Source organism: Staurois parvus, unplaced genomic scaffold (assembly GCF_062004578.1).
Source record: "Staurois parvus isolate SC_StPar_1 unplaced genomic scaffold, SC_StPar_1.0 ptg000064l, whole genome shotgun sequence".
Lineage (NCBI taxonomy): Eukaryota > Metazoa > Chordata > Amphibia > Anura > Ranidae > Staurois > Staurois parvus.
The window spans coordinates 4,250,303-4,322,391 of NW_028317860.1; positions in this window are offsets into that span (position 1 = coordinate 4,250,303).

The following is a 72,089-nucleotide window of genomic DNA, read 5'->3' on the forward strand; positions in this document are numbered from 1 at the left end:
TGCCTGAATGGGAAGAACAGTAAGGCCAAGCAAAACAACATCTGGAAGAGTGAAGTCAAGAGTTCCGGATAGGAGCCAGCATGGGATGCTGCGCCATGTAGTCTCATAAAATACCTGAGTTCCAGAGGACACTATTAGCAGTTTGGAGAATGCCAGTAATGCACTTGCACTTCAAACATATGCCTGGGCAGCCACCTCCTAGTCAGTTAGGGCCTGGACTGTATATGTCATATATGTTGTGATTCTTTTCCCATAAAGTTCCATTAAAGTTTCTGAACTCTTTTAGAAATTACTCTAAAGGAGTGCATGATAGTTTTTTGCGTATGACAAAACAAGGCCTGTAAAACACATACGGGGTACAGAAGCAAGGTCACTATGAAGGATTACCTCGGCAAAGGAATTAAGTAGTTGCTATGGGTAACCAAAGATTGGTGTAAAGTGGGCAGCAGCCTGTCATGGAGCATGGTATCTGACATGGTGATGGGACCTCTGGTAGCAATGGGGTTCTCTTCAAGTAACAGGACCTAACCTGTGTTACGGAGACCCACAGCCTAGCTGCATGATACGGGAGAGCAGGAGTGGTTAACCAAGTGCATGCATGAGGTCCATTCTAGGTGCACTTTCTGTCATTGAGAGTGAGGTGGCAGATGTACGCTGGACAGGTGGAAAGGACATGGGCTCAGCAGTATATCTCCTAAATGTAACATATGGCACGGAAGTTGTGCAGCAAGACAGGACAGTATGTTTCACAGAAGGAATCTGTACATTTTACTATTGCACATGGTGTATGGTACATCTCTAAGTCAGGGTACCACCATCATTTTTAACTTCACATGAATGTGGCCTGGCCAGGTTCGAGACATTAATGAGCACACGCCTCACAGAAGGCACCCCTGCGTGCAGGGCAAGTAGGCCCCGGGCACATTTTGACATGTATGTTATGTTCACTGTGGAAATAAGTTTTCTCCTGAAGAAGCAGAATTCTCCTAAATTTTAAGCTCTAACGAGCAGGGCCCTCTGTTTCCTCTTGTACCAAATTGTATTGTAACTGTAATGTCTACCTTCATTTTGTAAAGCGCTGAGCAAACTGTTGGCGCTATATAAATCCTGTATAATAATAATAATTCTGTTCCGAGAAATGCGTAAAACATTAATGTCTTCCATATGGTACCTTAAAAGTGTGCCTCTGTTCAATGGTCTACAGTATTTCAATCTATTATTGTATGGATGTGGTATCCCTAATACGACAGCCCATCTTGCTTTTCTGGGACAAATTCTGAATATCCTACCAAAACGGATTGCAGGACCAGATTTTGAGCATTATTGGTGGAGCATATTCCATGCTATTCATTTATCTGTACTATCAACAAGAACCGTAAGCAACAAAGACAGTTGGCATTTAGCTTTGGAGAGCCATCATCTATTTAGAACATGAATGCTCAATTTATTTATTTTTGTTTGGTCAGTTTGAAGTTGTGATCACATTTTCCATTGATGTGGCAACCTAGAAGGAGTTACTTAGGGTTTACAGCTGATTTTGGTGAACCGCTGTTGCTTAACACAGTTGTTGGTATTTCATGTTTTACCTTGTTATCTTCTGAACTTGATATCATTAGTCTAATTTGCATGAGCTGTTTTTGCAAAGAGTCAAACTGCCGAAAATAAAATATACTGATGCAATCTTAGCACAATCTGTATTGAATACAAATTGTGATAGATAAGTACCTGACAACATTACAGAAAATATTAATCCAGATAGAAATTTTCATGCAGTGTTCCATTGTTCAGTGATGACTCCTTCATTTATAATGCAGCTGCTTTTGAAAAGCTTTTCAACATGCACTGAACAGTGTGTGCTGTTCTTAATATTTCAGAGGTTTGATCATTTTTAACCAAGCAGAGACTCTGGTATATGTGTAGCTTTAACTGAAGCCAAAATGAGGTCTCTGTCTTTAGTACAATGCTCAACTCCATTGTTTTTCACTAAATTCATTTCTAGCAGTACCATTGTGATCTATTGCTATTGTAATTTTCTGAATACATTATTTAAATATGTCATGGCTATGACAGGAGTATCTTTTATACTTTTTTCATCCTCTGAATACATTGTATTTTTTTTTTGTCTTAACAGCTAAATGTATTAGGATTTTCAAATGTAATTAACAGGGAAGGCCATTTTGTAACGCTGGCTGTTTAGAGTAAATTTCAGCTCACACGGTAATTGGAATTCATCACCTATCTACCTTTTGGGTCAGGAACCCACACTGAACTTATAAATCACAGGGGTTACTCAACAGGAAAGGCATTATCTGGAATTTTTAGTAATAGTAACATGTGATGCCTGATTATGATGGAGGATTGGTTCTCAAACACCATTAGAATAACATACCCCAAATAAAACAAGTGCAAAGGTGTCCGTTTGTGAACCAGCGGTAATAGATCGCTGCTCAGTTCTCCGGCATTCTCGGAGAACACAGTTCTCCTGTGAATGCAGTTTATGAAGCAGTTCTCCGAACAAAGGGAGAACGGTTTCCAAACGCTGGAGAACGGTCTACAAACTCTGAAAAACGGCTCATTTTACTATAATCTCTCCAGATTATAGTAAAAGACCAGTTTACTAAGCAGAGGTAAATTATCTCTGCTTAGTTTTCGTTCCCTCCGATTCTCTAGCTCTGGGCTGGAGAATCTGGACGGAGAACACAGATCTCCAGAGAAGGGCTGACATGATCTCCTGAGTGTTATAAACTGTGAATGACCAGAGAATAGCTGAGATCCGTTGAATCGCAGCTATTCTCTGTGTCATAAAAGGACACCAAAGTTTGGTGGAATACCACAAGAAAGGAAACATACTACTAAATATTTAATGGCTGCCATTGTTAACTTACTTCCGAGAATACTAGTTGGCTGGCTTTCTACAACTTCAGTTCCTTCTAAGGCTTGGTTCTCACACTGTCCCACACCTGCACTAAGAACGCAATGCTGTTTAGAAGGTGCTTGGGGTACCTCAATCCTAATGGCATCCATCCAACCCCCCGCACTGAAAACTGCGATTCATTATGCATTTTCTCTGCAGGCCGAGTATTCTGAAAAGGTATAGGGATCTGTTTTTATTGGGTACAGCAGCCCTTTCAAAAAAATTAGCAAACACAACTGTGGGGAAACAGCATAGATGTGAATCAGTCATTGTCAATGATAACAGAACAAGCAGACTTATTAGAAAGTCAAAGTCAAATCAGAATTCTTGGTTTGCATGCTCTACTTTTGCATAAACAGTTGCCTGTTTTATTGTAGTAAAATAGTTTTCTTATTTTTTCATCTTTCATTGCTTCTCAGTGCTGCTAATCTCTTGCGGCGACTTTGCAGCCACATCCTGTCTACAGCAGTGTCTACTTGGCATTTCTCAGGGCTGGTTTCCTACGTGGACCATGACAGTGCCATATGTGTTGACACAGCTTCTTGTACTCTTTATCAGATGTTCCAAGTACAATCACTAACAAACTCATGCAGACTCCACCTCCGCAACATTGCCAAAATACGCACGTTCCTAACCCCAGAAACCACCAAGCCGCTCATCCACTCCCTCATCATATCACGACTCGATTACTGCAACTCCCTCCTCACTGGCCTGCCTCACCACAGGCTATCCCCACTTCAGTCGATCCTGAATACGGCAGCCAGACTCATCCACCTTAACAACCGCTTCGTTTCCGCCGCCCCCCTCTGCCAATCCCTCCACTGGCTTCCGATTGCCCAACGGATCAAATTCAAAATCCTAACACTGACGTACAAAGCTGTCCATCATACTGCCCCAAACTACATCACCGACCTAATATCCAAATACCACCCAACACGCACTCTCCGCTCCTCACAAGACCTCCTTCTCTCTAGTTCCCTGGTCTCTTCCTCCCATGCCCACCTCCAGGACTTCTCCAGGGTGTCACCCATCCTCTGGAACTCCCTACCCCAATCCATCATACTATCACTTACTCTCCTCTCCTTTAGGCGCACCCTGAAAACCCACCTCTTCAGGGAAGCCTACCCCACCCCCTGCTAATTGCCGACCTCCTCCACTCTTCCTACCACTCCATCCCCCACAGCTATTTCCTCCTGTACCACTATCCCCTCCCTCCTAGATTGTAAGCTCCAAGGAGCAGGCCCCTTGTACCCTTCGTATAACATTGTATTGTTATTGTACTTTCGCCTGTACTGTCTCCCATTGTAATCTACAGCGCTGAGCGAACTGTTGGCGCTTTATTAATACTGTATAATAATAATAATAATGGAAGCAGTGGATGGAGTAAAAAAAAAATATATATATATGTATATATAGATATATATATATATATATATATATATGTTAATGCTTATATGAGACTTTAGTGATTGGTTTACATATATTTTAAGAGGCTAAGTGACTTCCACTAAGGGTCACATCAACCAGAAAAATGACTGTATGATTGCTTTAAAGGTTCAGTTTTTTTTTCATTAACAGAACAAACATGTCATATTTACCTGCACTGTGCTATGGTTTTGCAAAACGCAGCCCCAATCCTCCTCTTCTAGTGTCCCCCACTGGCGCTCCTGGCTCCTCCCCCCTGCAAGTCACTTCCTCTGGGGGCATTCATGCATGCTCACTCCCAAGCCACCTCTGTACATCTATAAGACACACATATTGTGCCTTGGCCCCGTCCCTCACTCCCTCCTGACTGGCTATGATTTACAGCAGCAGAAGCCAATGGCTCCTGCTGATGTATCTGAGCAAATGAGGAGGGAGAGCTGCTGCTCTCATGCACACTACAAAAAATGGCCACTGCCCCAGTCTATCACTGACCTTCACAGCAAAGAGTACATGGAAAGGCGATGCATGTCAAACAACAAAAAAGTAAACTTCCGAGCTCTAACTTGCTAGCCATCTTTCAAACAAACCAAATTAACCTGTCTAATAGTATGCGTTAAAAACAGGGGTTTAGTTAGCACACATTTGCAGATACATGTGTAAGCACTACAGAGCCTCATCACGGCACCTCAGTATTCTGTAGTTCCTAACTCTCCAATTTTAAGAGCCCCCATAGTAGAGGCACATGTATTTAATGGATAGACCAAGGGCAGATGGACCTGAGGGAGCCCACCCCTTCTTAAAGGTACAGGAGCACATTGGACACCCAGCATGTAGCACATGGGCAGCTAAGGTGTCCAATGGGCCTCCTCGACCAACAGTTTAACAGTACAAAAAATGGCCACTGTCCCAGTCTGTACTCGGGAGGGAGCACTGGACACCTTAGCTGCCATTGTGCTACTGTACCTTTAAGGAGGGCTGGGCTCCCTCAGGTCCATCTGCCCTTCGTCTATCCATTAAATACATGTGCCTCTACTATGGGGGCTCTTAAAATTGGAGAGTTAGGAACTACAGAATACTGAGGTGTCGTGGCGAGGCTCTGTAGCTTACACATGTATTTGCAAATGTGTGCTAACCAAACTCCTGTTTTTAACGCATACTGTTAGACAGGTTCATTCAGTTTGTTTGCAAGCTGGCTGGCAAGTTAGAGCTGGGAATTTTTCTTTTTTGTTGTTTGACATGCTCTCATGCACACCACTGGATTGAGATCTGGCTCAGGTAAGTATGGGGAGGGGGGGTCTGCATAATGAAGGTTTTTTTACCTTCATGCATAGAATGCGTGAAGGTAAAAAAAACCTTAAAGGCCTTTAGAACCACTTTATAGATTATACACCAATAATATTGTAAAGCTGAGCTTTAGACACAAAGGGTAAAAATTCACTTTGTGTGCCCAGTTTGCCTTTGCAAACCCTGTAAAAGTAGATATAACATCACTATGCTGTACATAACCTGTACTAAGAGCAGAGCTACGGGAGAGGCCTAGGATGCTCCACCCATACAGGCTTTCTATAGAGACCTACAGGATGGGGTGGAGAAAAGACTAGCCACCCTGCACAAGGAGAGAGAGCAGCAGCAACTGGTTTTTATTACAGGAAGCTTTATTACAGGTAAAGTTTCACACTGGATTACTGCACAGGTCTGGAAGAAATACACAAAGCACACCAAGATTCCAGTAAGAATACGTATGACTCTTGTATTTTGACAATAGTTGCATATCTTTAAGTTCAGCTTTATATATTTAACAAGTGCTTTGCTTATTGGATTATTGCAAGTAGAAAAGGATCAAATAATGACACCAAAACTTGAAGTTGTAAAACACGCTGTAGACTCATTTAATTAACATTGTTAAAGTGGTAGCAAAGTAAAAATTACAAAAATAGGCAGTTATTTTCCACGACAGAAGTCCCTAGAAGTTTCTTCTGTTATGAATGCCCCCCGCCTATCATTGGTAATGTGATCTGAACCACGCATTTGCAGTTCAGACCACATATATGTCCTGTTCTGTATACCATGATGATATGACTCCTGTATGCATGTGCATAAGTGACATGAACTTGGCCTGGCCATTGAAGCGGCCGAAGATACTGTCCCTGGAAGTAAGAATGGGCAAAGATGGAAGATCTGGGGACCAGTGGGAACTATGAAAATGCAGCACTGGAGGGCTCTGTTTGCAGGTAAGCCTATCATAATGTACTAGTATGCAGTGCATACTAGTACAGTAAGACTTAAACCTGGAGGGAGCACACGCTTGTTTTACTTTTTTAACAAGACTTTTCTACGGCTTTAAAGTGGCTAAAAAAGAAGTAATAAGTGGCTTTAAAAATACCCGTTTTCCACACCTGCCAGAGACCATGTTAAATTCCATTTCATTTGCTTACTTTTACACTATTTTATATTTTTTACTATAATTTTCTTGATCAAGGATATGTTATTTTTCTTTTCCAGGAATAATCAGACATCTGGAAAAATAAATTCTTGTTTTGCACTCCATGTTCTTAACAAGCAAAAACAAAGCAAATTGAACTGTGGATAGGCTTCTAATTTGAAGTAGCTATGGTGCACAATTAAAGGGATAATGGTTCTCTCCTAGATTCCCACATTCCATCTATGTGAACAGATGTTTCTCTTTCTCTGTGCTCCTATGAATAAAGCACACATGCTAATCTCTAAAAGACCCTTTCTGATGAGGCTGTACTTCTGTCTGACATTGTTGGATATTCAAGGCAACACCTTCAGCGTATTTCATTTTCTGCGACTTTCCATTGCCCCTTGTTTAAGTGTGAACAGTTTGCACTACCATATGGCAAGGTGGAGGTCAGACAGATAAAATGTTTTATTGTTACCAGGATGCTTAACAACATATGAATGTAAATTCTAACACACCCAAACACATTTGCAAAGTATCCTTGAAAAGGGTCTTTATGAATTGGGGGAAATCTGTTTTCCAGCTCCACCTCAGACTTTCCAGTTCATTACAGGTATTGTAAGGGGAAATAAAGAGCTTTGTGCTCTCCCTAAGCAATCTGTGGCCTGCTATTTTACCAGATTTCTAATGAGTCTTCAATGATGATTTAGGAGATTGGGCTATAAAGGATTTCAATGATGCCTCCTTGCATAGACACCCTCTAATGTGTCCAGCCATTCTGTCCACACCAATGGCCAAAACTGCAACTTTTGTCCCATTTTCGCTTGACTGGTTACATTGCTTTACTCAGGCCTTAAATTCTAAAAGAGGTCAACAGATCAGCCTAATGGATGCAGCCTTGCTTCATATCTCAATGGTATACAGAGAAAGAAAATTCATTGCAATTTGTTGCTATGTTGGTGGTAAGCCCTCTACAATGCATCTTGCTGATATACTTTGTTTTGCACATTTCCTTTTTTTACTTCTAATTCCTCTCATAACTCTAGTGTGAATCATTCCCAGCTAACCTTGCAAGTAAAAAGATAATGGAGCAAGATTAACAAAAGAAACATACACAAAGGAAAGAGGCTAAGAAGAGTTTGTTTCAAGGAGCAATCACATGCAAATTAAGGGTAATGTATAAACATTGTGATAAGTACTTCTATATGGAATGAGTCACTTAAATGCAATAAAAGGGCATGGAAGGGTCTTAGCAAAATAAAGAAAAACACCTTCAGGTAAAGGCATATCAATGGAAAACAGTGAGCTTCAGTGAATGCCAGAAGGCATTAAAGTGTGCCTGAACTCACAAACAAAAAATTTAATATGTGACAGCTTACCAGTCTTTAGATGTGGTGGTTGCATTGTTTTCTTCTTGGACTTTTTAACTTACTTTTCACCTGGTAATCCTACCACTACCACACATCCTGTCCTAGGGTGACAACCAATGGTGGACTTACAACTCATTGGGCCCCCAGGCAATAGGAGATCATGGGGCTCCCTGTGTGCCTGCCCACACTCAAATGTAACAAAAAATTACATTCTACACATACAAGCACACCAAAAATGCACTTGGGAACCGCAAACAAATTTTTAGGTGTGCTCTTTGTTAAGGAGCTGGCATCAATCAGTGGCTTAGGTAAAAAAAGAAAAAAACCTGCACTTCCCTATTCCCCACCAGGGTAGCATGGGAGTTGCAAACTCTTGCATCCAGCTCTTCTAGTTTTGCCACCCTCCCTCCTCCCCTCACAGCTGTTGCTCCAGGCTGACCCCCACCCACTGTCTCTCTGCCTCCTCCACCTCTCATCTGGTGAGTCCAGGCTCCTTAACAACCACCCGCCAGCATCCTTAACAACCAACAGATAGCCGGTTGTTAAGGGACCAGCACCTGATGGCATCCTAAACAACCAGCTGTTCATGCAGATTGACTGTAATGCAACGCATTTAAAATACATGCATAGTGCATTTTAAAAGCACCGCAGTGTGAAATTGTATGCACTGAAGTGAAAGCAGCGTAAAACTAGATACAGCAAAGCTAAAACTGGCTGACATTAGGCTGCCTTCTCCTGAACTTGCTTGGAGAACTGACCAGCTGAAATACAATTAAACATAGAGAGGATCCAAGCCTAGTGTAGAAAGTGGCATTTCTTAAGATAGATTTAAAAGCAATAATAATGCACTCACAGACATCGAGCTAGGCTAGGCATGTCTCCATAATGGAAAGTCCAAGGTGGATTCATGGATGGATAGGGCAGCTGCATGAACACAGGATGCACAGCTGCTTGGATGCTGTAGCTACTGCCACTGCTCATGCTGTAGAGCTGCTGGGACTGGGATCACTGGTGAATAGAAACAGCCACATGTTGATGAAGGAAATAGATTGGTCTTTCGAATATGTTCCTCGTTTTATCAAGCCTTACAGTGGTGCATCCAGGCAGGGAAGTCTCTATGGTGGTGTGTTCCAGTCATCACTGATCTTGTTCCCAGTGGCTCTATAGCATCAGCGGTGACATCAGTTACAGTGTCCAAGTGGCTCTACATCCTGTCTTCACAGAGCCACCCCATCCATCCATCCACCTCAGCCCTGGACTTTCCATTATGGAGACATGCCTAGTCTTCACATCTGCGAGTGCATATTTATTGCTTTTAAATCTATCTTAAGAAACCCAACTTGCTATACTAGGCTCCTTGACTCATCTTGCTGCATGATTGCCCTGGTCTTTTCTCTGCCAGGAGCCTCTCATGAGGCCCCCACTGGTCAGTTCGCCCTTGGTGACAAACCTTACTGACTGTAAAGTATCTATGGAGGAGCAGCATTGTTACTCTAGGATAGAAAGTGTTCTTCATAATATTTAATATATCTATGGAGAAGCAGCATTGTTACTCTAGGACAGAAACCATTCTTCATAATACTTATTGTATATATGGAGAAGCAGCATTGTTACTCTAGGACAGGAAGTGTTCTTCATAATATGCACTGTATCTATGGAGGGGCAGCATTGTTCTTCATAATATGTACTGTATCTATGAAGAAGCAGCATTGTTACTCTATGACAGGAAGTGTTCTTCATAATATGTACTGTACCTATGGAGGAAAAGCATTGTTACTCTAGAACAGGAAGTGCTCTTCACAATACATACTATATCTATGGAGGAGCAGCATTGTTGCTCTAGGACAGGAAGTGTTCTTCATAATACGAACTGTATCTATGGAGGAGCAGAATTGTTACTCTAGGACAGGACGTGTTCTTCACAATACATACTATATCTATGGAGGAGCAGCATTGTTACTCTAGGACAGGAAGTGTTCTTCATAATACGAACTGTATCTATGGAGGAGCAGCATTGTTACTCTAGGACAGGAAGTGTTCTTCACAATTCATACTGTATTTATGGAGAAGCAGCATTGTTACTCTAAGACAGGAACTGCTCTTCATAACAATGCTACTTCTCCATAGATACTAACTCCTTCAAGTGTTGGTTTGTGGCTCTGTTCATTATTAGGATTAGTGGCACTGCTGTCATTACTCCTGTCGGTCTATAGCGGCAATGCTGGAGGAGACACCTGCAGGCCCAGAGATCTGGCAGGCAAGTTCATTAGCAGGAGTCTCCGTACCAGATCCAGATAGTTCCCAGGTACATAAATACCACATAGGTTTGAAATGGTCAGTTTTGTACACATAATAATCCTTCAAAAAATTTAAAAAAATTATTTGTGATCATAAAAAATAGCAAATGATGGAAGTAATAAAATACTAGATGCATTATAGTTTACAGAAAGTAATAAAAGCATTTTCTTTAGTGGATTAGGAAGGATTAGGACTTCAATCAGAATTGTAATTGCTATCTGTAATATCATTCTTCTATGACTGTCTCACTACTGTCCCCTTCAGTTTTTCTACCATAACAATACTGAGACTGATAGGAGGAGCCTCCACAAGTGATTTCAGGAAGTAGAAAGTGAGTGGAATCACTATGTGAGCTTCAATACTAATGGCAGCAGGAAGGACGGTTGCCAAAAATCCTTGTATGTAATGAACTGGAGGAGGATTTTTTCTTTCTCAGCAAAAGTAAAGTTTCACTTTAAAATGGAGTTCCACTCAAAAGTGTTAGCTCCACTAGTTTGCCACCTCCCCCCCTCCCCTGCCATATTTGGCACCTTTTGGGGGGGACGGGGATGGATACCTGTTTTTGACAGGTACCCGCTCCCACTTCTGGCTCAGTTTGACGCAGTGAAGTGAGCCGCAAGTTCAGCCCACTCCTCCCTCCTGCAGTCTCCTGGGAACTATCACAGGTCCCAGAAGACTGTCGGACCAATTACGAGGCACAGCGCGACTCGCGTATGCGCAGTGGGCACCAGGTTGTGAAGCTGCAAGCTGTCACAGCCTGGTGCCCACAGTTGAGATGTCTGTGCCGTGGAGGACAGAAGGGGAGAAGGGACGGTTTAGGTGAGAACATCGCTGGGCTCTGGGACAGGTAACTGTGTATTTATTAAAAGTCAGCAGCTACAGTTTTTGTAGCTGCTGACTTTTAATAAACACAAAAACGTCTGGAACTCTGCTTTAAATATTCAGTAAGCAGTATCTATTAATAAAATTCAGTTATCCTGATGCATTATGGGAATAAATAATAATTTGCATATGAGGCTTTTTTTGTGAGAGTCAATGAGACATCTCTCAGAAACTGAATATTTCACTATGGGGAAAATCTATATGTATTTATATGTGTCTTTCTAAAGAGCTTTACAATCCTTCATAATAAATCAGTGCCATTGAGATATTTCTCATTTTGCTTGCAGAGTAATAGAAGTCAGGGGTAAAGAAGTGAAAAAAATACTACTGGCATTCAGACACAGCCACTAAGCTCTTCCCCAGCATTAATTCAATGGCATTTTCAGTTTATTTTCCGTTATGAAACTTTATACATGATTTAGAGAAGCTACATCTTCAGTAAAGCTTGCAGTAATGAAGTAACTCCAACATCTATAACAGACTTCATTAAAATTCGAGGTCAATGAAGTGGACAAAGAATGTGATTTTTAAATGTGCATGCACCATTAGGAAAAGTCTGGAGAACTCTCATTAAATATTTTTACATTACAATATATGTTCAGCGGATGAGCTGTAGCTAACAGGCAGCCGATATCTTTATTTCCGAAAATAAAACATCACTGTCTCTTTTTTTTATCTCCACATTGGCCTTATCTTAAAGTGCAACTCCAAATATCACAAAAAAGCCATATCTATTCCACAGGAGACCTAATACATTCTGATTTCAAAGCAAAACAGTAGGCTAAACCGTTTTGTTACTAATCAGAATTGTTTTCTTTAACCTCAGCTGTTTTTTATTATTGTATGATTGTTTTATTACCCTTCCTCATGCTCGTGTACCTAAAGCTGAGTGGGCACACACCTTTTAGGAGCCCTTAGTAACATCCCTCAGCAAGGATCAATTATTTTATAAAAATGTTTCTTTGTCTTCTTGGTCTTGAACTGACTTAGAACATTGTGGTGATGTGAAAATAATCTCTTATGAGATGATTTAATGAAACTGCTAATGGAAAAATCACAATGTGGACAGTAGCTACAAAGGGTTGACTCTTTGTCATTGCCAGCTATAGGCATAGATTAAATGGTAAATCCAGCCTTGTTTCTAAGCATCTGAAGGCGACTCTGCCCTCACATACATTTTAAAAGTAGTTCCCTGTAATAGAAGAGGTTTTATACCTGCTTCTCCTGGTGGTTTATGTCTCCAAGCTTTGCTCTCTTCAAGAGTCCTCAGAATCTTCAGTGTTTGACACTTCTGAGAGTGTCAGCTGCCTCTGTCCTCCTCTGTACACTGTGGCTCCATCCTCTGACTCCTACATCACTACAGGACATTCAAGATATGTAAGTTTATACCTGTTCTCTTACAGGGAACTTCTGTTTGGGATTTTACAACAGTGTTGCTTTAAAAGATAAGTTCACCTTTTAACAAAAAAATAATAAATGCACATTTTTTTGCAGGTAAAAAAATATGCATTTATTATTTTTTGTTTCTGGAGCCTCTAAAGCATTGCACCAGTGATCAGCAGATTGCTGGTACCATGCAGGTCTCCTGCAGACCTGTCAGTGTATCTGTGTGTCCGTAGAGTATCCAAGCAGATACTTACTGAAAGAATGATTCAATGAACTACTAGTTAATTGAGAACTACAAGCCGACAGCTGAAAAGGCTGTCAAAACTTGTAGTGTTCTCATTCACAGAATACTTTAAAGGAGCGATGCGGCTGGGCGGAGCCCCACATGACCACTTTTTTACCATTGTGACTGTTAGTGGGGGAGGGGGGATTCCCCGCTGGCTGTCACAACATGGAGAGGGGAGGAGCAAGGGCTGGTTCATTTGTAGCATGTTACATATTACCCCCTGAATATGGGTGCAACATTTGTAGTGCTACCCTTGTGAGGGCCGCTGTGTTGTGGGTACCCCTAAGCTTCTTTCTACACAGCCAAGTGACAGGTATTTCTCACAAGACTTGCATCCAAGAGACAGTAACCAGTTCATGGGCTGGGTTTTGTTGTTTTATTAAGGGAAATCAACTTGAATAGGGAAATAGGGATTATGGAATGTCCAGTTGGCTTGAATCAATGAAGGGGGACAAATTCCTTCCTATGTACAAAGGCAGATCCTGGACCATTCTTTTGTTGAAAGCCGTCAGTCATTGTGGAGCAGTAGCCACAGCCCTTCATGGAACTAGCAGCTTCTCAAAAATCAGCTTAACTTCTCGTAACTACATGAAGGGATATCTTCTTTCCCTCTGTAGAGCTGCCCCCAGCTTCACAGTCTGCTAACACTGCCAGCCCTCCTGGCTTCTCGTAGGAGCTCTCTGGACAAGGATAAAAGATTGAGCCCAGCGCTGTCCTTAGACAGCTTGCTATGTGTGGCAGTCTTTCCCTTTGTAGATTCCAGAGAGTGCTGCTGTACTTTCACTGTCCTCTTTGCTCCCTGCTGCTCCAGATCTCGATCCCATTCACACCTTTCTGCTGAATGTATCCTCCTGAGCCAGCATGATCCCAGCCTGGAGGCCGGCCCCCCCTAGACCTAGGGGACCCCTCCTAGGCACCGACAGTCTTCTCAGCATTCCATCTTCCACCTGACTCCCCTGTCAGTCTGACTCTCTCATATTTATGAGCCAGTCCACCACTTTACCAGAGCCTCCAAACCTGGGATTGGCAGGACTCCCATAAACATGCTGACTAGGTCTCCACCCCTTCCTGCTTACCGACTTCTGAAAGGTTCTATGGTCCTCCAGAGTCAGGAGGAGGCAATAGAGCCACAACCAATTGAGTCATCCAGCTGACCTGCAATAACTCGATCTCAATTACATACTCACACAGTTACAATGAGTCATACACAATGATTTTACCTACAATACACTACACTATTCTAGTAGCACACTAGAGGGTGCTACACATGAAACTTGTTATGAAAGGTGAACTTATCCTTTAAAGATGTTGTATCTTGCAGCACTGGCTGGCACCCTGATATGGTCATTCAGTGAGCTTATACTGAAGCCAAAGGAGGCTAACAGGATAGTAGCATTAAATTTAGTCTGTCATAGTTGCCAACATTTCAAAAAAGTGGAGCATTACTTTAATTAGGGGTGAGGCATTCATTTATTATGGGCGTGTCTTACAAAAAAAGAAATAAAAATGTGGTGCACTGCTGTGAAAAGTGGGCGTGGTTTAAATTATGCTAAATATTGGGCATGGCCTAAATGGATGTGGTTAAAAAGTGTCTGAGATGTCTTGCATGCAGACCAGAGTGCAGAATGAACAAACAAGCTTTAGCTGTACTTCTCCATTCTAAAACATGCATGAATAGAAGGCCTAAGGCCCCTTTCACATGGTGCATAATCCGTTCTGATCAGCAGGGTATCCGCTTATAGATCTCCTGCTGATCAGAGCAGAGTGGGCGGATGGCACATACGTGTCTGTTCAGTCTCTCCAGAGTGGACACAGAGAGTCCACTCTGCTTTTTGGGCAGCCAGGAATAAATGGACTCCACTACACTCTAATCCAATCCACCTAAACGGAAGAGAATGGATGCTCTTCTGTTTTTTTGTTTTTTTTCAGCAGATTGGATCAGAGTTATGTGGTTATAAATGGACACAAGTTTGTTTACATCTGCCTGTCCATAAGAATGCATTAACCTTCTGGTCCAGTCTGCTTGAAAAACTGACAAACTGACCTGATTGGACCCATTATGTGAAAGAGGCCTCAGTGATGGTGTCTGCAAACAGTGACTGTGAAAAATTGGGTTTAAAACTGCAATATCCAATTTCTTACAGTCAAGACAGTACTATATGAAACAGGAGATAAAAAGTAGAAAAACAGGGGGCGTGGTCTGCCGCGGCTGGAAGATGGCCGCATAGTGAGGGAGCTCCCGCCGGCCGGATCCCTCTGAATCGCCGCACAACGGAGCGGGGTGAGAGAGAGCTGCCACGATATGGGGAAGCATGACCGGACCTCATCCGGGGCCCGATCGCGCTCCCCACGGAGCCAGGGTGTGCAGGGGAGACACATTCAGGAGCTCTTCCGCTCCCAGCAGCAAAGAGAAGGGCCGCAGCCATCTCCTTCTCCTGCTGCTTCCCCCTCCCCCCCCCCTCTCTACGGCTGCTGACACTATTAACCCTCCCTGCTCTGATATGCAGGCAGCCCCAGACACAGTGCCTCAGCATGATGTCCCCCCTGCCTCACACTCTCTGTCCCTGAGGGATCTTCAGGCTGTGGCAGCTGACATTAAGGCCACCCTGACAGCCACACTCACTGCCGCATTGGGGGATCTGCATAATGATTTAAGGGCCATGGGTTCGCGATTGGAACACGTGGAATCCGCATCCAGGCAAACTGGATCCGCCATTATTGATTTACAACATCAGTCAACGGTACACGCTTCCACTATCAGAGAACTCCACAGGCATATTGAGGATTTAGATAACCGTGGCCGCAGGCGTAATATCAGAATCCGCGGTCTCCCAGAATCAGTAGAACATGCCGATATTTCCAAGGCAGCAATGGCCATATTCAATAACCTCCTTGGTCGCCCGCCAGTAACCCCGATTGACATCGAACGTGTGCACAGAGCGATCCGCCCCAGGAGGGGAGACGCAGACCCACTCAGGGATATCGTTTGCTGCCTAGTAAGTTTTCCGCTTAAAGAAGATGTCCTCCGATGTGCTAGAGACAGAGGGCACCTTCTATATGAGGGGACAGAAATACAATTGTTTCAGGACTTATCCAGCACCACCCTCCGCCAGCGGCGCGCTTTACGCCCTCTTCTGGATATGCTACGTTCGCGTAACATTCCGTACAGATGGAGGTTCCCCTTCTGTCTCTCTGTACAAGTTGGTGGTTGCTCTCACAACCTGCGAACCCCTGAAGAACTGCCCTCTTTCTGTGCCTCCATAGACATCCCACTGATTGATCTGCCTGATTGGTTCAGCTCCATGAGACTACCGCTGTCCCAGGATTTGGTGGCCGAGGATAGTGCTATGGATTGGCGCGGTCAGTCTTATCGTAGAGGGCGGATGGCCCCATCGACCCCTCCGAGACCCCTCATACATACCTTTAGCCCGACGGCCTCTCCAGCGCACAGGAGGCCACGACGCGAAACCTAATGGTCCCTGTCCTTCCCTCAACACTGCTTCTTCGATGCATACACTGTTGAGTGTTTAGGTTCTACTGCGACTGCACACCTTTTTTCATCCACTCGCCCCATATGTTCCGGTTGTGCACTGGCGCTCTATGATCAATGCTCGTCGGACTCCTACTTTACTGCCTTTCCTACTTATTCGTCAAGATGACAGCCTGCGATTCCTGGGACTCTGTCACTATCCTGTACGAAAAATTTTGGGCCTCCACAGTTTCTTCCTGCCTTCCAAGAGCGAGTCCTCCGCCTCCAGTTGGTTATCGATTTGTGCCGTCTCCCAGCCTTCTATCTCCAATTACCATCTGGATGCATCCTGGGCAATGAAGGTCCTCCAGCCTCGTCTTCCTGGCAAGCTCTGAACTTCGCCCTCATGTCTTTGCGGACGTCCTGCTACTCGCTTGGGGCTGTTCTGTGATGATTTGTTCACCCCCCCACCCTCTCCGTGGACATTGGAACGCCTGGCCTTCCCATTCCTTCGGAAGTGATTACTGCTCAATTTGTAACGTATATTTTATATTTTCTGTGTGCATATGTTAGTGTCTAATTCCGCCGGGGGGTGGTCTGCGGGGAGGTGATTATTGTAGGCGGGGATGGGTAACTGCTTTTTTTTTTTTTTTTGGGGAGTGTTATTGTTCGTATAGTCAGTGGAGTTTGGTTGGGTGGATGAGCGCCACCTCTCCCCGCTACTGGTTAGCCATTTCAACATGGAACCATATCATTCTCTCCAGCCCGGCTTTCACTTGGCCGAAGTGGCATACCTGAGGGCCTGTGTGCCTTTGCTCACCCCCATGCTCACTTCCCTCCGCCTCCTCCTCCCCATTCCTACGCCATTCCAAGAGAGGTGATGCTCACCCCCTTTTGCTTCCCTGAGGGCGCTAGCTACTATAATTGTGTGTGGGGGGGGGGGGAGGGGGGTTTCCTGTGTCTTATCTAGTCCCCTTGATGCTTATATTTTTGTGGGTTTGATGACGGGCCTTGATCTTAGGGGGCTTCATTGGTAACTGCTGAACAGGGGCTTATTGACGTTTTATCTGTTCTTGTCATGCTCATTCATGTTTTGATAATGTTGACTTGTTATGTTTTTGCCTTGTGATGCGGTTTGCCTGTAATATGTGCAGGGGTCTTTCGCTGTTCTCCGTTTAGTGAGGTGCCCCTTTACTGTCTTGCGCTCACCTTGGCTTAGGCTGTCCTTCCCAATGCGTTCACTCTGTATGTGCCTTTACACTTCTTTAATATTAAGTATAGCTAGACCCCTCGCTCGGCAATATTTCACTTGCGATACTTCTAATAAATCTGCCCAGGTCTTCTTATTCTGCATGTTACATAACACTTCATCCCCCACGGAAGACCGGTACCCAAACCTTCTCTGTGCTCCACCCCTGCGGACTCCTGACACCTCTTATCTCTCTCGAACCCCGCCCCCTTATTCTTGCCTTTTTTTTTTATAATTTCCCATAGGGGGCTACCGGCCGGCGGATGCGCACTTCCTGGTTTTACGCCGACCTCGTTCCCCACACAGTGAGCTCGGCGAGCTTCCACTGATCCTTTTCTTTCGGCTTCTATCTTTCTCTTTTTTCTGAGCTTCTCTTTTATCTTTGTGTTTCTCTTCCTTTTTCCCGTCCTTTTCCCCTTTTCCTGTTTCTCTTTCTCTCACGTGGAACAGCGGGTCTGTTCCTCAAGCCGTATCCTATCTATAATCTTCTTTTCCACCCCCCCTTTTTTTTTTTTTCTTTCCCCTCCCCCCTTCCTTTTTCCATTCCCCGAATCCTCGGCCTACCGAAGCTTCGGACTCAGGCTTCGCCTTCCAGCAGTCATGCTTTCTTCCACCTCACAACCGGGACAATTGTCTCTGAAACTCCTTTCACTTAATATCAAAGGTCTGAACATACCCGAAAAGCGCTCCATGCTCCTCTCTTACTTACACAAACAGAAAGCGGATGTGGTCTTTTTACAAGAAACGCATTTTCGCCAAGACTCCATTCCAAAGCTTTACAATTTCTGCTTCCCCACAGTCCTCCACGCCACCAACCCCCTGGCTAAGTCTAAGGGGGTTGCGATACTGTTCGCCAGATACCTCCAGTTTCATATAACAGATTCCATGGTGGATCCTGAGGGTAGATACCTGTTTATAAAGGGATTATTCGCTAACAGACCTATCACATTCGCCAATGTCTATGCCCCCAATGTTCAACAGGTCTCCTTCCTGCGCTCAATCGTCTCTGACCTAGCCGCTTTCCAGGAAGGGTTACTGATACTTGGAGGCAATCTGAATGTCCCTTTGAGCCCTCTGCTAGACTCCTCCTCGGGTAGTTCTTTTTTACCCTACAAGGCCCTCAGGCAACTACATATCCAATTACAGCTTCTACAATTACATGACACCTGGCGTACACTTTACCCCACTGTTAAAGATTATACTTTTTTTTCCCCACCACACAATAAGTATTCTAGGATAGACTATTTTTTTTTGTCGCAACCAGATCTCCCTCTCCTCCATGCTGCTACCATAGAACCGATGGTCCTTTCCGATCATCATCCTATCACCATGACGCTTCGGTTTCCCATCTCGCACCCGCGCTCCAAATACTGGCGTTTGGATGCTTCCCTTCTTGCAGATGCCGCTATTGTTCAAGAGCTCCGCTCTAGCATGGTTGAATATTTTTCCTTGAATAGCTCGTCAGACACCTCACCCATCACACAATGGGAGGCCCACAAGTGTGTCATTCGGGGCAGCCTCATAGCCATTGCGACGAGACGTAAGAAAGCCAAACAGGAGCGTCTGAAGCTCCTCTCAGATAGGATCCGCTCTTTGGAAAGAGTACACAAACAGACTCTGGCTGCGTCGACCCTTTTGGATCTCACGAGTACACGCACACAGCTTCTCACGGAACTGGGTAAGGTGGTTGGAAAAAGATTCATTCTTTCACATAAGCTGTATTACGAGTTCGCAAACAAGAGCGGGAAATTTCTAGCCAGAGCTCTTCGTGAAAAACGGGCTAGTATGACGGTGCATAAAATCAGAGGCTCTGATGGCATTGAGGTTACATCCAACCCCGATATTGCCGCCCATTTTGAACGCTACTATAAATCTCTGTACAACCTCCCTCAGGAACGTCCCCCTATCCATTCGGACAAATCTAGAACTGCCTTGATCTCTGAATTTCTCCATCTCTACGGTTCACCTGCCCTCTCAGAGGATCTGGTGCACGCTTTGGAAACTGATCTCACCTTCCTTGAACTGCAATCCGCAGTAAAACAGATGAAACCGGGGAAGAGCCCGGGCCCTGATGGTTTTTCAGCAGCCTATTATAAATCTTTTTTAGATATACTGGGTATTCCATTTCTCGCTGCTTTTAACACTCTCGCTCAACCTTCAGGGTCGCCTAACCACCTGTTGGAGGCTCACATTACAGTTATTCCCAAAGACGGGAAGGACACCACCCAGGTCTCCAATTATAGACCCATTTCCTTGCTGAACGTGGACGTCAAACTATTCGCTAAGATCATTGCTAATCGTCTTCTTCCCTTGCTTCCCTCCATGGTCGATTTGGACCAAGTGGGATTTATCCCTGGTAGAGAAGCAAGGGACAATACTATCAAGGCCCTTAATCTCCACCACTGGCTTCGCAGGTCTAACACTCCGGGTTTTTTCCTTTCCTTGGATGCAGAAAAGGCCTTTGACAGGATTGCCTGGGATTACCTGAACGCATCTTTAGTGGCACTGGGTCTGGGTGAGAAGATGCTTAACTTTATTATGGCCCTCTATTCTGCACCTACTGCCCGGGTCCGGGTGAACGGTCATCTGTCAAACTCCTTTCATCTACGGAACGGTACACGTCAGGGATGCCCCCTCTCCCCGCTTTTGTTTGTCCTATCCCTTGAGCCCCTGTTGCGGAAAATTCGTTTAAACCCTGATGTTAAAGGAATCACTGTGGCAGACAAGGAATATAAGCTTGCAGCTTATGCGGATGATATTCTCTTGTTCCTGGCGGACCCTCACATCACCCTCCCGAACCTACTGAAAGACTTTGCCTTTTTTAGATATTTGTCGAATTTTAAAATTAATTTTTCCAAATCTGCCGCCCTTAACATTACTTTGTCTGCTGAGCTAGTCTCTGCTTGTGAGGCCCAATTCCCATTTCATTGGGAAAAGGATTCCCTAACTTATCTCGGTATCCAGCTCACCAGTAACCTTGATGACCTTTATGTGAAAAACTATCTTACCGCTCTTCGCTCTATGCAAGAAGACCTCAATAAATGGCACCGTCCCTGTTTCTCGTGGTTTGGAAGGGCAGCGATCATTAAAATGAATATACTTCCCCGTCTCCTGTATCTCTTCCAAACGTTACCAATTCACTTACCTCTTGCTTTCTTTGCATCTTGCAAAAGACTGTGTTCACTGTTCCTTTGGAGCCACAAACGTCCACGTATTGCCTACTCCCAATTAACCCTCTCTAAACTTAAAAGGGGCATAGGATTTCCTGATCTTTACCGCTACTATTGGGCTTGTCATCTTTCCCGGATAGTTGATTGGCACGTTCATACTGCCTCCAAAGACTGGATATCTATAGAGAATGCTTGCTCGCCCTTCCCCCTGGCATCGATTCCTTGGCTCTCGCCGAAACACACGCCACAAGCTCTTCTCACCCATCCCTTGGTGGGACCCACGTTAAAAATTTTCCGATCGGCTTGTAGATCTTCAGCCATTTCTGACACACCCAACCCCCTGACCCCTATACGCTTCAACCCTGACTTCCCCCCTGGGATGCATAAAGATTTTTTAATGAAACACTGGCCGCACAAACAGATCTTAGTGAAACATTTTCTCCACAAAGGCAAGGTGAAAACGCTCAGTGAACTGCAGGAAAGCCTGGGTATTCGCGAATTCCCTTTCTGGGTATATTTCCAGATCAGACATTATCTGCTCTCTCATAAACCCCCTCATAACTGGCATCGCTCTCTTACCCCATTTGAATCTGCATGCGCGAAGGTTGAACCACGGAAACATCTGATCTCAGAGATCTACCCACTTCTAGTGGAGAGCCGGTCTTATGACTCCCTCCCCGCGTGTCGGGCTTGGAAGAGAGATCTTAATGCTGAGTTGTCGGACTCCGACTGGGACCTGGTTTTCCAATACTCACATAAATGTTCCCTCAATGTCTCGGCACAAGAAAACAGCTACAAAATAGCCTCTAGATGGTACCGAACTCCCTCAAGAATTCATCATTTTAACCCCGCCTTCCCCAACAGCTGCTGGAGATGCGGGACCCCGGATGGGTCCTTTCTTCACATTTGGTGGTCTTGCCCGATTCTTCAACCATTTTGGCAGGAGGTCCATAGGTTAGTAGTGTCTATAACTACCTTACCCTTAGCTCTCTCTCCTGCCCAATTCCTCCTCCATCACTCTTTCCTTCCCAGGGCTCAGTATTTTAAATCATTAGCCATGCACATGATCAACGCAGCCAGACTCTGTATTCCGGTTCTATGGGGCTCCACACGCTCTCCCTCTATCCGTGAATGGCTCACTCGAGTGGGTAAAACGGCGGACATGGAAGAACTGGTTGCGACTGCCCTCGATACTCCTACGAAATACTCTCATGTATGGGCCTGCTGGACCCATTTTCTGACTACCCCGGAATATCGATCCCTCATGGACCAATCTGTCGAAAACCTAATTTGGACTTCCTGATAGTGTTATTTAGTGGTACTTGACCTGAGGGTGTCATCATACTCCCCCCTGTGTTACACACGCTTTCCTTTGACGCCGATGATAGCTTAGGTTCCACCCACTCCCACTACTGTTTGTCTGGAGGATAAGATCTTTTTGACGGTTGTCCCTTCTCTTATTTTGCCCTCCCCACTTGCTTCCCTTCCTCCCCCCCCTTTTTTTTTTTTTTTCTCCCCCTCTTCTTCTTTCTGTCCCCTTTTTTTTTTCTTTCTTTCTCTCGCCTTCTCTTTTCTTTTCTTTCATATGCTTTTACACGTTTTGGACACTTTTTCCGATAGCACACTGAGTATGCGGTCAGCATCACCTCCCGCAATTCGTTCGCGGTTCCCACGACAATTACTCCTACATTCGCACAATTCCACCATCGTATTCTGTAGTATTGACTCTCACATAGGCATCGTACTTGCTCTTCTCCCCCCTACAGATTTTTATCGCTAGACGTTATGGTGGAAGGCCAGACGTCTCTTTATTTTTAGCACTTGACAAGCATAACTAAATATTGCAGGCACAACCCTGTCGTGGCCTAGTTCATCCACACTGTTTGGTCTTGCGTTGGACCTCATTTGCCTTTGTATGATTTATGTTTTGCTGTTTGTCCTATGTGCATTTCCTCTGTACATTTTCGTGTGATAATTTGTATCTTGTTTTCAATAAACTTTGTTTTTTGGGAAAAAAAAAAAAAGTAGAAAAACAATAAAAAAACAGCACTTTTTTACTTCTATCTAAAAGTGTACAGCCCTGTACACATGATGAGGATATTGGACAAATGGTTGTCCATTTTTTTCTGCATACTAGTCTCCTATCGAAAATGAAGAGGCTACTCAAGTTACGAAAATTCTTGTACGACAGAAAAAAAATTCAGAAGTGATGTAATGTATTGTATTTGTATTCTATTTTCAGATGCAAACTGTACTGATTAAACGTTAATCGTATGATCTGGGGTTGCACGAAAAACATTTTCGTACGTGTACTAATAATCAGATTATCGTGCAATTTGCGGATTGTGTGTACTAGGCTTTAAAGATAGAAGTAAGAGTGTTGTTAGCCAACATGTAGCACTGTCCTGACTGTGAAAAATTGGGCAGTGCAGTTTTAAACCTGGTTTCTTACAGTCCAGTGACTGCTGGATAAAACAAATAATCCATGGAGTAAGCAGATTAATGGAGTCACAGCCATCCTGAAATTAATTCAGCACTCCGCAGCTACTTTCACTTACCTCCATATCCACGTCACTTCACACGCAGCCTCAGCAGACCCACAGCCCCAGCAAAAAGCATCCGAGCACACCTCCTCCCCGAGTCCCACCCAAGCAAACTTCAAAACGCTGGCCCCGCCCTTTGTTCATTCTGAGTGGAGCCAGTCTGCACTGTGCACCCGCAGCACTGACTGTGACTGTCCGTGATCTGCATCGATTTTCGGGACGCAGCCTGAGACAAGGTCAGGCCGGGACAGCTGTCAACTATGGTCTGTGTAAGTAATACAAGAATTTTCCTGAGGAGATGGCGTTGGGAGTGATACAGTTTAACTACTAATGGTATTCTACCACTATCCGCACATTGCATTTGTCTTGGACTACAACAGTTTTGCTTCGTGGTACAAAAGTTTTGTTTAAATTATTGAAGCTGTAAGATCAGAACAGCAGTCAGGTGACCAACATTTTCAGAATCAGCCATGGCAATCCCAGTATTTTTCTCAAGAGAGGTCTCCTTTATTGTACATATAGCGAACTAGCTTAGATTAGAGTGCATATATTCCACAGCTACATTCCTCATTTCTAAGCCTTCCTCCATCATGGCCCTATGACCTGCTAATTTGCATACGTGACTGTGGTTTGAATTTGAGAAATGCAAACAAGTCTGGTGGTACTTCTCAGTATAAATTCTAAGAATCAAGGTTAGGGATCTTTCAAAGGTTGCCACATTTTCTGGAGGAAAAAATGTTATTCCTAATACTAACATTGGCATCAAATCTCCTTGTTATTTGCAGATTAGCAAAATACCAGCAAGACGCAAACCTAGCTCTTTCAATCCTATGTGCACACAGTAATCAGTGTTTATGATGAACATAAAGTTTGAAACCCTTCTAAATAAAAAGCCTAAAGCCTCTACCCAAAGCCTTAGGGCTCTTCAGCACAGGCATTGCAAATGGGCTGTTGGGTCGCATTTTCAATGCCACTTAAAATTGTTAAAATAGCGAGGAAAAATTAATGCAAAGTTTGGCTGGCGCTGACACTTTGCAACGGCCTCCATTCACGTCTATTGAAATGCACTGTGAACACACTGTAAATGTGCCTATGGCATTTACAGTGCATTTAAAGCGGAGTTCCAGCTGAAAAAAAAAAGTCAGCAGCTACAAAAACTGTAGCTGCTGACTTTCAAAATACAGCCACTTACCTGTCCCTCAGCCCAGCGGTGTCCTCACCACTATTGGTTTCACTGGCCGTCTTCTCAACCTGGTGCTGGCATCTTTAGTGTGGGCACCCGGCTGTGACAGCTTGCAGCTTCACAGTCAGGTGCAACAGGAAGAAGGGTCAGCCGCACACATGAGGATTGATGAATATAGTGTATATTTATTGATCCGTAAGACACACAAACACAAAGACACGAATACAGGACCTGTTAACGCGTTTCACACAATCTCGTGCTTAACCATAAGTTTGCGCGCGGCTGACCCTTCTTCCTGTTGCAGCGTGTGTGGTGGCGAGCCAGAGCATGCACCTGTTGTGGATTGATTTGGATTGTTTGGCTGAGCTGTATACCTCTGTTCTTTGGATTCACAGCCAGGTGCCCATTGCGCATGCACGAGAAGTGCTGCGCTTTGTGAACGGCCCCATAGTCTTCTGGGACCTGTCATGTGTCCCAGAAGACTACAGGGAGAGAGGAGGGGAGGAAAACCTCTGCTTCCAATCGCCTAGGCTATCGCAGTGGAAGTGGGAGTGGGTACCTGTTAAATTTGGGTACCTGCTCCCCAAAGGTGCCAATCCTTAATGGGGAGCGGGGGACAAAACATTAAAGTGGAACGTCCCCTTTTGGGTGGAATTCTGCTTTAAGGTGGGGTTGCAAATCCCATTTGAGTTTTGTAAAAAAAAAATTAAAAAAACATATCTCACAGGGCATTTGAGGAGCATTATTTGATGCAACATGAATACCTGTACAACACATTCAAAACTCTCAATAATACTCTTTAAGGCTGCTGTAGAATTCGATACCTGTGTGAAAGAGCTCTAACAGATGCAAGAACAGTTATAGACAGAGTATGGAAATCCCCCACAATACCCTTTGCAGAAATCAGGCACCAGGTTTCAGATTATGTTCTTTGAGAAACTTTTTTCTGCACAAACTAACACTATTCCAAAATGTCAGAATATTTGAGAGCCATTGGCCGAGTCCTACTTTCCTTCAACTTCAACTTTTCATGGAGACTCTATGACATGGGTGCACAATCTGTGGCCCTCCAGGTGTTGCGGAACTACAAATCCCATGAGGCATAGCAAGGCTGACAGTTACAAACATGACTCCCAAAGGTGGAGGCATGATGGAATTTGTAGTTCCACAACAGCTGGAGGGCCTCAGGTTGAGCACCCATGCTCTATGACAATATGAATTTAACAAGATTAGACAAATTTGAATCCTGGGATGGCAACATTCTCCACCATCACCTTTCACCCGCTTTCCCTCTAACCTTCTTCCTCTTGCCTGATTTCATCAAACCCCAACCAAACCCCAGTAAAAAAAAACTACTATTCTCTGCGTTCTCCTCTCCCATCACTAATCTACTTCTGTAGCTCACTGGAAACTGTGTTCATGGATTTCGGACTATGCCATATGTAGTCTTTTATTTTGCAACCATGTTGCATGCCCGAGTTTATGTTATTCTCATATCTTTTTACAACTCATGTAATGGTTTAATCTAATATCACCTGTGAACGATAACGTACTTTGTGAACTATGCCAATATTGTTTTGTTGTTCTTAGCAACCTAATGCTTGCTCTGGTTATGCTGTCCCCTATCAATGTCAGGATCCATCATATGCCTTTATTACTTTACTTTTTTTGATAATAAAAAAATAAAATAATGACACTGGCTTGTGAGTTTTCTATATAAATAGTACAACTGCAACTTTGAACAAAATTTTGCAAAGACAAACATATTTATTAAAATATTAGTCCAAAAAATAAAAAAGAGAATATATACAAAAACAACATATAAATATTGCTTTTAAGCAGTGTTGTGACTCTGAGGTCTCAAGGGAACGTTTCTTTGAATGCAGGAAAACATTGACAGTAGGCCTCCAGAGGGACAGTTCAGATGGACAGCTGTACACTCTTTTAAACCTTGGAGGCATATGGAAAGTGTAGCTCAAGATGGTCAGCAGACATGTGCTGTACGGAGTAGTTGAAGCACTGGATGGAAACGTTGTAGAGAGCAGTCAATGAGAAATTATGTGAAATACATTTAAGCATTTTGTGGCTGGTCACTCCCCTAGTAGAGACTGAGATTTACTTTACAGCTCTATAGACTGTGCTTGTACATTTTATATTCTTCTCTGAAAGAATCTGACTGCCGCTCAGTTGATTCCAGTTGTTTTGTAATTTCCATACGTAGAATGCTATAAAAGCTGACAACCTAACTTACCTTCCCTGTGTCCATGTCTCTCCACTGTACTGATTGCAAACACATGCTGATTGTAATGACATACATATCACACATATATATACTACAGTGGTGCAGATCTATTTTTCTTTGTATTACAACTAAAATGACATTCTAACCAACCCATGCAATTGCACTTTAAAACCTTTGCTATTCTTAGTCTAATGTTAACAGGTCAGTTTGCTTCTATACTAATTGGTATAACACATATGGCCTTCTGGCACTTTAGTAAAACAAAATCTTTGATTTTGCTAGTTAATTTTGAATAAAAAAATATCTTAGGTACATAGTTAGTCTGGCTGAAAAAAGACAAAAGTTGATCTAGTGCAACCATAAAAAAAAGTTATAATCCTATACCCACAGTAGATCTAGAGGAAGCAAAAAAAAAACCCAGCAAAGCATGATCCAATTTGCTCATGCAGGGAAAAAAATCCTTCCTGATCCCCTGAGAGGCAATCGGATCAACTTTACCTATAAATGTTAGTATCCAGTTATATTCTGTGTATCTAAGAAAGCAATTTTTTAAAGCAATCCACTGAGCTGGCCAGAACCAACTCATGAGGGAGTCTATGGCACATTTTCACAGCTCTTGCTGTGAAGAAACCTTTCTGTATTTGGAGATTAAATTTATTTTCCTCCAGACGTAAAGTGTGCCCCTTGTCCTCTGTGATGACCTCAGGGTGAATAACTCGGCATCGAGTTCACTATATGAACCACTGATGCAGGGGTGTATTTACCAAAGGCAAACAAGGCACTTGCCTAGGGTGGCATTTTTCAGGGGTGCAGCACCTTCCCCCATAAGAAGGGATGGAAGATGGGACATGCGTGCCATTGGAAATCAGGTGGGATCTAAGAGAGGCTGCAGGTTGCTTGATGGTGTATTTAGAGCCTGACTCTCATTCCCGGGGATGTCCAGAGCTCTGAAGACGGGTGTCTTTCTCTCTATCGCCGGGGGGGTAGAGGAAGGCTCTCACAGGTGGGGGGCAGGGGTGTTGTTGGTCAATGTCAGGCTTTCTCTGTGGAAGGGGGAAAGGGGGGTGGTGTTGGCTGGTGTCTGCGGGGGGCAGATTATTTTTGTGTTGCCTAGGGCAGCACAAAACCTAAATACACCACTGTACTGATGTATTTATACATGTTGATCATGTCCCCCCTTAATGTCCTTTTCTCAAGAGAATAAATTCAGTTCCTTTAATCTTTCCTCATAGCTGAGCTCCTCATATCTGTTGTTACTATTATTATTTAACCACTTGCCATCCAGAGGATTTACCTCCTTCTTGACCAGGCCATTTTTTGCGATACAGCGCTGCAGTAAAATTGTGTGGTCATGCAGCGCTGCACCCAACTGAAACTTATGTCCTTTTTATTCCCACAAATAGAGCTTTCTTTTGGTGGCATTTGATTGTCTCTGCATTTTTTTATTTTTTGTGCTATAACCAAAAGAAGACCAACAATTTTTTTTTTAAAATCTATATTTTGACTTTTAGCTATTAAACATATCCAGTAAAAAAAATGAAAAATTCAAATTTCGTCATAAATTTAGACCGAAATGTATTCTGCTACATGTCTTTGCTAAAAAAAAATCCAAATACGTGTAAATGAATTGGTTTACGTGAAAGTTATAGCGTCTACCAATGGCGGTAAATATACTGGAATTTTTTACTTATTTATTTATTTTATATTAGTAATGTTGGCAATCAGCAACTTATAGTGGGACTATGGCGGGCATTCTGACACTGGGGGGAACTGACTTGGTGTCACTGACATCCCCAGTGACGCTATTACAGTGATCAGTGCTAAGCAGGTATGCACAGCAATACAAAGCAACATGCTAGAGCTGATGGGGAGAGATCTGTATAGTTTATATACAGACCTCTCCCCTGTCAGTGATACTCGGTGATCACCGAGTGCCAGCGGGGAAACAATGGCCAGGACCCAGAGATGGATAGCTGTAGCCGTCCCTACCCGGAAATACAAAATCACGTATATATATGTGATTTTCTGCAGCCCTGCAGCAGTAGTTCTGCTATAGGGAAGTCGGGAAGTGGTTAATTACATTATTATTATCAGTAGTAGTAATAGTAGCAGTGATGGTGGTAGCAGTAATTGTAATAGATTGGCTTAGTGTAGTACTATAGGTGACTGCAGATTGCAATATTAACTGCTTTCCACCTGGCCTATTGTCAAACGATGGCCGAGCAGAAGCACTTCCATCCTGGGTGGACATCATATGACGTCCTCCCAGTCACACAGCTCTTGCCCTAGGGGCTGCTCTGCAGCGCCATTTTTCACATGCTGTGTCCATCTTAAAAAAACTCCCCATGCCTTTTACTTGAATACCTCAGACTGTCTACTTTCCCTAACAGGGTAATTTGGGGGGTATTTGTAATGTTCTGGCATTTTAGGGGCTTAAGAAATGAGAATGGACAGTCAGTACATCAGGATTGCTTAATTTTCAAATATACAGTGCTGTGAAAAAGTATTTGCCTCTTCCTGATTGCATAGTTTTCCCACTTAAGTGATTCAGATCATCAGACACATTTTAATATTGAACAAGGATAACCCTAGTAAATACAAAATCCAGTTTTTAAATTATTATTTTATTTATTATGGGAAAAAAGCTGTCCAAACTTGCATGGCCCTATGTGAAAAAGTAATTGCCCCCCCCCTTTGCTAAATTATGAATTAACTGTAATTAACCACATTTTTGGGAAAGTTGAGTTAAATTTTGCTTGCTACACCCTGACCTGATTGCTGCCATACCTGTTGAATCGAGAAATCGCTTAAATAGAAGCTGTCTGACAAAGTGAAGCATGCTAAAAGATCTCAAGAGCAAACATCATGCCACAATCTAAAGAAATTCAAGAACAGATGAGAACAAAGCGGGTGACATGTAACAGTCTGGAAAGGGTTACAAAGCCATTTCTAAGGATTTGGGACTCCAGAGAGCCATGGTGAGCGCCATTATCCACAAATGGAGAAAACTTGAAACTGTGGTGAACCTTCCTTGGAGTGGCAGACCTACCAAAATTTGCATTTTCTGATTGCGTCAGGTGAGGAAGTGGGGAGATGATGCAATGATCTCCACCTTGTTTAATTAGGGGATGCTTTGCATTGATTGAGAAAATGCAAAGTTTTCTCTCAATGCCACCTGAGCCCAGTAAGCAACCTCCTGTATTCAATAAGCCACAAGGCAACCACTGAGCACAGGACCCAGAAGACAGGGTAATTCATTCTAGTAGTGCTGCTTACTACAGTGATTTCCAGCTTCCACATTGATTGCCCCGGTGTGAGGAATATATACCTATGTAGGGATCTGCTGCCCTCTATCGTCTGCATTTGCAAATACCTTTTGCTAATTAATTACCTCAGAGTTAGTTGGTTAAAAACAGGTACTTCCTATCTCTGTGACTTGGGTCAGAAACCTCAGTTGGAGGACTGTGATTTTATATAAAGAGAGGTTTCTTGGAATTAGACACAGAACTGAGCTACATGACTTTATACGCACCAGAGTTGCTGTATTTCACCCTGGCCAGAAGCAGAGACTATAAGGCAAGTATTCCTATGTTCTAATAGTTTAAGTGCAGCTGCCCATAGTTTATTGCATATGTATCTAAATCCTTGTGGCTGAACTATCTCTCTCCTATTGTTATTATCTCACATGCACAGTGCCAGATAGCTAAGGCTGTGCTACAGTGTGTGTGTAGTGGTCACCTTCCAGTATGTTAGTAGGTGAACCTGTTTATTGCCTCTATTCTACAACTAATTTTAGCTTAAGGATCAATAACCAGCAAAGGCTAGAGCTAGGCATCCGGCAGCCACTTCTGGTACTTAGAGGTTCAGTTGTATGACATATTAGAAACTACTAGGGAAGCAGAGTAGATAGGCTGACTCTAAGTTCCAGTGCAACACAATGGTTTCTGCTGTTGGGAATCTGCATTCCAGGCTGGTTGGACAACAGTTGTAGGATCTCCCCATCACTGCTGCTCTTGTCTTTAGGTTTCCGACCCAAAGACAGATGCCACATCATAATCATCCTCAAGGACCCCTGTAACTGAACTTTGTTGCAACAGTCATCTCGTGGAAAGTTTATATAATACCTATATATACAGTACCCGGGTATATGTACAGAATTCTAGCAGGACTATTCTTGGACCCTTTGCTGTTAATATCTGTTTGTACATTGAATGTATGTACTATTATTCATCTTTGTCTTATATAAAGCTTGTATTATTTCAATACTGGTGTGGATTTATATACAGTCATGGCCGAAATTGTTGGCACCCTTGATATTTTTCCTGAAAATCAAGTATTTCACACAAAAAAGGTATTGCATTAACACATGTTTTGCTATACACATGTTTATTCCCTTTGTATGTATTGGAACAAATATAAAACAGAGGCAGAAAAGCAAATATGACATAATGTCACACAAAACCCCAAAAATGGGCTGGACAAAAGTATTAGCACCCTTAACTTAATATTTGGTTGCACACCCTTTGGAAAACATAACTGAAATCAGTCGCTTCCTATAACCATCAATAAGCTTCTGACACCTCTCACCCGGAATTTTGGACCACTCTTCCTTTGCAAACAGCTCCAGGTCTCTCTTATTGGAAGGACACCTTTTCCCAACAGCAATTTTAAGATCTCTCCACAGGTGTTCAATGGGATTTAGATCTGGGCTCATTGCTGGCCACTTCAGAACTCTCCAGCGCTTCTTTGCCATCCATTTCTGAGTGCTTTTTGACGTATGTTTGGGGTCATTGTCCTGCTGGAAGACCCAGGATCTTGGACGCAAACCCAGCTTTCTGACACTGGGCCCTACAGTGCGACCCAAAATCCTTTGGTAATCCTCAGATTTCATGATGCCTTGCACACAGTCAAGGCACCCAGTGCCAGAGGCAGCAAAACAACCCCAAAACATCATTGAACCTCCACCATATTTTACCGTAGGTACTGTGTTTTGTTCTTTGTAGGCCTCATTCCGTTTTCGGTAAACAGTAGAATGATGTGCTTTACCGAAAAGCTCTATCTTGGTCTCATCTGTCCACAAGACGTTTTCCCAGAAGGCTTTTGGCTTACTCAAGTACATTTTGGCAAACTGTAGTCTTGCTTTTTTATGTCTCTGTGTCAGCAGTGGGGTCCTCCTGGGTCTCCTGCCATAGCGTTTCATTTCATTTAAATGTCGACGGATAGTTCGCGCTGACACTGATGCTCCCTGAGCCTGCAGGACAGCTTGAATGTCTTTGGAACATGTTTGGGGCTGCTTATCCACCATCCGGACTATTCTGCGTTGCAATCTTTCATCAATTTTCCTCATCCGTCCACGACCAGGGAGATTAGCTACAGTGCCATGGGTTGCAAACTTCTTGATAATGTTGCGCACTGTGGACAAAGGCAAATCTAGTTCTCTGGAGATGGACTTGTAACCTTGAGATTGTTGATATTTTGCCACAATTTTGGTTCTCAGGTCCTCAGACAGTTCTCGTCTCCTCTTTCTGTTGTCCATGCTTAGTGTGGCACAGACAGACACACAATGCAAAGGTTAAGTGAACGTCTCTCCTTTTTATCTGCTTTCAGGTGTGATTTCTATATTGCCCACACCTGTTACTTGCCCCAGGTGAGTTTACAGGAGCATCACATGCTTGTAACATTCTTATTTATCCGCAGTTGTGAAAGGGTGCCAATACTTTTGTCCAGCCCATTTTTGGAGGTTTGTGTGACATTATGTCGAATTTGCTTTCTTTCCTCCCTTTTTTTGTTTTGTCCCAATACACACAAAGGGAATAAACATGTGTATAGCAAAACATGTGTTAATGCAATACGTTTCGTGAGAAATACATGATTTCCTGGAGAAATATCAAGGGTGCCAACAATTTCGGCCATGACTGTACTTATGGTTAATGTTCACTAGTTCCTCTGCTACCAATTACTTTGATTAGATTATTGGGGTAATTTCCCAAGAAGGGAATCCTTATTGTTCAGAAGCCCTATTCGAGGTGGAGGCACTGCCAACTTTATTATTAAACACACTATTCAACTTAGTGAAGGTTCTGGTTCTTTTATTTACCTACATGTTTAGCACAATATCTTGTTTGGGGAGGGACATTTCTCATAATTCCCCCCAAAAGATGGCTACACTTACACTGGTCCGGGTTGGATCAATGTAACTATTAATAATGGGCTGCGTGTTTGAGTTGAATGTAAGTTCGATTCGAACATAGGCCGTCCATGTGTTTGGTGAACACATGAATAGTACAGGCATTCAGTGGCCTGTTCGCCCGCCGCGCCCTACAATGCACTGCGCCCTGACAGTGCATTGTGATTGGCAGGTCAGGTGCAATACTGTGGCCAATCACAGGGCATGATGACGGCACAAGGGGGTGGGGTGATCCCACCCCCTTTGACGTCATTACCCTATTTAAGAACTGTATTTGCGGCTCAGCTGTCGGGGGGCGGGAATCAGCATCGAGGGCGGAGCGGATTTTTTTGGGTTGGAGGTGGCGGCGGGCATCGTGATTGCATTGGATCTACTTCAGGGGGAATTTTTTAACATTTATTTTAAATAAAGGACTTGTCAAAGACTGTCTCCTGCCTTTTTTACACTACACTTTTTTTTTCTGTGAACCACATACTCATTCACATGGAGAGGCAGGATCTGGGGCCCCCTTATTAAAGGGGGCTTCCAGATTCTGATAAGCCCCTGCCCGCAGACCCCTACAACCACCGGCCACGATTGTGGGGAAGATGCCCTTGTCTCCATCCAAATGGGAACAAGGTGCTTTGGGAGGATTCCCCCCTGCCCCAAAGTATCCCCCTATATTGAGGGCATGTGGCCTGGTATGGTTCAGGGGGGCTCACTCATCCCCCCTTTCCTGACCTGCTGAGCTGCATGCTCGGATAAGGGTCTGGTATGGATTTTGGGGGGGTCCCCACACCATTTTAAAAAACATTTTGGTGTGGGGGGTTCCCCTCAAAATTCATACCAGCCTTGAAGGCCTTGGTATGGATGGGAAGGGGGACGCCATGCCAACAATTCTTTTAACATTCAGCTGACAGCCAGGAACCCCACTAACAGCTGAAACATGAATGAATGTTTCACTAAAATACCGCATGACCTAATAATATAACTCATGCAGTATTTTAGTAACTGATCGGTATCTTACCGCATACGCAGATACTGCACAGTAAATTGTCCCTGTTCAAGGTTCGCGGTCGAACTTTTGGTAGGTTTAAATGTTCGATCGCAAACCGAACAGGGGAGTGTACAGTAACTATGAAAAAAATTACATAAGTGGAATTCAGCTTTAAATATCTGCAATGAGTTAAACTCCTTGCAGACATCTAAGAAAATTAAATGTGAAAATTTCCTTCTAACGTTTGCTTTTACTACCTGTGTATATACTGTGATAAGAGAATCGTCTGGGTACATCTATTTCCGTGGAAAATTCTGTATAATGTCTGTAGCTCGAAATGAAAATTATTGTTATTATTTTATCACTAATTGTTGCCTGTCACAGAAAAGACTGTTTCAATTAGGCAAAACAGAGGTAACCACCAGCACAAATCCTTAACACTGCATTACACAGAGGGTGCTCAATTCTCCACTATGGGCACAAGCTAGTTCTTTTAATAAAGTGAATTGATGCTTGTTGTCAGACCATAACTTATATACAACCCACTTTCTGACCAGTGGCACAGCAGTCTCTTGTCATTAAGCACATAAACAGCAATAAAAACATAACTGAGTCTGAAGTTAAAAAAGTAAATCTAATTATGTATATCCAGATATGATTATCAATTAGTAACAATATTTATTGCAGAAGATAAATATTGAAATACATGTACTTTTGGTAGTACTTGAACTAGATCCTTTTTTTTTTCTTTCTTTTTTTTCTTTTATTTCCAGCTCGCATAATGAGGCATCCTTGAAGGTGTGACATCTCAACAGGATTGTATGAAAACATGCTCATTATGTAGATGATAAAATAGGAGCCAGTAAAAACTAGCATTAACAACAGCAACCTTTTAAAAAGAATTCAGCCATTTTTCATAACATTTAACATAAAGGAAATTGGTCTGCTGCCTGACTTCAAAAGTGCTCTGGGTATCACAGCTAGCACTTCAGAGCTGGCGGTGCCCTATGGCAAAGGTATCCTCATTTTGTTGAGAAGACTGAAAAAGCTTCCTGTTAAAAGTAAAATGTTGGGCAATATCAGTGCTGCACAGCTGCCTGAATATCAGGACTCTAAAGAAAACATATTCAGTGATATATTGCTTATTCCTATGACCTGAGTAATAACACGTTATTTTACTTATGATACATCAGATAATTAAAGTTGCACTATACTCTGGTTTAAAAAAAATTCTATTCAAGTATGCATTTTTAACATTAAAAAGTGCTTTCTATCTCAACATTCTCTAAATTACTTTTTTTCCTGCTGTGATTTAACTTCCTGTTCAGGGGTGGACTGACAATTTATGGGGCCCCCGGGCAATAGGGGATCATGGGGCCCCTGTGTCCTTGCCCAAACTCAAAAAAGCCTATGAAAAAGGTACCAGGGGCCCCCTACTGACCCCGGGCCCTTGGGCAGTGCCCGAGTTTCCAAATGGTCAGTCCGCCCCTGTTCCTGTTAGAGGGTGGCTACGTTCATTCTCTATGGTCTTGCTGTATATATGAACATAGCCGCCATCTCTTGCTCACTCTCGAAATAGACTAGCGACTATGGGACCTGTAGTATACATAGAGCAGTGCACATGACTGCAACTAATTGGCACTGCTTGTTCCAAACAAACAGAAGTGAGCGGGAAAGGAAAAGGTTTGGGAGCTCACAGAGGATGTTGAAAGGAGGCATTGGGGTTGATTTGCTAAAGGTAAATATACTGTGCACTGCAAGTGCAGTTGCTTTATATCCAAGGGGAAGCTCTGAAATGAGGCAAAGCTCTGCTGATTTCTTTCATCCAATCATGTGCAAGTAAAAATGCTGTTTTTTTTTTATTTTCCTTGCATGTTCCCCTCAGATCTAGAGCAGCTGCACTTTCAGTGCACTTCCAAGTGCACTACAAGTGCACTTACAGTGAGCAGCCTATTTGCCTTTATTATATCAACCCCATTGTCTATTTGCCAATGAGGAAAGAGAGAGCCAAGAGAGGTGCTGCTCTCGTGCACATCTCTGGATCGAGATTGGACTCAGGTATGTAGTTGGGGGGGCCTGGGGAGAGAGCAGACCACAGAAGGGTTTTTGCCTTAATACATAGAATGCATAGTAGTAAAAACCTAGCTTTGCAATCACTTTAAAGTCTGTAATCCCTAACAATGAACATCTCTAATTTGGTAGAGAACAGCTATTCTGAGGGGGAATTCACTTCTTCTGACTCCAAAGAGATGAGTTCTGGGGTTCAACTTTTTGCAGGGGTGTCCAGATCTTTGACTGTCTTCTGGGTCTGAGCAGCATGTGGAGTTCTATACCCATTCTGTTTTTTTTTTTATTCAGTTTTGGAGAGGTTGATAGGGGCTTCTCAGTGGGGACAATAGAAAAGTACAAGGAGAAGGTGCTTCTAAGTACAGCAATTGTGGTGAGTTATTGAGACACAAAGGTTAAAAACATTTACAGAATGGTGCAAAATATAGGCTCATCATGTGTATCCAGGCTCAACCTATATATTCCGGATCCTAGATATGTAAGCAGGGACCACTCTGCCAACCAGCGGCTATGGGACCTGTGAAACACAGGATCAAGATCCGCTGCTCTTCCGGGATTGGCATGAAAAGCACATGCCGGAAGTGACATCAAAAAGGGACAGTCCAGACACAAAGGTTAAAAACACTTACAGAATGGTGCAAAATACAAGCTCATTATGTGTATCTAGGCTCATCCTATATATCTGACTCCTAGATGTGTAAACAGGGACCACTCTGCCAACCAGTGGCTATGGAACGCAGGATCAAGATGGTTGCTGCACTTCTGGGTCAGCGTGGAACACGCACTCCAGAGCTGACATCAAAAGGGCCGGTACTCCGTGTACTTTTCTATTGGCATAGTCTGCTTCTACTCATTGGAGAGCTGCTCTAGTGCCCTCTTGACTCTAGCTTATAAATACCCACCCCTTTATCCTCCAAGAGCTACAACATCTAATAGGTCCCAGTAGGAGCGCACTATGAATTTATTATGTTAGTGGGGACATTAGGTGACATTTTAGCGGTCCCTACTGGGGATTCAACAGGATCTGCCCATTCCCTCTTGTGCACACCACAAGAGAGCAGTCTTCATAGGTGCATAATATTTTTGCCATTTTGTGCAATTTGGGCCACTATTTTGAACTGAGGTCTATGGTGGCATCAACACCAGTGACAGCATGGGTACCACAGTTGTAGATGGCTGTGCCTGTCACTAAGGTATGTTTGCCCCTTATTACTCAGTTGACAGCTGTGGTGGCACACTGATGGACAGCAGTGATCTGATGCTAGCTAGTGGTCTGACTATGCAGCCACCACTGGGGGTGTGAACAATCCAGAAATAGCCAAAGAAGTGACAGACATGGATAAGGTACATTTGATGGACTCAGCGAAGTGTGAGATACATTTTTGCTTTGAGGGCCCTCTAGGTACCCATCTCAAGCTAAAGATAAAAGAGATCTGGAAAGGTGGGCATGGAGATTTTTGCCTTCCTTCCTCTTGAAAAATTTAAGAAAGTTTAAACTATAGAAAAACATACTGTCTTTCATATATAAATCATGGCGAGTATGAGTGGAGAAAAAGCACCACAGCACTTTCCAGTTTCATCTCATGCTTAGATGCCACTAGTAAAGCTCTTCAGGTTTATGACAGAATGGCCTGGCTTTTCTACAACAAGCAATTTCATCAGTGAAAAACCATCAGGCATCACCTTTGCAGGACCACAAATACATTAGCCAGTGGATGAAGCTAAAAACCTCAGCTTGGGAAAGTATCCATTTTTTCAGGGAATGCCCGGGGTGCCTCTATCTCAGAATAGCTGGCCTGACAAGAAATGGGGTATGTTGGCAATTTAATGAGGGTTTGATTCAAACACAAGTGTTTCAGGTTCAATGGTTCCTGCTTGCTCTCTTAGTGTTTAAAACAATCAAAAGGATGTGTCAGTAGTTCCAGTTTTGGATCTGTTTGGATCCCCTGCACCATCCTTATGCTCGAGGAATGCTTGAAAACATTTTCAAATGTTGGGGAACCACTAAAAACATTTTCTCATCTACAGCTCACAGGTCATTGAGTTGTAGATATACAATTAAAAAAATCATACATGATAACATTCACACTAACAATGGCAAAGTGTTGGCATAGTGCTCAGCCAATGCACTAGCAGCACATTAGTGCTCATTGGAATCACTAGTGGGTCTATTTACAGTGCTTAGCACAAATGATTACACTCCAACAGATTTATCAGAAAACCTTTACTTTCCTATCAGAATCAACATTTTCTATGGGACACTATACTACAAAATACTCCCACAAATACGGGCGATTGATTGCTAACAAGATGTGTTAATTTGCACACACAAAAAAGTATTTTTCCTAAAAAATTCATTCAAGACTATGTTGCAAAAATGAATACACCCCAATGAAAGTCTTAGGAGCAAAGCTAAGTTTTAGACAACAAAATCCTAATTAACAAGAATTCAACTACAAGCGAGTCTAATTTTTCATTAAACAGGTGCCCAGAAGACAGTTGATTCTAAAAAATTGTTAGAAAACCCCTTCCCATTTCATGATGTCAGCAATGGCACCACATGTAAGAGAAATGTCACAAGGCCTGAGAAAGAAAATTATTTCTTTACACAAGAAAGGTGAAGACTACAAGAAGATCAGCAAAGCTTTACTTATCAGTCAGAATACTGTACGAAAAGTGATACAAAAATTTAACAAAGATGGAACTGCAGCCATCCCACAGAGACGTCCAGGCCATCCATGGACATTAACACTTCGACAGGAGTGTGTTCTGATGAGAAGGGTTGAAGAAAATCGCCATGCAAGTTCACTACACTTAGGTAAAGAAGTAGAAAGCCAAACTGGGGTGATTGTTTCCCGTGACACAATGCGGCGTACACTGCAGAAGAATGGCATGTATGGGTGTTATGATTACGTCCAATGACGAAACGCGTCAGTGGGAAGTGACGTCAGACGCAAACGAGGAATCGGAAGTGGAGTGGCGGCCATCTTGGAGAGGGGAATAGTGACTGTGACAAGCGGTTCGGACTCTCCTGGATTGGTGACGGCAAAAAGGTTTTTTCCATATATGTCATGCGATAAGAAAGATTTTAACACTGTAAGCAGTACCATTAAAGTTTTTGAATCTGAGTGTGTGGCGGTATTACACTATTCTTTGTTTCATACATGGGTATCTGGATGGCGGATATGGTGGAGACCGGTCTGAAACACTAGTGTGGATGGATCCACATGGTACTATGAGGTTGAAGTGAAATGTGAGGATACTGGCAGAAAAAAACTCATCCCATCATACAGTCTTCTTGGGGATTGTTATTAAGGCAAAAAGTTATTTTAAATATTGGTAAGGGTATTTACTCCTTACTTTAGTAGAAGTGTACTCTGTGGCGTGTGTTTTTGAGCACAAAAAGAGTGATTCACTTGCACGGCTTTTCACTACACATGGTGTATTGGCACATGTGTTTATTGTTTACACTTTTTTTCACTTGGGTGAAATATCACTGGATGATTTTGTATGTAATTTGTATTTATTAAGGATAATGCACTATGTGGTCTTTATGTTTTTGTTTTTTTGAGGTAAATCAAGTTGCTGCAAGAGGCTGAGTATTTTATCACATTTTGGACACTTGGATTTATTTATTTTTAAAGGGATATTTGATTTTTACAAAATTTCTGATATTTGATTATGGATTTTTGATTTATCTTTGGGACTTTATTATACTCACAGATTGGAGGAAAGGTTTATTATTATTATTTCTATCACTGAGCATATTATTGTTTATATTTGTACACCTCTAAGGGTAGGGGTGAAGTGTGCTTATACAGGAATTTGGGATCAGTGTGATTATTTATTATTATTCATGTATGGGTGTTGTCTGTGAAGGAAGCCTCTCCTAAAGCTCATGCACCAAAAAAGTCAGCATAGAATTTGCCAGGGCCCATGCTATAAAAGAAGACTACTTGGACTCTGTACCGTGGAGTGATGAGACCAAGATAAATGTTTTTGGAAATGATGGATTCAAAACTGTATGGCGTCACAAAGGTGAGGAGTAGAAAGAAAAATGCATGGTGCCTACAGTGAAACATGGTGGTGGCAGTGTCCTTCTGTGGGCTGCCTGAGTGCTGCTGGTGTCAGGGAGCTGTATTTCATTCATGGTATCATGAATTTACAGATGTTCTGCTTTATATTGAAAGAGAAGATGCTACCATCACTCTGTGCCCTTGGTCATCGTGCACTTTTCCAACATGGCAATGATCTAAAGCTTACACGTAAGGCCACTTTGTATTTATGAAGAAGAACAGGGTGAAAGTGATTCAGTGGCCAGGTATGTCTCCTGATCTGAACCTAGCCAAACACCTATAGGGAATTCTGAAGAGACAAGTTGAGCATCACTCTCCATCCAGGCTCTAAAAGAGGTGATTCTTGAAGAATGGAAAAAGAAAGATGTTGCAATATGTTGCCAACTTGTTAATTCCATGCCTAGAAGATTTTGTGCTGTCCCTACAAATCATGGAGGTCATACAAAATACTACATTTAGTAGTTTTTGTTGTGGGAGTATTCATTTTTGCATCAATTAATTTGAGCAAAACTGAAGGTTTTGTAATCTAAGTCATATAATTAACCTTACTTTCATGTAATGAGCTAAACAAAAATTCTATAAAACTCAGTTTTTTCAAGATTTTGGAAATTGTTCTTGTGTTCTTTGAGATATTGAATAAAATCTTACTTTTCAAATGGGGTGTACTCATTAATGCTGAGCAGTGTATATCAAAATTTTATTTGTGAATTTCTCATTGTTTGTGCAAAAGTAAAAATAAATGCCTGTAATGTTTAGAATGTGTGTAATGTCAGCTTCTTTGTTACCTTTCTCCAAGAAAATGTAACATGTCCTATTATTTTATTCTATGGGAAAATAGCCAAAATAACATTTGATCATGAAAGTTAAAGAACATTAATCCAATAGAGAATGTAGCCAAACACTATAAGCTAAGGAACCTGTCCAGAAAATTCATTGCAATAGAAGAGTAATTATACTATCCCAGTGGTTGTGTCTCCTACTTTCTTTCTGTTCTAGAGCTGCAGCCTGCATTCCTCGGGATGTGCTATAGTTCCATCTTCCAACCTCTGTGACATTACAGGACCTGGAAGCATTGAATGATAAAGATTGTCTGGAAAGCAAAGGTATTAGACATGGGTTGAAGTGAGATTATTTTACTGCAGAGAACTCTTATTTGGACTTTACTGTATTTTGCAGTTATCCTCCTGTCTATGCTGTCTGGCAGAGGTGCCAGAATCACAGACATGACTGGACAGAATTACAATTCATTTGGCAGATGATACAGTTCACATATGTGTATTTCAGCTGTGTATATAGTGTTTTTCTCGGAGCTCAGCCTATATGCAGAGAACAAGACTATTGTGCATGTCCTACCACACAATACTCATGGTTAACACAGGAGCTCAAGTAGTGCAGAAGTTATCACAGATCAACAACTACAAGTATATTTTGATCTAAATATTGTATAAATGCTTATAACTAATGGAATGATGTCATTAAATGAATGTTAGAATACCGGCTGTCAACTTCAAATAAATGCTAACCTTCAATAAATAGCTCTAGATACCAAAGAGATACCCACACAAGCTACTTAAAGCACTGACTTAAAGAAAAAAAAAAGAAACTGCATAGCTATTTAAGTTATTCATATGAAAGGCAAGTGGATTTTTTTCCCAGTGCATTAATAATAACTGAATTGTAAAGTAAAGGTTTGAGAGGGGAGGAGAGCAGCCTTTGCTGTTTCCCTAAGCCTCAACAGCTCTCTTTGGCCAGCCATTACAACCTGCCTTTGATTGATAGCTGGCCTTTTGTTTAGCCTGCACACACACTTTCCCTCCATTTGATTTTTCTCATAGAAAATAGGACTTTTCTTTCACCTCTCATGCCTGCAAAGAACACATTCTCGTGGGGTGGGAGGTGAAGAGGACAGAGAATTGAAGCTTCATTCCAAAGCACTTTAGAAATGTTTTTGTTTTCTGCATGGAAAGGCTTTGTGTTGCTTTCACCTCACTTCCCTCGCGTGTCTGAAATAAAGAATGTTATAAGGCCTGTTATAAGGTAGCAGAGATAAAGTACAGGGGGATGGGCCCACTGAGAATCTGACATAGAAAGGCTGAGAAAATAAAACAACGTGTAAATTACCTTGAAACTTCAGACTACTAAGAATACCACCCAGCATAACCTCAATATTTTGACCGAGCCAGCCCATATGGAAGAAAAATATATTTGAAATTTATTTTAAAAGTATTCTTCCCAAATATATTGCCATATATTTGAAATGCTACAATTTTGGCCATAGTCAATATATTTAAAAATATATTTCAATGTATATATATATATATATATATATATATACTGCATGTTGAAATATGTTTTTATTATAAAATATATGAAAAATATTTTTAAAATACATTTCAAATATACTGTATGTCTTTAACCACTTGACCTCCAGAGTATTTACCCCCCTTAATGACCAGGCCTCTTTTTGCTACTCGGCACTGCACTAATTCAACTGATAATTGCGCGGTCATGCAATGCTGCACCCAAACGAAATTTACGTCCTTTTTTTCACACAAATAGAGCTTTCTTTTGGTGTAATTTGATCACCTGTGCGCTTTTTATTTTTCACGCTATAAACAAAAAAAGGCCAAAAATTTTGAAGAAAAACAATATTTTTTACTTTCAGCTATAAAAAATATATAGTAAACTCAAAGTTGGTTATAAATTTAGGCCAAAATATATTCTGCTACATGTTTTTGGTAAAAAAAAATCCCAATAAGTGCATATTGATTGCTTTGTGTGGAAGTTATAGTGTCTACAAACTATGGTATAGATACTGCAATTTACGCCATTTTTCTGCTATACAGCGCTGCGCTAGTTTAACAGACAATTGCGTGGTCATGCAATACATAAATGAAATTTACATTCTTTTTTTCCACACAAATTGAGCTTTCTTTTGGTGGTATTTGATTGCCTGTGAGGTTTTTATTTTTTGCGCTAAAAAAAAAAAGGCTGACTATTTTGAGGAAATAAAACAATATTTTGGACTTTTTGCTATATATGTCCAGTAAAAAAAAAATGCAAAAATCAAATTTAGTCATAAATTTCTGCCAAAATGCATTCTGCGACATGTCTTTGCTAAAAAAAAAACCCAATACATATAAATTAATTGGTTTACGTGAAAGTTATAGCGTTTACAAATGGCGGGAAAGATACTGGGATTTTTAGGGTTTTTTTTATACTAATAATGGCGGCAATCAGCGAATTATGGCGGCGATCAGGGACTTATGGCAGCGACCAGCAACTTATGGCGGGACTGCAGCGGACATTCTGACATTGGGGGGTACTGACTTGGGGTCACTGACATCCCCAAAAACACTAATACAGTGATCAGTGCAAAAAAAAAAAACACTGACACTGTACTAATGGCAATGGGGAGGAAGGGGTTAACTTTATTTTGCAGGGAAGAGTTATAGGAGTGAGGGGAGTGTTTTACTAGGGGGTGGGGGTGTGTACTGGACAGGACAAGGCTGATCGAGAAAGAGAAACTGTTCTTTCTCGATCAGCTCATCCTCGAGCTGACAGGGAAGTGACAGACAGCACAGCTACTGCAGCTGTGCTGTCTGTCACTGTTTGCCGCCGATCGCCAGGAGATAGCCGTTAAGGACCGGCTGTGACCCGGCGACTCACATCTGCGGCGCGCGCCCCCTATTTGTTTACAAAACACACGTTTTAAAACGTGGTTTTGCCTGCCAGTGCCGCCCTGCCGCCGTTTATCTACAGTGGCTGGGCGGCAAGTGGTTAACAATACAGATCTACATTTTTGGAATGCATTTACAAATATATGTAAAAATATATGTTAAAATGACTTTTTTATATGTTAAAAAAAATCTGAAGAATGTATTTTGCCTCCTCCCCCCTCCACTGCCATATTTGGCACCTTTTGGGGAGGAGAGGGGGAGCAAGTACCTGTTTTTGACAGATACCCGTTCCCACTTCTGGCTCACTTCGCCACAGCCCCCTCCTTGCTCCCACAGTCGCCTGGGAACTTTCACAGGTCTCAGAAGACTGCTGGACCAATCAGGAGGCACGGCGCAACTCGCGCATGTGCAATGGGCACAGCCTGGTGCCCACAGTTGAGATGCTGGCGCTGTGGAGGACAGAAGGAATGAAGGGACTGCATGGGTGAGTACATCGCTGGACCACGGGACAGGTAAGTGTGTGTTTATTAAAAGTCAGCAGATACAGTTTTTGTAGCTGCTGACTTTTAATAAACACAAAAATGGCTGGAACTCCGCTTTAAGGCCTGGTTCACATGAGGCAATTTCAAATTGTGGGGAGGATCACTGAGATTCTGGCCTCGATTCCAAATCATGGCAGAACCTGCACGCTCGTTTGGGTGCCAGTATTCTTAATGGCACTCCAAACTGGTGCAATTCTGCTGCTATTGTCACTCAAAACAGAATTGTGCAGTTAAAAATTTCGCTATGCTTGTTGTCCAAAAAGGAGCAGGAGCTTCATCTAGGCAACAAATGTGCATAGGGCAGCCCATTGAAGTGAATTGGCTGCCCTATGCACGAGACGCATTTATGCATGTAAATTATGCTTTTAAGAATCACAAGCGGGAGAGCTTGTTCTGGCTATCCGAGGTTTGAACAGGGCCTAATTGCTACAGCTGCCACATTGCAGTCAACCTAAATTTTGAACACAACCTTTCCTCCCTTTCATTTGGACTTCTCTTGTGTTCCTCTTCTCCAGCAAGGAAAAAAGTTTTGATAATAGTTAATGGTATAAGTAAAAAAAAAATGACTCCCTCACCAATGAATATTATTTTGGAAGAAGGTACACATCTATGGTGGAATAAGAATGATCAGATCATAAGCACCCCACAAATGAACCTAAGGGAACACATTTTAATTTAAGAGCCAATCAAACCATGGAAACAAAGTTTAGAACAACTTTCAAATGTAACAAAAATGGCATGGGGCACAGAAGAGGCCAAAATCACCACAGAAAGTGGGTAAGTAGATCCCCAAACTCTATCCATTGACATAGAGCCTGCAGATAGGACAACATTCACAACATTCCTTCTCTGATGTGACTATTATTTCCACTGCTATAACTTTAGACAATACAAAGAAAACCAACTCCCTTTTTTCCAGAACAGCAAACCAACTGTTCCTGGGATGGTATTCCATTACCAGACTAAAGCTGACCATACATTTATTGAAATTCAACCACTTCAGCAGGGACTGGCCGAATTTCGATCCATGTGTGGCCAACTGATTGACTTCTGTTCAACCACCCTGTTGGTATTTTGTCACTCAATCGACACCACAGGCAATAGGCTTCAGTACTGATCACTGTATTCTAGCAGCAGGGGGGTCTTCCCACTGTCAGAATACAATGACAAAGCAGGGAGGAATCCTGCATCCACATCAAGTATGGGGAAGAGGGAATCAGGACAATTTTTTTTGTTCTATCTGCTAGTTGAAAGAGAAAAACTGTCCCACGTACCTCTAGTCTACCACAAGAACCTGAAGTGGTTTACACTCTTGGCAGATTAAGAATAAGAAGTCTTCACACCCTCTTGAATTTAGTAAGAACCCACCTGTTTGCACCCAAGAAGTCTGTCCTTATTTAGAGCTTCACACAAAGCCGTGTATCCAAAACAAACTTTTTCTGAAGAGATCCTGCACACTTGACCCATATGGCGAAGAGACACAAATATCAGTTCTTGCCAGTGAGCTTCAATGCAAACATAAAAACTTGACAAAGTCCATTGCCCTTGTTTTATTATCTGCCTAAAATTTATTTGAGCACAATCAGGTTCCTGAAAGGGTTCAAAGAATTATATCTGCAAGCTGCACCAAGATGTGTTACCTACTGTATAAAGCAAATGCAACGGCTAACACACCTTAGCTTTGTCAAAGTTTAAGGGAATGGGTAGGAACGCTGTTAACAGCCTGGAGACTCTCAGTAGGTCAAGCATCATGTTATCATCCTTTTTATTGCAAGGTAAGAGGCTGGCTATTTCATGAAATAGTAGCTTGTCATATAAAACAGACAATTTGTGCTTACAATAGTACACTCTGGTTTCAGTTTTCATAATAATAATTATGTAACAAAAAGGGATGAATGAATGACAATCTGTAAAAATGATATAATCATGCATGACTGTGTAGGGCAGTCTAGGGCTAATCTCTGAATATAGCCCCATATACAGTATACCACAGAAGTGAGTACACCCTCACATTTCCTAAATATTTTATTATATATTTTCATGTGACAACACTGAAGAAATGACACTTTGCTACAATATAAAGTAGTGAATGTACATCTTGTATAAGAGTGTAAACTTTCTGTCCCCTCAAAATAAATCAACACAAAGCCATTAATGTCTTATTGGCAACAAAAGTGAGTACACCCCTAAGTGAAAATGTCCAAATTGGGCCCAAGGGACCAATATTTTGTGTGGCCACCATTATTTGCCAGCACTGCCTTAACTCTCTTGGGCATAGAGTTCACCAGAGCTTAACCAATTTATTACAAGTTACTCGTACATTGTTATGGATGATTACCAGCAATGAACAAAGTTTCCAACCAAGAAAATGGCCGCCGTCCCTCCAGAACATGGTGACATCACACACCAAAGCTCCAACCAACGCGTTTCATCATCCAATTGACGTTGTCAGGGGTGTGACGACATCAATTGGATGATGAAACGCGTAACCATCCATAACATTGTAAATTGGTTGATTTTAATTTTAAATTACTACACTATGAGTGATCTTCTTTTCATATTCCTCATCTAAACACTAGATGGGAGTCTTTTTTAAGGCCTGTAGAGATCTTTTGAGAGGAAGATTGAAATGTATCTTGGGGAAGATTGCCAGCTTCATCATCTGCATTTTTCATCCCTCATTTTGGGCTGTGTTTATTGACCGGTGTGTTTCGGTGAGAACATCCAGTAAGAGGCTTAACCATTTGGGTGCTTTGGTGATGGTGGATTGTGTTTACTCCGCTTTGGACACTTTAATAAGATTTTTTTTAATATTTGGACTCAAATTCTTTGGTCGACCATGGCAAGGCCTGCTCTGAGTGGAACCTGCCTGTCAAACCACTGTATACTCTTGACCACCATGCTGCAGCTCAGATTCAGGGTCTTGGCACTCTTCTTATACCTAAGCCATCTTTATGTAGAGCAACAATTTTTTTTTCAGATCCTCAGAGAGTTCTTTGCCATGAAGTGCCATGTTGAACTTTCAGTGACCAGTATGAGAGAGTTAGAGGGATAACACCAAATTTGACACACCTGCTCCCCATTCACACCTGAGACCTTGTAACACTAACGAGTCACATGACATCAGGGAGGGAAAATGGATAATGGGCCCAATTTGGACATTTTCACTTAGGGGTGTACTCACTTTTGTTCCCAGAGGCTTAGACATTAATGTCTGTGTGTTGAGTTATTTTGAGGGGACAGCACAATTACACTGTTATACAAGCTGTACACTCACTACTTTACATTGTAGCAAAGTGTCATTTCTTCAGTGTTGTCACATGAAAAGATAGAATAAAATATTTACAAAAATGTGAGGGGTGTACTTACTTCTGTGAGATACTGTACCACAGACCGAAAGCATAAACAGTTACACAATGTAATTCTCTGTAATGTCTAGCTATCAGTCAGGAATCTCTTTCATAGTTCTTTGATTGTTCTGATTAATTGGCTCTGTTTGATTTATATGGTATAACGGACATTATCAATAATTAGGCCCCAATTATGTGCTTATGGCATACAAATACATTCCTGATCTTTGTCTGTCATGTACTTGTAAATTAGACTTCTCCATAAATATCTTTTGAGATTGGAGCAAAACTGAAAGAATCCACTGACAATTTAAAGTGACTCTGGTATTACAGAAGCATGGGAGCTGCTTCCTAAAAATGCTAAATGACTGGCTGTATCTGTATATTTTAGTCACAGACCTAAAACAAGCTTGAACTACAGGGGTTAAAAAAAAATGCTAACACAAGTTGCCAATTTATTTGCCATGTCACGAGGTACAGTATCATAGGTTATGATGAAATATACAGTTTCCGGGAAAACATTGTCTGCTAAACATATGTGTGGTCAATATGGTCAACTGATTGAAAGCGACATTGCACAGAATTGGGACCTGAAATAAGAAAACAACTGCCACAAAAGTGACTTCAGAGCTCCATCCCAGTCTTCCAAAGCCTGTGTCCTCAAAAACTGTGTGGAGGAAACTCCATAAGCAAAACACTCACGGGAGAGCTACAATTGCCAAACCACTAGTGACCAGATAAAAGTGATGAGTGATAAGTGAGCATCAATCGTGGACTATTGATCAATGAAAGACTATAATATGGTCCGATGAATCGAGCTACACACTGTTCCCAACCACTGGATATGTTCACGTGTGGCAAACACCGTCCCAAGCTTCCAACCAGGACTGGCTCGTGCCAACGGTAAAGCATGGTGGTGCAATCATGGTTTGGTATTCTGCAGGCCTTATCACTTTGAAAGGTAGAATCACTGTAAGCAACTACGTACAAATTTTGCCCAATCATGTGCACCCCATGGTGCAGACATTGTTTCCCGAAGACAGTGCCATTTACCAAGATGATGATGCTCTGCTTCACACAGTTGGTGTTGTCAAACCTTAGTTTGACAAGCATGCAGAGAAAGTCTCGCACCTTCTCTGGGTGCAGCAGTCACCGGATTTCAATATCATGGAGCCAAGGTTGGAAGGTTGGAAGAAAAAGGTTAAAGCTTATTTTCAGCCTGAGGCATCACTGCAAGAACTGAAATGATTTTTGCATTAAGAGTGGTATTGGATTCCATTATCCACCATCCAAGACTTATATTTGTCAGTTTTTTATATTTGTCAATTCCCAGGAGAATTCAGGCCGTCTTGAATGCCAAAGGTGGTCCAACACCATATTAGGTAACAATTTAGTTATTTTGCCTGATGTTTCAATAATTTTGACAAATCCCTCTACTTATCTCTAAACCGACCCAAGGTCATCAACTCAGACAGCAAGTTTAGCCATGGTTGCCCCACTTAAGTTCTTACAGTGAGCAGCACAGTGGCTTAGTGGTTTGCACTTCTTCCTACTAGCACTAGGGTCATCGGTTAAAATGCCAACCAAAACACTACCTCCACTGAGTTTACATGTTCTCCTTGAGTTTTCGTCGGTTTTCTCCCACACTCCAAAGACATGCTTGTAGGTAAATTGGTCCTAGTATATGTATGAATGCATGTTAGACACCTTAGAATGTAAGCTCTTTGAGGGCAGGGACTGGTTTGAATGTACAATATATGTGTGTTAGCATAGAGAACTACATGCCATAATTTTAATAATTACTTAAGTGTTTTCATACTGGTACCACTCATTGTGTGGGTTAGTGTCCCTTATGGCCAGAGACCAAACATTTACACCGATCCCCACACCAGAAGCATCATGTCTTTTGACACCCGATGTCAGAGCCTGGAATCGAACCTGGGCCTTCTGTGGTGGGAGACGGTGTTTCTTCTCGCTGAGCCACCTGGAATGCTGGACAGCTCCCTTGACAATTCTTTGGATGATCCTGCCTTTGCCCTGTTTTGTCTTGAACCTTGAACTCCTTGCTCCTCCCATGAACTTCCTATAAAAGCCATGTCTCTGCACTTCCTGGTTGCCAGATTATTGTGCCTTACCAGCCAATATCCCGCTTACTGTTCCTGCTGCCGTCTTCATCTACGTTACCGACCTTTGGCTTGCTACTGACTACAATTCTGCCTCATCCTATCTACTACCATTGGTGGCCGACCCTTGGCTTGTGACTGACTCCGCTTCTGTTTGATCCCTGAACTGTTTGATCCGCTTTTGGTTTCCAGCCTACTCATTCCCTGGTGGAGTGATCCTGAGATCTGCGACCTGGCATTCACATGCAGCCAAATCCATCTCCACCATTAGGAGCTCTGGGGAAGACCGGTGGATGCTTAGACCCCGCACCTCAGGTGAGCCTGCGTCATTCCCAGGGTGGGCCACTGGTGTACCAATCCTGTTGGTTTCAGGTAAGCCTTACAACTGCTGTAGCAATTGGTCTCTGAACCTGACCCAGATCGTGACACCCGAAGATAACGCCAATTTGAAGGAAATAGCATAAAACACAGATTTGCCTTCATCAGTTTTTTTCTCATATTACACTTGCTTCAACCTGAAAGAAAAGGAGGGAAGCTGCCATATAAATTTTGAGGCCTCGCACACTTGTTGCCTAGGTTCAGTCCACCAGAGAGTTCTGCTAAGCAGTGGGCCCTATCTCAGGCTTCTTTTGCTAAGATGGGTAGACCTTACAGCCACCTATCTGCCCTTCCAACAAACTCCATCACCAGTCACCACCACCTTCACTCCCAAACAGGATTCTTCTTCTTTCATTCACTTGTCATTCTCCATTTCCCTGAAGGTTAACATGTAGACATACAGTACACTGTATTCCCCATTCCCATACATTGTAGGATTTCACTCTCATTTGGCATTCCCAGTAAATCTACCCAGACAATTCAATTAACAAGCAACTTCATTTACTGATTAAATGGCATAGTAAAACAATTTCTTTCAATACAGTTTGTTCCAACAGTCATTTGGCAGTGCAACAGGCATTAGATTTAGAGGAACAACGTTCCACTTTAGCATTGGACAAGATCTTTAGGGCTATGTTGTGGTGTCATACATTTTTAGCTTATGTAATTTACCATCAGTTGGTGCTCACTGTCCCTTTCAGGGTCCCACACAGGGGTGTCTCGTTAAGGTGCAACACTTCTCCATGTATGATCCTTATATGTCCCATTACCAATTCCAATAAGAAGACTCTCTTGGTAACTATCCTTCTCAATTAAATATCCCAGCTACAGGGTGCTCCTCAAGCCAAATGGCAGATACCCTACAGCAATTTAACCTTAACAGTACCAAACTTTAACTGAATACAGGTAATACAATTGGTACCTACCTACATGTGTGTGCATAAAGTGCTGCATAAACTGTTGGTTCTATATAAATACCTGTGAATAAATAATAATAAATGACAATGTTCCTTTAAGCATGACTCAAAAGCGGCCTTGACTGATTGCATATTTCAGCAATTAGCTACACTCAACTCCATCCCATTAACTTATATTGCAATTGCAATCAATTATAACCCATGACCATTAGCAGATACAACACATTTCAATAGGACAGACATATTTGTGATCAGTTACAGGCAATCATGTTCAAGGTGATTTTTTTTTTTATTAGCAGGGTAACCAAATATTACAGTTAGATCTCCCATATATCTCAGATCCTATTCTAAGTTTTTCTGCAACTCTCTGGCACACCAATTTTTTATTTCACGCAGTGTCTTCTAACTAGCAATCAGTCACACCTCTCTTCCCTGCAGAAACCACAAACATAAAGTGATCATGTTTGCTTTTCACATCTGTCAAATTTACTAAATGTAGTGGTTACAGAAAGCCCTCGAGACAATTCACTGATGAATATTTTAATAATAGTTGGCACCTAAGGTACATGCTGAAAGCTAGCTTGCACATGTACCTTTGGAGATTACTGTGGTTTCTTCAAACCCATTCTGCTGTAGAAAAGATCTGAAATAGCTGGAGTCGGCTTGGGGTCATTGTGACCTGAAACAGCATGAAATAAAGCTGGATAGTGAATTAGCTGACTATTCATCTCTAACTTACATAAACATGGAGAAATAATCATCGGAGGTACTGACAAGCATTAGATTTATTATTACAGTAAGCTGGTATTATAATCACAGATTATTGTAAATTTAAGTCTTTTATGTACAGAAAGGTTATGCTTACAGTGTAAACCCAAAGAACATATGTTCTAAGTGGAACCTTGTCATAAAATGCAGTTGCCTATATGCATTTCCTAGTGGGATACATATAGAGCTCTTTTCCTTACAGATTTCTCTATCCTGTATATTTAAAGGATACGTTCACCTTTGGGAACATGTTACATGTTCCACCCGTTTTTAGGGTTAAACATATAACACCTCCCGACTTCTCCATCAAAATCAGTAACACAACCATCAGTCCCTCCCCTCATGCCAGGGTACTAGTTGTAATCCTAGACTCCCATCTGTCCTTTCAGTCCCAAATCCAATCGCAGTCTAAATCTTGTAGACTTCACCTCCGCAACATCTCCAAGATACGCCCGTTCCTAACCACAGAAACCACTGAGCAACTTATTCACTCCCTGGTTATCTCTCGCCTTGACTATTGTAACTCCCTCCTCATTGGCCTACCTAATTGCAGGCTATCCCCTCTTCAGTCTAACATTAATGCTGCTGCCAGACTCATCCACCTTAATAACCATTCTGTATCAGCCACCCCTCTCTGCCAATCCCTCCACTGGTTTCCCATTGCCCAACGAATAAAATTCAAAACATTAACAATAACATATAAAGCCATTTATAACTCTGTCCCAAATTACATCACCGATCTTGTCTCCAAATATCACCCAAACCGTACTCTCCACTACTCGCACTACCTCCTGCTCTCTAGCTCCCTTGTCTCCTCCTCCCATGCTCATCTCCAGGACTTCTCCAGAGCTTCCCCCATCCTCTGGAATTCTCTACCCCAATATATCAGACTATCACCTACTCTGCTCACTTTTAGGCGATCTCTGAAAACCTATCTCTTCAGGGAAGCCTATCTTGCCCTCAGCTAATAATGGAATCATCTACTCTTCCAACCAGTCCATCCCCCACAGTTACTACCTTTTGTACCACTAACCCCTCCCTTCTAGATTGTAAGCTCCAAGGAGCAGGGCTCTCCTAACCCTCTTGTATTGAACTATATCGTTGCTGTATTGTCTCCCGTTATATTGTAAAGCGCTGAGCAAACTGTTGGTGCTATATAAATTCTGTATAATAATACAGTGGGGCAAAAAAGTATTTAGTCAGCCACCAATTGTGCAAGTTCTCCCACTTAAAAAGATGAGAGAGGCCTGTAATTGGCATCATAGGTAGACCTCAACTATGAGAGACAAAATGAGAAAAAAATCCAGACAATCACATTGGCTGATTTGGAAAGAATTTATTTGCAAATTATGGTGGAAAATAAGTATTTGGCCAATATCAAAAGTCCATCTCAATGCTTTGTTATTGTCAAGGTCCTATCTTTTCCCAGAGGTTATGTTACTCCATGTGCTGGCATCCATCTTGGATTTATGCTGAGCATGGTGGGAAGCTTTTATGCCTTCAGGTCTCTGAGGTCCATCCCCCAGAGGGGTGTGGCTGAGTACATATAAGCCTGTGATCCGCACATGCTCTTTGCACTTGTGTCTTGTGTCTTGGTCTTGCTACAGCTCTGTGTATATGCTCGTGACTCTTCTGGTATTTGACTCGGCTTGTGACTAGACCATTCTCTGTGTTTTCCTTCGATCTGACCTTCCGTTGCTGAACCCGGCCCGTGACCTGTGATTCTCTGTCTACTGTTCTGTACTGTGTTGTCCCGTTGTTGTTGACCCAGCTTGCCTGACTACGCTATTGTCATTCTCACCAGCTACACGCCATTGGCGGCGGCCATTACCGCAGCCGGGGTGTCTCGGGGGCCGCAACCTGGTTCCTGGCTGCGTCAAGTCCATCCCCACCATCAGGGGCCCTGGTGAAGGGCAGCCTGGGACTTAGACTCCGCGCCCTGAGGGACTTCGGTCTGTTGGTGGTGGTTGTCGTCAGCCAGTGCGTTACCCTGCCACTAGGCCTACCTGTCCGTTCCACAGCCCTGCCCTGACAGTTATATATCCTTTGTTGGCAATGACAGAGGTCAAACGTTTCCTGTAAGTCTTCACAAGGTTGGCACACACGGTTGCTGGTATGTTGGCCCATTCCTCCATGCAGATCTCCTCTAGAGCAGTGATGTTTTGGGGCTGTCTCTGGGCAACATGGACTTTCAACTCCCTCCAAAGGTTTTCTATGGGGTTGAGATCTGGAGACTGGCTAGGCCACTCCAGGACCTTGAAATGCTTCTTACAAAGCCACTCCTTCGTTGCCCGGGCGGTATGTTTGGGATCATTGTCATGTTGGAAGATGTTTTTCATCTTCAATGCCCTTGCTGATGGAAGGAGGTTTGCACTCAAAATATCACAATACATGGCTCCATTCATTCTGTCATGTACATGGATCAGTCGTCCTGGTCCCTTTGCAGAGAAACAGCCCCAAAGCATGATGTTGCCACCCCCATGCTTCACAGTAGGTATGGTGTTCTTTGGATGCAACTCAGCATTCTCTCTCCTCCAAACACGACGAGTTGTGTTTCTACCAAACAGTTCTATTTTGGTTTCATCTGACCATATGCCATTCTCCCAATCCTCTTCTGGATCATCCAAATGCTTTCTAGCAAACTTCAGACGGGCCCGGACATGTACTGGCTTAAGCAGGGGGACACGTCTGGCACTGCAGGATCTGAGTCCCTGGCGGCGTAGTGTGTTACTGATGGTAGCCTTTGGTACTTTGGTCCCAGCTCTCTGCAGGTCATTCACTAGGTCCCCCCGTGTGGTCCTGGGATTTTTGCTCACCGTTCTTGTGATCATTTTGACCCCACGGGGTGAGATCTTGCGTGGAGCCCCAGATCGAGGGAGATTATCAGTGGACTTGTATGTCTTCCATTTTCTAATTATTGCTCCCACAGTTGATTTGTTCACACCAAGCTGCTTGCCTATTGCAGATTCAGTCTTCCCAGCCTGGTGCAGGTCTACAATTTTGTTTCTGGTGTCCTTCGACAGCTCTTTGGTCTTCACCATAGTGAAGTTTGGAGTGTGACTATTTGAGGTTGTGAACAGGTGTCTTTTATACTGATAACAAGTTCAAACAGGTACCATTGATACAGGTAATGAGTGCAGGACAGAGGAGCCTCTTAAAGAAGAAGGTACAGGTCTGTGAGAGCCATAAGTCTTGCTTGTTTGTAGGTGACCAAATACTTATTTTCCACCATAATTTGCAAATAAATTCTTTCCAAATCAGCCAATGTGATTGTCTGGATTTTTTTTCTCATTTTGTTTTTCATAATTAAGGTTCTACGTATGATACCAATTACAGGCCTCTCTCATCTTTTTAAGTGGGAGAACAATTGGTGGCTGACTAAATACTTTTTTGCCCCACTGTAATAAAATGTCCCCATAGCTGCAGCTGCCCCCGCCGCCGATTTTCCCCCCCCCCCCCCCCTTCTGACAGACGTTTCCCCTTACTGTTAGATTTGAAAATAGCACGGCTGTGCGTGGCTCCACCCACAGAGCCACGTCATTCATTCATGGAATTTCGTGAATGAATGAACTGCAAGTCCCAACATCCTTAGCGGCTGCGGGATTGCAGTTGTCAATGAACTACTACGGCACTTTGTAGCGCCGTAGTAGTTCATTGAAGCTTCCTGTAAGAATATCTGCTTGGTTGTGCATCCTTGTATGACCAGCAGATATCCTGACAGGTCTGCATTAGACCTGCATGGCATCAGTGATCTACTGGTGCAATGCTTTCCAGGCTCCTTTGAACAAAAATAATCAATGCACATTTATTTACCTGCCAAAAAAATGTGCATTTATTATTTTTGTCCAAAAGGTGAACTTATCCTTTCAATTTCCAGTCTCTAAACTGGACTGTACTCCAGTTTTTAAACAAACTTTAAACTGGTAGGACCATATGTCAAACGCTAAACGTGCCTAGCAATAACATGCATTAGTTTATGTGCATTTTTTTCTGCCAAAATGCCACTGCTCCTGGATGCACTGACTGTGGATATATTGTTCTGCCTTTAAATGCACCTGCCTCTAAACTCTTCTAAAATCCTATGTGTATGAGCACATAGGCTAACATGCAGGGGCATTTAAAGTCAGAAAAAAATGCCAGATGGCTCTAAAAGCCAGGTTAAAATCATCCAGTTTGTACTATTATTTATTTTATTCCAGGTACTTATATAGTGCCGTCAATTTACACAGCGCTTTAGATATATATTGTACATTCCCATCAATCCCTAATCCTCAAGGGGCGTACAATCTAAGGTCCCTAACTCACATTCATACATACACATACTAGGGCCAATTTAGACAGGATCCAATTAACCTACCAGCATGTCTTTGGAGTGTGGGAGGAAACCAGAGTACCCAGAGGAAACCCATGCAGGCACAGGGAGAACATGTAAACTCCAGGCAGGAGGTGCTGAGGCTAAGATTTGAACCAATAACCCTAGTACTGCCAGGTGGAAGTGCTAACCATTTAGCCACTATGCTGCCTATGTACTAGGCCTTAATGTTCAGGGAGCAAGCATGCCTCTCACACTGCACTTATTATATTGTATTATTATTATATTATATTGTGTTCTAATATATACTGAATTATTTATGTCTAAGTAAAACAGTGATACTGCCATCCCATTAGATTTATAAGGGAAAAAGTAAAGCTTTATATCACCTACAACTAGTTTCAGAATAGTTGCACACATAACATAACCGATTCAAATCACATTTGCCTTTAAAGCTGCATTCTTCCCCAACACTGATCAGAAGCTTACACAATGCTAACTTTCACTGCTCAGGGGATTCAGCTATTATTATCTTAGGAAAAATCAAGTTAGTAGCACCACAATTCAATTTACATACAGTATATTACAGAATTATGCAAAGTGTATATATACAGGTTTTTAAGCATAGAACTTGGGAAATGATCATTTATAACCAGACATCTAAACCGACTGGACAATTAGGGCTGGTTCACATCTGAATCGCAGTCTGCGTTGCTGTGCGTTCCTTGTATGATTCCTGCACATTCATGTGTGGTGCAGTTTTGCAACCCATTTGAATTCCACTGAAAAGCACAAAAATTAGTGCATGCACTAGTGTTAAAAAAAAAACACACCCAGGGGCGGGCTGACCATTTGGAAACTCGGGCACTGCCTGAGGGCCCGGGGTCAGTAGGGGGCCCCATGAGATGCCCCTGGTACCTTTTTTCATAGGCTTTTTTTTAGTTTGGGCAAGGACACAGGGGCCCCATGATCCCCTATTGCTCGGGGGTCCCATGAGTTGTCAGTCCGCCCCTGAACACACCACACCAAATTTCATGGTATTGTGATACCATGCTATTTGGTGACTGCAAACACACTGCATGTCATTAAGGGGTAAATGTCATTAAAATTATATTGCCACCCACAGCAGATCACAAAGGCAATGCATTTTGAGAGAGGTGAGGGAAACAAAATGCACTTTTGCCACACCACGTTCTGGTGTGAACCAACCCTTAATCTGATCACCAGCTTGGAACGGCAGTAACACAGTAAATGGGGTAGCAGCAACTGCAATACTGACCAAACAAGTTACACTACTGCTACCCAAGTTATTAGCTTGGAAAATGCACTCAGTCTGCCTATTCTGTGGGGCTGTGTAGGTAATACAATGACTACAGTTGGAACTCTGTACCAAATTACATTAGTCTGTTAGAGGTGATAAGCAAGGCTTAAAAGTTAATAACAATTTTTAAAAAAATATTTAAAGCTATAGATCTGTAATTAAAAATACCTAAAGAGCAACTGTATTAATTATGCTCACAAACTTCTTGTGTCTTTTCTATGCAGTTAGCTTGATTTCCATGGTTTCCTACATGATTCTTAAAGTAGAACAGTGCCTGGTGGACATTCAAATATTCACAATTTGTTAACAAGCAATAAATAAGCTTTTTAAGGTAAGGAAACACCATCCCCAATTGCTATACTTACCTAGATTTAGCTTTGAGGCCCACAGCATTGTTTACAATAATCTGCCAGCTTCTCGATGTTTGCCTGTGCACAGCTCGGCTCCATAGATCTCTATGGGACTGGTCTATCTTTATGGCGAAGTCTAGAAATGTTTATTGCACATAGGCATTATTATGAAAATGTACATTTTTGTCTTGAATTCCTTCTAAAATGAGCTTTATCTAGTATGTGACTGTGCTTAGACACTGTTCTTTAGCCCAGTAGCTGTACATCTATATTACATTTGGTGAAGTCATTACCGTACTGCTCACTGTTCTCCTCAAACCTTGCTGGAGAGGAAGCTGTACCTGATGAGGTGCAGTACAAAGATCTCCCAGTGTATGCTTCATTTATTCTGTGAGTCTTTGCTCCTCTCTAGCTGCTTCTAGTATGTTATTCCACCATCCATTAAATCGCTGGCCTTAAGGGGAGAGCTCCAACATGAAGAAGCAAATCCCGGCTCTTCTACCAAGATGGCAACCCCCGCAAAGGAACACTGAGTAGAAAAAGGAACAGTAAGTTAGTAATGGGGAAAAGATTGGATGCAGTGAGTCTAAAGGCAATACTGGCAATTAATATTTTCCCTCCACTTGCTCATTTGGGCACAGATTCCACAGGTCCTCTTTAAGACTTTAAAACATTACTGTGGATTTATTTAAATCCACTTGAATCTGTTAGAAATATTAACTAGGTACACATACCAATTGCTGAGAAACCCAGATAAACCAAAATCCTGGATGTTTTTATGCATACTTCACTGGGAAAGTCTGTATTTGTGTCCACCAAACCTTACTGGAAAATATGAAGGACAACTTCAAGGCCTCTGAATGAGGAGGGGTGAGAGGAAATGGCAAGTTTCTAGCTATGTGGATGCTTGAAAGATAACTGATATTATCAGAGGTGGATTATCCAAAAGGCAACCTGGGCCTAGCTCTTGATAGATGGGGGTCAGCTATGACTTTCAAGCTCCAGCAATAAACCAGGTAAATAGGACAATTAATCAAAACTTTGCACCTGCTCAACAATTCACAATGGGTAGGCAATTGGTGTCTGATGGGGCAGGCCATGCCAGATCAAACAATGCATACGGCCCAATTCTCTGTACCTATTGCCTAATCTTTATTAACATCATTTGAAAGGGTGGACCAAAGCCTCTACCCTGCTAGGACCTCATTCTGCTTTAATCCCTCGTTGGATAATATCTACAGGCACCTGAAGGTACTTGTTATTGTATCACACAGACAGTTTACTACAATTATGCAAGTACATGTTAACAATTTTATATGATATATGGGCACAAATTTAATCTGCAGGGAATTACTTGTATTGATTTGATACCTTGTTTCATTTCACATTTCTTTTGATTATAAACTCCCAAACATTTTCAAGAGTGCAATTTATTACCTACATGTTTTCCCATAAGTGTATCTTATTTTATAATTTCACTTTAATGCCATCAAGTGCTTATACATAAAATCTGCATTGATATTTATTCATATCTGTGCAGGAACTTATTTTGAATCTGGGGAAGGTGAAACACCAGGTTTGCATTTTCTTGCAAAAATTATAATGCTAATCTGATCTAGTCTGATTTTTCCATTTATTTACTGTAGGAGATGCAGCCATATGGAAAAGGCTGATAACAGACTATATCTCTCACATATGAATGAGAACTGTAGATTTTATTATGGACTATGTTTGCAGATGTCTGGAGAGATCATTATTATTCATCTCCTGTTCTGCTGTTTAATTCTGCATCTTCCAATAGCAGGAACTAGTCCTCCCGCTGGTAGTGAGATACACTGCTTCTCACATCTAGTCTGAGTAAATGGATTCTCAGCCATCTTTCTGGTGACAAATAGAAACTGTGTTGTGTTGGTTATTAAAATAGGTTTTGTTGCTTTCAATGTGGGAAATAATATATTCCACAGATGCTAAATTTATAAAGTATGCTGGCCATGGAGAGGAGGGTTAATTCAACCTATCACATACCAATGCAGCATTATTTTTATGCGACCTTAAAAAATCCCTTAGAAAGAAAATTAAATTAATGTAATAAAAATTATTATGCAATATCTGTTACAATCCCTGTTACGGCTCCAGAGTTCATATCCCTAATTATACCTATGTGTTTGAATATCTCTGTCTTTTTTAAAGCGGTATTAAACCCCCCAAAAAAATGAAACCATGCAGCTTACCAATCTTAAGACTAGGTTCCCTTAGGTGCATATCGTGTGGCTCATGTTTGGGCAGGCATGGCAGCCCATTGATATGACCTGACTGCTGTACCTGCTAGAAACGTAGGGGGAATAGTCCGTACCCTTCTTCTAAAAACATGGATTTTGTGCACAAGAAAACGTGCCACATTTCCGGATGGAAGCTGCTCTTAGGAAATAATGCCACCCCTGCGCATCTGCTAAAGTGCAGCAAGTTTTTCATGAACAAGTGTGAACCTAGCATTAAATGTGGTGGCTGCATTAGGTTTTTTTTTTCTGTATTTCACCTGGTGGTCCTACCAGTAACACACTTCCTGTCTTAGACAGTCTGCCATCTGGATGAAGTGCTAAAGCAGACACCTTTAGACAGCAGCATTGTCTGTATTGAGAGAGGGTAGTGTTAGACTAGTAGATTTAGATGACTTAAATAACAAATTGAAGCTGAGCTCCTCTCTATATAAGCAGATATCAGCACGTTTTGTAAGCACCCCTGGCAGTGGTAAATAGTTTTTCTCAACCCTCTATCTGTTAATTTGTCTGGACAGTTTGGTCTGTTAAAGTGAGGTGAAAAATAGCTGACTTTCTGCTAGATCAACCAGTGAAAATAAAGGAAAAAAAGCCTCCAAAAAAAAAAACTGATACAGCCACTACAATTAAGAACTGGTAAGCTGCAATTTAATACATTTTTGTTTGTTGGGTTTATTATCCCATTAAGGAAGAAAAATCTGCAGGAGGTTTGAAGTCAGGATTAGAGATGAGCGAATCGAACTTGGCGAAGTGGAATTCGTTTCGAATATTAGGAAAAATTCGATTCGCGCCGAATCCGAAAATTAGCAAACTTCGGATGCACGAATCGAATTTTCCCCGATCGGCCGATTTTCATCCCTTCTACAGCCGGCAAAAAGTGTCCCTGCAGAGAGCTCCGCTATTTCTGACAGTTCTCTGACAGTTCCTTCACATTTACAGCGGTTGAAACATTGTATCTATTTGTTTCCATTTAGGATAGAGATGTTTTTATTCGGAAACAAATAGATACAATGTTTCAACCGCTGTAAATGTGAAGGAACTGTCAGAGAACTGTCAGAAATAGCGGAGCTCTCTGCAGATACACAGATACACCTTCTTCCTTCTTCCTTCTTCCTTCTTCCTTCTTCCTCTTTCTTTCTTTCTTCTTCTTTCTTCTTTCTTTCTTCCTTCTTCTTCCTTCTTCTTCCTTCTTCTTCCTTCTTCTTCCTCCTTCTTCTTCCTTCTTCTTCTTCTTCCTCCTTCTTCTTCCTCCTTCTTCTTCCTCCTTCTTCTTCCTTCTTCTTCTTCTTCTTTCTTCTTCTTCCTTCTTCTTCTTCTTCCTTCTTCTTCCTTCTTCTTCCTTCTTCTTCCTTCTTCTTCTTCTTCCCTTCTTCTTCTTCTTCTCCCTTCTTCTTCTTCTTCTTCCCTTCTTCTTCTTCTTCTTCCCTTCTTCTTCTTCTTCTTCCCTTCTTCTTCTTCTTCTTCCCTTCTTCTTCTTCTTCTTCCCTTCTTCTTCTTCTTCTTCCCTTCTTCTTCTTCTTCTTCCCTTCTTCTTCTTCTTCTTCTTCCCTTCTTCTTCTTCTTCTTCTTCCCTTCTTCTTCTTCTTCTTCTTCCCTTCTTCTTCTTCTTCTTCTTCCCTTCTTCTTCTTCTTCTTCCCTTCTTCTTCTTCTTCTTCCCTTCTTCTTCTTCTTCTTCCCTTCTTCTTCTTCTTCTTCTTCTTCTTCCCTTCTTCTTCTTCTTCTTCCCTTCTTCTTCTTCTTCTTCCCTTCTTCTTCTTCTTCTTCCCTTCTTCTTCTTCCCTTCTTCCCTTCTTCTTCTTCCTTCTTCTTCTTCCTCCTTCTTCTTCCTCCTTTCTTCTTCCCACACTGCTGCTGGGGGGACTTTTTAACATAGGCCTCTGTATGGCCTTCAATTGAAGCTGCTTACGCTTCGCCACTCTGCCATGGGCCCCTGTAACGCCTCCTCATACTGCTGCCAGGTCCAGAGTGTGTCATAGGGTGCTGTATGGCCTCCCATTGCTGCTGCCTCCACCGCCACACTGTGGCTCCACACTCTGGTTTTGGCCCCGTGACTGCCCAAATGAGTGAAGTGTGCGGTGATTCTAAGATCGACGGCACTCATCTGCATGTCATACTGACTGACAGTATTATTTCTCTTCCCCAGCAGACTCCAAAGGCATTTAAATTAAAGGTACAGTGTTCTGCACTAATATAAAGGCTCTCTGAAGCCTAGAAACCCTTTTAAGAAGGTAAATTCACAGCGAATAAATTCGCATCGAATCAAATTTATTCCGCAAATTCGGCGAATCAGCCGAATCGAATTTTTGAATAATTCGCTCATCTCTAGTCAGGATATCACATACATCTACAGAAAACCACTCAGGCCAGAAAAAAGGTTGCAGAACTGGAGTCCTTCACTGCACTGTACACACATTTGTCCACCGGCCTGGACCACATTATTTACACAAAACATACAATTATTAGGTCTATGACTTAGTACCAGGTATGTTATAAGGTGTACTAAACATGTGAGTTACACATTTGTGCCCTCATCCAGCTTGATGGAATCAACACAATCTTACCACTCATATGCTGACCACAGTACAGTGCCAGGAGCACTCTAACAGACAGACTTCACAGATATAGAAATGTTGAGCAGATTGGATACTGTTCAAGGGATATGCTGAGTCCATGAAGTATTCTTACCTAGTGGTAGCAGATGGTGTATACTGCGATGCTTCCCTTGCGGAATCTTTCAACACACTAGGAGGAACAGCAGAAGGAAAAGCCATGGGGTATAACAGAATATTAATCTCAGAGTAGTAGATCCTTACAGCAGGGATCTTAAGATATAACTTTAAATTGGCTGTATCATAATCACTCTCTAATTCATTCAAACTGATAATCCCGTAAAGGTAAACACTTCATTTTGGTGGGCTGTAGCATATTAGCTCATTTACATGTAGACAAGTTCTTGGTTCTACCTATGTCAGAACCCCATCCCCATCAACTTAAGCAAGACCTATTAATTTCAGCTTTATACTAAGAGGTAACCTCACTCAACTTCTAATACTTACTCCTTGCTATATTATCAAAGGGCTGAATAACAGGCCTGTAAACAATACAAAGGGGTGGATTTACTAAAATTGAGAGTGCAAAATCTGTGCATGGCAGCCGATCAGCTTCTAACTTCAGCTTATTCAATTGAGCTTTGACAAAAAAAACCTGGAAGTTTATTTGGTTTCAATGCAGAGCTGCACCAGACCTTGCACTCTCCAGTTTTTGTAAATCAACCCCAATATGTTGCATAGCTGTTTCTGAAGGGTGGAAGTAAAATAATTAAAAAATATATTTTTAGAAGTTGTAGATATTCATACCAAATGATGAGTTCATTTTAGTTAGCATTAAAGCAGCCTTGTTACGAAGTGTGCCAAAGTCAACTAAACTCATCCTGTAAAGGAAGATACTGTTTGTATACTTACCTTTCCAGTGGTCCATTTCCCAAAACTCCATTGTGATGCACATCTCCATCTGCTTTTAGCATCTGACACTTACATGTCAATATAAGCTGATACCGGAACATCAATGAAATAATTTTAAAAACTGTAAGGTAATTCAAACATTTGTGTATAATTTGTCCAAGCCATGCATACAGCTAAATAGAGAACTTGTAGTACATATGCTATTCATTGGCTGTGCATGTTGGATGAAAGAACAACAATCCAATGATTTCAGTGTCCGTGACAGATCCTTCAGAAACCCTTTTGTAGGAAGATACTCCTTCAAGCTTTACTGGCTTTACTGCTGTATGTAATATTTTGTAGAATTATATAATTCACAACACAACTAAATAAAAGCAGAATTTCAACTGACTTTGGCTTCTTCATTATGTATTATTTGTCATTTTCCCTTTATTCAATGTAAAATCAATACAATGAAGAGGTCATGTACCAAGAGCAAACTTGGCACAAAGTAGATAGAACAACATGCCTGCTTAAGTATAGTTAAACCCACCCATTACACACATCTATTTACCGGTCAGGAAAAGCATTAGTTGTGCCAGTGGCTCAGGAGACTACCACATTGTCGTTGTATAGCTTTTCTTTAGTCAGAAAAACTATTCGTCTTTCAGTTTCTTATTACAATAAATACTGTTATTCATGTTAGATAATATAAATTAATCTTTTAATCTTGATGGATTTCTTATGTTAATGTTTCCCCTTGTGCTATACAATTCAAAACATGTATACAATGAAGAACATGTATACATATAACAAATAATTGGGATGAACAGTTCAATCTTTATTATTCTATATTTCCCTATGAAGCAGGGATAGAGAGGATGAATTGGGTCTTTATGTTTTTGAATATCTGCCCAAATATATGATTTTTAATAACAGACGACAAGTTAACCAACCTATGAGAACATTTGTCAGGACTCGGAAGTGTACTATACTGTACTATACTGAAGATGCCAACTTAATAGGTGCCTTATACAAGGTTGGAAATGTCTTTTCATACACAATAAAGGGAATCCACTCTTTAAAGGTATTCACAGTATATCAAGGACATGCTAGCTACTCATGGCGGCTATGAAAACATATGTTTAACTCACCACTACAAAATTTTAACTATGTACAGAAAGTTACAGTGTTAAATGTCACTATAATATGCAGAAAATATTTTCATTTCACAAGATGTGCATTATTTTGCCATTTCAAAAGAAACAATTTCTCAGACCTTACAATCTCCAATTTTCCATCCATCTATGCTTAATATTAGGTGCAAGTAATCATTTACTCAGAATGTTTTCTATTACTGCTCTTCATCTGATGATGAGTAAAGGGTATTCAGGAGATTGCTGCCAAAAGTTGTGCCCTTAGTCAAACAGTAGTCTAAAGAAATGGAATATCCTGCTTCAGCTTACAATCCTCGGAAGGCATGGTGTGGGGTTAAAAAATTACAGTGCTGTGAAAAAGTATTTGCACCCTTCCTGATTTTTTTTTTTCTTGCATATGTCACACTTAAATTATTCAGATCATCAAACAAATTTTAATATTTTACAAAGATAACCTGAGTAAATACAAAATGCAGTTTGTAAATGATGATTTAATTTATTAAAGGAAGAAAACTATCCAAACCTGCATGGCCCTATGTGAAAAAGTAATTGCGCCACTATCCCCCCCCCCCCACCCCACTGTTCCCCCCCCCCCCCATTCTTGCTAAATCATGACAGAACTGTGATTAACCACATTTTTTTGAAAGCTAAATTTAATTTCACTTGCCACACCCATGTATAATTACCGTCAGACCTGTTGAATCAAGAAATTTCTTAAATAGAAGCTGTCTGACAATCTAAAGAAAATCACTAGGTAGTTGACATGTATCAGTCTGGGAAGGGTTACAGAGCCATTATCTCACCATAGTGAGAGCCATTAACCACAAATGGAGAAAACTTGGAACAGTGGTGAACCTTCCCAGGAGTGGCTGGCCTACCAAAATTACTCTAAAAGCACAATGATGACTCATTCATGATTAATTTGCCTCAGTTAGGGTCAGTGTTCATGATTCAACAATAAGAGAGAGACTGGGCAAAAATGGCATCCATGGGAGAGTTCCAAGGCGAAAGCCACTGCTGACCAAAAAGAACACAAAGGCTCATTTCACATTTGCAAAAAAAAATTTTGATTATCCCCAAGACTTTTGGGCAAATATTTTGTTGACGGATGAGACAAAAGTTGAACTTTTTGGAAGGTGTGCATCCCGTTACATTTGGCTTAAATCTAGCAAGGCATATCATAAAAAGAACATCATACCAACAGTCAAAGGTGGTAGTGTGATGGTCTGGGGCTGCTTTGCAGCTTCAGGACCTAGATGACTTGCCATAATTGATGGAACTATGAATTCTCTACCAGAAAATACTGAAGGAGAATGTCTGGCCATTAGTTCGCGACCTCAAGCTCAAGCGCACTTGGGTATTGCAGCAGGACAATGATCCAAAACACACCAGCAAATCCACCTCTGAATTAAAAACAAAGTTTTGGAGTGGCCTAGACAAAGTCTGGACTTAAATTAATTTGAGATGCTGTGGCCAGTGGGCCACAATTCCTCCACAGTGATGTGAAAGACACATTGCTAGTCATTGATTGCAGTAGTTGCGGCTTAGGGTGGCACAACCAATTAATAGGTTTAGGGGACAATTACATTTTCACATAGGGTCAGGCTGGTTTGGACAGCTTTTTTTTTAAATAAATGAAATCCTCATTTAAAAACTGTCATGGTCTAGCCTGCAGATTTCTGTATTTGAAACGCTTATCTCCTTGCTGCAGTGTTCTGCTAGATCTGTAACTCCATTTCACATGTGGTGTTTGGCTTCTCTGTTCACCTATGGGCATCGCCTGCTATACTGTGGGTTTACATCCTTATCCCTTCTATTACCTCCCTGTTTACTTCCCTATTTATACATGTGCTCAGTAGAGTGCTCCTTGCCTGAGCAACTTCACAGTTCTCTAACCTCCTACTGTATCTGTGTACTACTGTGCATCCTGTCTGACTACTTGTGTACCGCTCCTGGCTTTGTCTACTGTCAGTACTTGCCTGCCACCTGCCCTGAGTTTGTTTCCTGGTTTTCCCTTCTTTCTCCTGCTGTTGTAGTCTGCACTCTACACAAGTGTTTGTTCAGGGATCTACACTTAAGTATCCATCAGTCATTTTATTTTGTCGCATATATTTAGCAGGAAGGGGGAAGGTGTTTTGTAGCACTGATAGAAAGGATTCATACCATTCACACTCAGCACCACTCTCTAATTTAAGTGGGGGAGTTGTACTCATACACATTTGGACATACATGGAGGCCGTGACCTGGTTCCTGCTTGCTGCAAGGCCATCCCCACCATCAGGGCCCTGGTGAAGAAGCTTAGACTACGCACCCTGGGGAACCCCAAGTTGGTGAACTAGAAGGGCTCACTACCACTGAAACATGACAGTTTGCTCAGGACATAAGTTCCTGGGAGACTCCACAGCCTCTTCTGGAAAAACTGCAAAGTTTGGCATAGACAGTTGATGTCCAGCAGGCTTATCAAGAGCAGATTATGCAATGTCTACAAGAACATTTCTCCCACTTGGACCAGCTGCAGGTTCTGTTCATTTCCTCTGTTTCTACTCCTGCTCTGACTCCTGTGGTTCCTCCTGTATTGGATAGTCCTTTGAAACTCCAGCTGCCTCCACCACCTTGCTTTTTTGGCAATCCAAAAGATTTCTCAGTCAGTGTTCTATGCATTTTGAACTAGCAGCCCACCATTTCACTACTGATCATTCCAAGTTGGTGTACATGATATCACTAATTTCTGGAGATGTTCTGGCTTGGGCTTTACCACTGTGTCTCTCTGTTTTCCAGAAAGCTTTCCATAAGACCTTCAATGTGCCTAGCAGGGCCTTACCTGCTTCTGGAGCACTTCTTTGGATTCATTAAGGACGCATGACTGGTGGTCAGTACACTATTCAGTTTCGCACCTTGGCCACAGAACTAGAATGGAATTACTGCAACCTTTTGGCAGGTTTTAGTGGATCATATAAAGGATGAACTAGCTATCAGAACCATACCCTCCACTCTGGATGACTTGATTGCCCTTAGCATCCAAACTGATGTTCGCTTCCAGGAGCGAGATCTGGAAAAGGCTGGCTCTCATTGCCCCCAATGGGTCATTTAACACCTGTTTCCCAGGAAGCTCCTGAACAGCATGCCTCTGCAACTATGTCAACATCTAAGGAATCTATGCAATTAGGGCAGACACACCTCAAGAGCGATTTCATTGCCTGAAACTCGACCTATACCCTTTTTTCGGAGCTGATGGTCACATAGTAAAGTCCTGCCCTGTCCGCCTTGGACTCTGGGGCAGCTGGGAACTTCATCAAGTAGTCCCTGGCTGCTGAATTGGGCTTTCCTCTCATTCTCTTGACAAAGCCCCTCCTTGGTACCAGCAGTCAATGGCTCCACCATAGCTTTAGGACCCCTACAGTTCCAAACTACCCCCACAACTATGCATGTTGGTGTCTTCATTGTTAGGAGGGGGAGGTGTTTTGCAGCACCGGTCCAGCACATTCTACTTTGTTATGTCACTCGTCACTTGGAAGGTGTTCTGTAGGATGGAGTGATTTCTACACCAGTGTTTGTTCAGGGAGCTACACTTAAGTATCCATCAGTCATTTTATTTTGTCGCATATATTTAGCAGGAAGGGGGAAGGTGTTTTGTAGCACTGATAGAAAGGATTCACACTCAGCACCACTATCTAATTTAAGTGGGGGAGTTTTACTCATACACATTTAATTGCTAGGAGCAGTGCAATACCTTAATGTCTATGCTTGCCTGCCACCTGCCCTGATCTCAGTTTGTTTCCTGGTTTTCCCTTCTGTCTCCTGCTGTTGTAGTCTGCACTCACTTAGTGGTCTCAGCTGGGTGTACCTGGGGGCCGCGACCTGGTTCCAGCTTGCTGCAAGACTATCCCCACCATCAGGGGCCCTGGTGAAGAAGCAGGCTGGGGCTTAAACTCCACACCCTGGAGAACCTCAAGTTGGCAAACTACAAGAGCTCACTACCACTGTAACCTGACAAACTGTATTACTCAGGTTATCTTTGTGTAATATTAAAATGTGATGATCTGAATCATTTAAGTGTGACAAATATGCAAAAAAAATATTGTAGAGTTCCCCTTTAAGCTTTAACATTTCTAAAAGCATCTGTTTGCAGAACCAGGTCATCAGCTCTCTTACACTCCCTCATTTCCTGTGGAACAATGTGTTCCAGTCTAGCAGCTGACACCCTAACTTTCAATTGGTGGTATTTTATCTAAATGTGAAACCGCAAAGGCTATATCCTGAACTGCTCAGAATGTATTTTAAAGGTACAAAACGTAAAGAGGAAATATATGCTTCGTCACATCATTGTTGATATATACACCAGGTAATGTGCTTTACAAGGCACTTAGCTTGCAGACACGAGTCTGGCTAGGTTAACCAGCTGGTAAATAAAAAAACTTGTTTTCTTCAAGTTCGTGTCTGGAGTTTTCCTGGAATTCCCAAAGTTGCCATTACACTATTGTTTCCTTCTGTTGTTTTCTCTCTCAAATTAAACTGTTTTTTAGCTACTCCCAGACTTCTGTTATGTAGACTTCTGGCTATGTTCATTGTCCTTGCCCCTTTGTATATGTAAAAATGGCCACCCTTTTCTGTTTGCCTCTGTGATGGACTACATGTTTACCTACAGACACATTCAGCAATGCAGGAATTGTAGTATACAAAGAGCAGAATATGTGACCAGAAATAGCGTCACTGTTCACTCCACACAAGTAGCTGTGAGGTGCATCAGTGGAGGATAGGGAGCATGCACAGGACAAAAAAACCCCCTGAGAACAACAGTAAAAGACTTTTTAAACATAAACCAGAGCCATGGTATACATGATATTTTAGAATGATTGATGTAAAAAAAATGTAGATTAGCTTGAAAACAAGTCCTCGCTGAACTCTGTAGTTGTAAGTTCACTTGGAAAACTGCCAAGTTACTGCTGAGAGGGGGAAGCAAACTGAGTTGACTTGACTGAAAAAATGACTTGGACAACTGCAGTGCTTCTACTGTGAACCTCAAGGATGAACTGATTTACACTGCCCACAGCTAAAGTAATCAGTGAGGGCTTGTTTTAAATCTCCTTTTTTTGCTCATTATGAATATGAAATACAATAATATCCATAGTCTGACCTAAGGTTCCCTCTAAATTTAATTTCAGTTGGTCACCAATGCCATGTATGTTGAGCGTTTCATCAAGTACCACATAGATTCTCAGGCCCTAGTTAAGCAGAATCTCATAAGGACCAGGCTTTTTCTGGCACTTTTTGTTCACATGTAACCATTTTTTTTTTTTTTTTTTTTTTTTTTTTTTTTTTTTTTTTTTTTTTTGCTAGTAAATTACTTAGAATGTCCAAATAGTCTATATTTTTTTTAAAGCAGAGGCCCCTGAAAATAAATTGGTGGGCTTTGCAATTTTTTATATCACACGGTATTTGTGCAGTGTTATTTTTAATGCTCTTATTGGTTAAAAAAATACACCTTTTAAAATTTTAATAAACAAAAAACACACAAAATATAAAATAAATATAAATGATGATTTTACGCCAGGTAAATAGATACCAAACATGTCATGCTTAAAAATTGTGCATGCTTGTGCAACAGCGACAAACAACGTAAATTTTACTATCAGTAGTCAACGCTTTAATAGCTTTTTCTAGGTTACCAATTTAGATTTACAGAGTAAGTCTGGTGACAGTATTACTGCCAATGTTCTGAGATTTACGGTGATATATCACATATGTGGGACGACCATTGTTTGCACACGTGAGCCTTTGCCTTTGCCTTTGCTTTTGCTCGCAATCACGGAGGGACGGGGGCACTTTAATTTTTCATTATTATGAATTTTTTTATTTTTTACACTGTTGCTTTAATTTTTTTAAATAATTTTAATGCTGTCACAAGGAATGTAAACATCCCTTTGACAGCAATAGGCATGTGACAGGTACTCTTTATGGAGTGATCCCTCCTCTGCACTTAAAAGCTTTCAAAACACCAAGATTGTTGTTTTCTAATGCTTTTGAGTTTTTAAAAATAGCGCCATTGACATCTAGGTAAACTAGAAGTGATGACAGGTCATTCCTTCCATGTTATAGCAGAGAGCCGATCAAAGCCGATCCTGCCTTGGTTCGGCTGTCCGGCCAGCCAGAGGATATGTCGGCTGGTTGCTTGGGTCTGCTGGTGGGAAGGGAGATCTTGAGCAAGCCTCAGAAAGCAGTGGGAGGGGAAGACGTCCCCTCCCGCTGGTTGCAATAGCAATCGAGTGGCTAGTTAAGTGCTCTGATTGCTATTACAAGACAGCCGACCACTGGCTTTAGAAAACGGAACCAGGGTGATGTCTGAAGCTGCAGGAATCATCCCGGTACAACCACCTGAAGACTAGTGATGTACCAGGTACGTGACTGGTCGGCAAGTGGTTATAGAGGAACTTCACCCTGTCAATTAACATTGACTTTTTTTAATCATTATACTGCTATTATTAGTAAATAGATAGGAAAGAATATCATATTTACCTGTTTTAAAAGTTTTTTTTTTTTTTTATATTTCTTTAGTTGTTTCCTAGTTTCTAGAGCTAGGCAAATTATGTCACACATCCCAGAAGTCTTCAAGAAGTCAAAGGCTTTTCGCAAATAAGCACATCCATGCCTGAGCTAAGGGCAGGTTGATTTCAGCAAGTAAGTGTTACATGAATCATCTGCCCTTACTCATGGTCAAAAATGCCAGGGGGTGTCTTTCAAAGTGATTTCTCCGCAAAATAAAGCATGGAGACATGGATGAATGGATGAGTTTGCTTTGAGTGTTAAAAATGAATTAAATAACGCCTTTGGTTTGTGGTGCTCAAATGCAGCGTAGTTCCACTTTAAATACGTCCTAAGGCTAGGAAAAGCTTGCAGAGGTCACTTTTGGCGTAGGACATCACTTATAATGGCGGAAGGCTATCTATCATTTTGTTGTCACTAATAGATTGAAGAAATTGAATTAAAGGATAGAAAAGAAAGGTAGTATGGATTAATTATTTTAACAAAATGATTGCAAAGGTTTTGTTCATTTCCCTATTTGTTTTGTTTGTTTTCCTTCTTATTTTTCCTGTATTACAAATATTTAAAGTTGAGCTAAAGACAAATTTTTTTTATTCATTTTGAATAGAGTAAGGGAGAGTTATAATCCCTATCAGTTTTTTTTTTTTTTTACATCTGTGTCCCATTGGGGAGATTTCCATTCACTTTCTGTCCTATAGTCATAACAAGAAGTTAGAGAAAATACTTCTAAAGTGAGGGAATTCCTGGTTGTCACCTGAGTCACCAGAACTAGTGTGCCCTCTATTTCTG